Consider the following 72,089-nt stretch of genomic DNA (forward strand, 5'->3'; position numbering starts at 1 on the left):
GTTGCTAGTATACCTGTTGTTCTAGAAGCATAGAACATAGAAAACCTACAGCACAATACAGGCCACTTGGCCCACAGAGCTGTGCCGAACATGTCCCTACCTTAGAACTGCCTAGGCTTACCCATAGCCCTCTATTTTTCTAAGCTCCATAAACCTATCCAGGAGTCTCTTAAAAGACCCTATCGTTTCGGCCTCCACTGCAGCTGGCAGCCCATTCCACGCACTCACCACTCTCCGCATAAAAAACTTACCCTGACATCTCCTCTGTACCTGCTTCCAATCACCTTAAAACTATGCGCTCTGGGAAAAAGCCTTTCACTATCCACATGATCAATGCCTCTCATTACCTTTGACACCCCTATCAGGTCACCTCTCATCATCCGTTGTTCCAAGGAGAAAAGGCCGAGTTCACTCAACCTATTCTCATAAGGCATGCTCCCCAATCCAGGCAACATCCTTGTAAATCTCCTTTACACCCTTTCTATGGTTTCCACGTCCTTCCTGTAGTGAGGCGGCCAGAGCTGAGCATAGTACTCCAAGTGGGGTCTGACCAGGGTCCTATGTAGCTGCAACATTACCTCTTGGCTCTTAATCTCAATCCCACGATTGATGAAGGCCAATGCACCATATGCCTTCTTAACCACAGAGTCAACCTGCGTAGCATTCTCATTGAGGGGAATGACCTGAGGGATACCCTGCAGAATCTATCTTTTCCCTTTCCCTCTCCTGACAGTCACCCAGCTACCTGCCTGCTGCAACTTAGGTGCAACTACTTCCTTGTTGATCTTATCTATCACCTCCTCATTCTCTGGAATGTGTGTGTGAGAACTACATTAAGATGCACCTCAAAATTCAAAGTACATTCATTATCAAAGCACATATATGTCATCATGTACTATCCCAAGATTAATTTTCTTACATGTATTCACACTAGAACAAGTAAATACATTAGAATCAATGAAAAACAACACCCAAAGACTAACAAGCAACAAATGTGCAAAAGAAGACAAACTTTGCAAAAACAACACATACATAAATAACACTCAGAACATGAGTTGTAAGGTCTTTGAAAATCAGTTGAGAGAATAAGTTCAGTGATCAGTTCAGTGTTGGGGTGAATGAGATTATCCACAGTAGTTCAGGAGTCTGATGGCTGAACTGTCGCTGAACATTTCCTGTGATAGACTGGGCTGTATCCATCACTTTTTTGGAAGCTTTTCTGCCGTTGGGTTTTGGTGTTCTCATACCAGGTCATGATGCAAGTCATCAAGATGCTCTCCATTTTGCATTCAAAGAGGTTTGTCAAAATTTTAGATAACATGCTGAATCTGTGGAAACTTCTAAGAAAGTAGAGGCCTTTGAAATTGATGCACTATCAATTACTCCAAAAGACTGGAAGTAAAGTAAATACTGAAAGGCTTTTATTAGCAGTAAAACGTGACCTCCACCATGCTGAGTATCTGCCCTGGACTGAGAGGAGGAGCAATGGCACAATCGCCTTTATTCAGGGGTCTGTGGGAGGAGCCACAGGAGCAGTCAGCAGAGGGACGAGTCCAGACAGGTAACCCAGTTACAACATATATATATGGTTTACCACAGAAATGTCACCTAAGTGCTGGTCCTTGGACAGATCTCCTGAGGTGATATCGCCCGGGAATTTAAAATTACTGTCTCTCTGCACCTTCAATCCCCTAATAAGGTCTGGCTCATGGACCCCTAATTTCTTCCTTCTGTATTCAATAATCAGCACTTTTGTTTTGCTGGTGTTGAATGAGAGGTTGTTGTTGTTGCACCATTTAATCAGATTTTTATTCTTCCTCCTATATGCTGACTTGTTACTGCCTTTGATTCGGCCATGAGCAGTGCTGTCATCAGCAAACTTAAATATGGCACTGGAGTGATAATTGAGGCCTCGGTCTTGGGACTTACCGATTAATTTTGAGGGGATAATAGTATTGAATGTTGAGCTGTAGTCACTGAAGAACATCTTGATATATGCACCTTCACTGTCCAGATGTTACAGAGCCAAAGAAAGTGGTATCTGCTGCTGACCTGTTGTGACAGCAGGCAGATTGGAGTGGATCTAAATCATTCTTCAGGCAGGAGTTGATATCCTTCACAACCACTTCATCACAGTGAATGACAGTCATTGAGGCAGGCTACCAAATTCTTCTTGGGCACCAGTTTGATTGAAACCTGCTTGAAGCCTTGAAGCAGGTGGGTACCTCAGATTGCCAAAGCCGGAGTTTAAAGATGTCAATAAACACTCCAGTCAGTTGATTAGCCCAGGTGTTTAGTACTCAGCCTGGTACGAGTCTGGGCCACATGCTTTCTTTTGGTTCATCTTCCTTAGGATGCTTTCAGGTCGCCCTCAGAGAGTGAAATCACAAGGTCGCCAGAGCTGAAAGGGATTGTGAGTCAAAGAAAGCATAAATAAATGGCATTGAGCTCATCTGGGAGTGAAACTTTGTTCTCATACTGTATGTATATGACCCAGAGTCTCCCGGGGAGCTGCGTGAAATGCATCCAGATGCAGTTTCTTGAAGACCGTGTTAGGGACCTGGAGCAGCAGCTGGATGACCTTTGGCTTGTACGGGAGAGTGAAGAGAATATTGATCAGAGTTAGAGGGAAGCAGTTACCCCGAAGTTGCAGGAGGCGAGTAGCTGGGTGATGTTCGGGAGGAATGGAAATATAAATAGGCAGTTGGAGCAGAGAACACCTGTGGCCATTCCCCTCAAAAATAAGTATATCACTTTGGATACCTTTGTGGGGGTGACCTGCTGGGAGAATGCCACGGCAACTGGGTTACAGGCACTGAGCAGGGGTCTGTGCTGCAGAAGGGAAAAAGAGGGAAGAAGGGAGCGGTAATGATAGGGGACACAATAGTGAGAGGAACAGACAGGAGATTCTGTGGATGTGAATGGGACACCCAGATGGTATGTTGCCTCCCAGGTGTCAGGGTTAGGGACGTCTCAGGTCACGTCCACAATGTTTTGGAGAGACAGGAAGAGCAACCAGATGTCTTGGTACATATTGGTATCAACAACATAGGAAGGAAAAGTGAAGAGGTCCTGAAAAGAGATTTTAGAGAACTAGGTAGAAAGCTGAGAAGCAGGACCTCCGGGCTACTAATTTCTGGATTTCTGCCTATGCCACGCGCCAGTGAGGGTAGAAACAGAATGACTTAGCAGATAAATTTGTGGCTGAAAAGCTGGTGCAGGGGGCAGTGCTTCAGATTCTTGGATCATTAGGAATTCTTCTGAGGGAGGTATGACCTGTTCAAAAGTGACGGGTTGCACCTGAACCCGAGAGGGACCAATATCTTGGGGAAGATTTGTTAGAGCTGTTGGGGAGGGTTTAAACTAATTTGTCAGGAGGGTAGGAACTGGAGTGATGGGACTCAGTATAGGACAGATGGTAAAAAAGTAAGGATAGCAGACAGTCAGACTGTCAGGAAGGGCAGGCAGGTGATGGGACATAGTCGCAGCCAACAGGGTAAGCATCAGTACATTAGGGTTGCAAAATCAAAAAGGGTAGCAAATACAGTACTCAAGGTATTGTATCTCAATGTGTGGAGTATAAGAAATAAGGCGGATGATCTTGTTGCACTGTTACAGATTGCCAGGTATGATGTTGTGGCCATCACTGAAATGTAGCTGAAGAATGGTTGCAGTTGGGAGCTGAATGTCCAAGGTTACACGTTGTATCAGAGGGATAGGAAGGTAGGCAGAGGGGGAGGCATGGCTCTACTGGTAAAGAATGGCATCAAGTCAGTAGAAAGATGTGACATAGGATCGAAAGATGTTGAATCCTTGTGGGTTGAGTTAGGAAACTGCAAAGGTAAAAGGACCCTGTTGGCAGTTATATACAGGCCTCCCAACAGTGGCTGAGAGGTGGACCACAGATTACAACAAGAAATGGAAAAGGCGAGTCAAAAGGGCAATGTTATGATAGTCATTGGAGATGTAAACATGCAGGTCAATTGGGAAAATCAGGTTGATAATGAATCTCAAGAGAGTGAGTTTGTTGAATGCTTAAGAGATGGCTTTTTAGAGCAGTTTGCTTTTGAGACTACTAGGGGATCAGCTATACTGGATTGGGTGTTATGTAATGAACCGGAGATGATTAGGAAGCTTAAGGTAAAGGAACCCCTAAGAACTAACGATCACAATATGATTGTGTTCAACTTGAAATTTGATAGGGAGAAAGTAAAGTCTGATGTAACAGTATTTCAGTGGAGTAAGGGAAATTACAGTTGTATGAGAGGAGTTGGCCAAAGTAAATTAGAAGGAGCTGCTGGCAGGGATGTCAGCAGAACAGCAATGGCTTGTGTTTCTGGGAAAAATGAGGAGGATGCAGGACATGTGTATTCCAAAAATGAAGAAATACTGAAGTGGCAAAATAGTACAACTGTGGCTGACAATGGAAGTCAAAACTAATGTGAAAACAAAAGAAAGGGCAGGCAACAAAGCAAAAATTAGTGGGAAGATAGAGGATTAGGCAGTTTTTAAAAACCTACAGAGAGCAACAAAAAAAAAATCATTAGAAGGAAAAAGATGAAATATGAAAGCATGCTAGCAAATAATATCAAAGTGGATAGTAAAAAATTTTTCAAGTATGTTAAAAATAAAAAAAGAAATGAGGGTGGACATAAGATAGTTAGAAAATGAGGCAGGAGAATTAATAATGGGGGCAAGGGGATGGCAGATGAACTAAATGAGTATTTTGCATCAATCTTCACTGTGGAGGACACTAGCAGTGTGCCCGATGTTGTAGTGTGTGAGGGAAGAGAAGTGTGTGCAGTTACTATTACAAGGGAGAAGATGCTCAAAAAGCTGAAAGACCTAAAAGTACATAAGTCACTCAGACCAGATGAACTGCAGCCTAGGGTTTTGAAAGAGGTAGCGTTAGAGATTGTGGCAACATTAGAAATGATCTTTCAGAAATCATTGGACTCTGGCACGGTGCCAGAGGACTGGAGAATTGCAAATGTCACTCCAGTCTTTAAGAAAGGAGAAAGGCAGCAGAAAGGAAATTGTAGACCAGTTAACCTGACTTCAGTGCTTGGGAAGATGTTCGAGTCAATTGTTAATGATGAGGTGATGGAGTATGTAACTGTCTCAGGGATATTTCATTGAGATGTTTATTTTATATGTTTTTGTCATAAATACATGATTATTTATCGCCTTAAAATATTTTATGTAAGGTTTATTTAATGCAGAGTGTAATGGGTCACATGACCAGAGTTTAATAAGTGCATGACTGTGGCATTATGGGTCAGAACCAACATGGAAGCAGAGAAAGACACATGGCCCTAAAATAACTTCATTCTGCATGTGGTCTAAGAGGCGCACACGGTAATTGTTTTTCTTAATTTGTTTTATATAATGGTGTTGAGGTGTCTTTATATGAACAGTGTGATACATTTTAGTCATTTATTTGATTTCAGCACAGTTCTGATGTGCTAATGTGTTTGGGCCTGTTTATCGGAGGATACTAGCTTGAGAGACTTTAGAAGACTGAGAGATGTATGTTTCAAACTTTATGTCCTTTATTTTCTTGTAGTTTTCACAGTGTCTACTGAAGAAAGAGAGAGCAAGAGAGAGAGAAATAAAAATAAATCATCAAGGACATCTGTATGTTGCGTGGGCATTATTTCATTGGATCAGTGAAGTTACAGAGTACTTGGTGATACAGGACAAGATAGGACAAAGTCAGCATGGTTTCCTTCAGGGAAAATCCTGCCTGAAAAACCTTTTGGAATTCTTTGAGGAGATTGCAAGTAGGATAGATAAAGGGGATGCAGTGGATGTTGTATATTTGGACTTTCAGAAGGCCTCTGACAAGGTGCTACAAAAGAGGCTGCTTATCAAGTTAAGAGCCCATGGTATTACAGGAAAGTTACTAACATGGTTAGAGAATCGGCTGATTGGAAGAAGGCAGTGAGTGGGAATAAAAAGGATCCTTGTCTGGTTGGCTGCCAGTGACTAGTGTTGTTCTGCAGGGGTTCAGTTTTGGGAACACTTCGTTTATGCTGTATATAAATGATTTCAATGATGAAATAGATTGCTTTGGTGCTAAGTTAGCAGATGATATGAATGCAACACCACTAGAAAGGTTTCACTGCTAATGTAATGATTTTTCTGTAGAAGCAGTGTTTGGGTTATACTTCGAGATAACAGGTGCTTTGGAATGTGAGCCGTCCAATGACAGGAGTGTGTTTTTGTGCCATGTGCCTGACACCGGGGTGATCTGGGTCTTTTGGTTCAGGAGGAGATGAAGAGAGGAGATGTTGGAAATGAGAGGTCATAGGACTCAACCCGGAGCAGAGCCATGATCCGACTAAGGCTGGGGAGATTGAAGGAGGATCAGCAAAGGGGAAACTGTGAGCTCCAACTTGTGCACATCAGACTGTTTCATTAAAATGGGCCCCTTATTTGTTTGCTTTTTCTTCACTAACCCTGTAGTCAAATTAAAAATTATAAAGCTAAATCATTTACTTGTATGTGGTGTACCGTCTGTTATTTCATGGTACTGATTTGTAACAGGGTAACAAATCACACAGAATCCACACAAACTGGGGGATTTCAGGGTGGGCTCTCATCTCACTCTCACACATTTGGCAGGGCTAGAGACTGTCTTCCCTAGACTTACACAGAACCAGAGTGTTTCACGAAGATTGGTGGAGGGGCAGGTCGTGTTGAAGAAACAGGTAGGATGCAGGAATTAGACAGGTTAGGAGAATGGGGCAAGAAGGTGGCAAATGAAATATAATGTTGGAAAAGCATGGTCATGCACCTTGGTAGTAGAAATAAATATGTTTGATGGCTCTGGGTCTGTACTTGCTGGAATTCAGAAGGATGAGGGGGGGAATCTCATTGAAACCTTTTGAATGTTGAAAGGCCAAGACAAAATAGATGTGGATAGCATGTTTCACATGGTGGGAGAGTTTAGGACAAGAGGCACAGCCTCAGGATAGAGGGGCATACATTCAAAACAGAGATGCAGAGAAATTTCTTTAGCCAGAGGGTGGTGAATTTGTGGAATTTGTTGCCACGTGCAGTTGTGGAGGCCAGGTCATTGGGTGTATTTAAGGCAGAGATTGATAGGCTTTGATTAGACATGGCCTCAAAGGTTATGGAGAGAAGGCCCATAAATGGGATTGAGGAAAAAAAGGATCAGCCATGATTGAATGGCGGAGCACCTCGATGGGCCAGATGGCCTAAGCCTGCTCCTATATCTTATGGTTTTATGGTCTAATGTTGCTTGGTTTTGCTTTGTAGGAGGTGACAGCATTCAAGCCTTGCCACAACTATTGAGCATCCTTCTGCACTGCTCACAGAAAGTCTCCTAAATGTCCATGTTGCACGAAGAGCACAGCACTGATCTGGGTCTATTCTCACTACCCTAGCCAGGCAATAGTCAACAAAGAAAGAGAATCTTGACAGAAACCTCAGTTTAGCCACCGCCTCTTCTCACCAAAGCCTCTTGAGTCAAATTCTCAATTTGCCACTCTGACTCTGTTCTTCTCCCAAAATGGCCACTCCACTTAAATATCCCTTTATTGGCTGTGTCATGTGCCTAATAATCCAAACAATTTCAACCTCTGCTGAAAGTTCTGACAGGCCCCGCTCACTTTATAAATCTGACACTACTCATCACAAATAACTGCTCAAGCTGTGCAAGCCATCAAATTCTCAAAGCAATCAAGTTAGTGCATCAAGTACTGGCAGATCCCTTTCAGTGAAGTAGTCATGCAATAAACTTCTTCTGCTTCTCAAACTTCTTTCCCAAGTTTATCTTTCCCAAAAATAGTTTTCCTCTTCTGGTTCTATTCCAGCTTTTAGTGGCTCAACTTCTCAGGCTTTGCATTTTATTGGGAGCCAGTACAATGCCAATAACCTCCTTCTCATCCTATTTCGCAACTGAAGACCTGCAATTTCTGAAGCAGGGTCTCATTGAACCTGTGGACAGAACTTACTTGCCAAGTTCATCACACTCAATCAGTAAGAGAGCACGAGACTGACCAGATTTCTGCATGTATAATTCCAATCAAGTTTGAGTAACAATGTCCACTCTATACAACTGTAAGATGTCACTGTGATTGGCAAATTATCTTTCTGAAGATTATAAGCATTGATGCACATCATCTGACTCATAAGGTTTTACATTTGGTTGAGTCAAGTCAAGTCCAGTATGGTGAGATACAGATACAAAATAAACCTTAACACAGAATGTAGAAGGCAGAACATAGAACACTGCAGCACATTGTTTGCATGTAGACAATGCACAGAACATAAATTATGCATAAGTTATACCAGGCAGTGAAGAAAAAATTATTGTACCAAACAAGAAACAAATGCAAAAAATACACATCCTTAGTAGCACAACAGGTGGTCCATATGGTTCCATTGCTGAGGTAGAGTTAGAGCTGTGCAGGCTGGTTCAAGAGTCTGAAGTTTGCAGGGGAAAAAAAGCAGTTCCTAAACCTGGTGGTGTGGGATTTCGGATCTCCTGCTTGATGGTAGCATCAAGAAGAGGGTGTGACCTGGATGCTCAGAGTTGTTGATGGTCACTGCCACCTTCATGAGACCACCTCTCATACAGATGCTTTCAGTGGTAGGGAGGGCTGTGCTTGTGTTGGACAAGGCTGTGTCTACACTCTCTGTGGCCTCTTGTGATTCTGTGCATTGGAGTGGCCATACCAAGGCCAACTACATATCAATTAAATAAAAGCACCCACACATGAGATGGCTTTAACTGGTGTATACACATTGCAGTGAGAGAGAAGAGGAAGAGAGAACAACTTGCGTGCATAGACAACAGCACATGCGCAGACAAGAAATCAATATGTGGTACTGGGGGGGAGGGGGAAGGGTTGTTGTCCTAAAAGAAATGGATCCATACATTACATTCCTCTTTAGTTCTTTGGTTTTGTTGAGACTGAGTATGAGGCTGTAATTGTATCTGGAGGCAAAAGGATGGTCCATGTTTTGGGTCAAGAGTCCTGATGCAAGGTCTCAACCTGAAATGACTATTCCTTTGTTTCCACAGATACTACCATGAACTACTGAGTTCCTCTAGCAATTTGTTTGTTCAGAAATGTGTGGTTAAAAGCCTTATTTTCATAGACCATATAATCAAGCACAGGAAAATAGCACAGATCACCTCAGTTAAGAGAAAGCAGAGATGTGGGATGATGCCATGGTAATCAGATGAAAACCATCAGCAATAGTATGATGGGTATAACCAACCCCTGTGCATTAAATAATAAATATTTTTATAAGTAGCACAGGACAAGTAGTAGCTTCTGGGGTTTTGGATAGCTTGATGAATACGTCCTTTATTCCCAAAAAACCACAACAAATACCCTTCAAATTAAATAATGAAGTTAATGAGACCCATTCAAATTTCAGAGAATGGGAAGTGTTTAAAGAAGTATTTGCTAAAAATGAGAAAATAAGAGGGGGTCATCATCTTCTATACTTCTTCCACTCACCTCTTGATGCGCAATCTTCCCAAAGTGGCCATTGTAATTGTTATTAAAAATGAATCATTTATTGAAGCAGTACACTTGGTATTAGTTATTACCAACTGTTCATGGGAATCATTCACACCAATCATGTTAATAGGATGAGTATAATTTCAAAGTTATAGTTGCACTTCTTTGAGGAAATGAATTAATAGACAAGAATACTGTAAATAAAATAATGATGATTAAGGGTGTTAGAAGATTGGATTTGTTGTACAAAATATTTATTAGCTAGGAAACTTGCTTAAGATTGCTTTGTGACAATCCTATGAAATATGTGAACAGTAATAAGAAATGTAATCAAAATTTCTAAAAATTGCATAAATCTGTATCATTTCCCAAAGAGCAATTTTTTTACGCTTCACTCATCAAACATGAATGTATTATCATTTACTCTGCTGTATCCAGTTATTATGAAGGCATTTTAATAAGTAATCTGCAAGTTCTTTAATTTTCTTTAATCATAAGGGCCTCATAAGTCTATGATAATACAAACTCTTTGTGGTTATGAAATGGCCATGTATTATCTTGCCTTTCTTTTTCTCCTTTGTATAATTATACTACTATATGTAGCTGTTCCTTTAAAGAAATAAATCTATCTGTGCAGTGAAGTACATTGCCTTAATCTGATTCGACCGTGAAGAAAAATATATATAAGATTGTTGTATCAAGCAAGTCAGGCATCAACAGCTGGGTACTTGCCAATAATGAACAAAAAGAAGATTAAACCATCATTAGCAAGGTCTTCTGAGATATGAAGCACTGCTTGCAGTTCATTAAGTAAGGTGATTAATAAAGAGGTACAATACAAATGAAGCAGTACATCAGGTAATTTTTGTGTCATGCGGCACTAAACCACCTGTCGGGATATTGTCCCAGCCATAAACTCAATCTGCCGTAGTTGCTTCTGCTCTCTCAATTCCTAATTAGTTAGCATGTGATTAAAACTGTTTTTCTGAGTCTGAAGTTGTATTTGAAGTTGCAACTCATTAGACATATCATAAAAGCTCTGTGCACGATGCACTTCCACTTAATTTGTGGCAAGTCTTTAAAGATTCTGGCTTTACTATTATGTTTTAATCTGTGAGTTCTCAAAAAATACTTCACTCCATGCTGACTGTTATAGAGCCAGTTCTTTCTGATCAAATAGCTGAAAATGTCCGTTTTTTATCTTCAAACTTACAGAGCAATTCTTATGAATCTACAGTTACTTTCCCCAAGCAGTAAGGCTAATTAACAACTCCATCCAGTAACCGACCCTTCCACCCCAACCCCCACCACTACTGCGCCATTTCCTGTCAGAGTCACCTTATGTACAGACACTCCTGTATCTAGCAACACTTTATAGATGTACAATGATTCTACGTATATAAGTTTATGTTTATATTCATTGTGTTTGTAATAACTGTGTTCTTTATCTATGTTTCCTTTTGTGTTGCATCAGATCCGGAGTAAGTTATTTTATTCTCCTTCAAACTTGTGTACGGGAAATGAAATTAAACAATCTTGAATCTTGAGATAGATCTATAGCTTTAGATAATGTTTGCTAAAGCATACAGTGGAGCACTAACTCAACTTCATGTGAAAAACAGAGACATTGTATTAAATGGACAAACACAGGAAGATAAATAAAATTAGAGAAATAACTGCATTGTTCAATCAGAGAAATAGGTTCTAATTCATGGGGAGCTTTCACCAGTCATGCAACAAGAACGAGCCCTTCTGTTGGAATGGACTTCACCTGAACTGTTCTGAGACCAGTGTCCTAACAAACAGCAACCAGGGTTATAGATACGAGCTTTAAATTGATTAGTATTAGAGTGTGTTCAGGTGATAGGAAGCTTAATAATCATTAATAACAGAGAAAGTCGTGAGACAGTTAGTGAAGGAGTAAGTGAAATCAACGCCACTTCTTCAGTATTAGCAAAAGTAAACAGCATAAACTTAACTCAGATTAAGCCAAAACATGTAAAAATAAATGTCAGGGCCTGTGCTTCTTTTCTGAATGCAGTTAAAATGAATGCAGATGAGATAGCAGCACAAATAGAATTTAAAAAAAACTTTGAGTTAATAACTATTAGAGAGTATGATTGCATGGGAACTAAGACTTGGAATACAATATTCCAGACTCTTCCATTTTCCAAAAGCATAGGTAAAAAAAAGCAGCGTTGCTAATCAAGGAAGGTATCATTTTGCTGGTGTGTCATGACATAGATGAAGTAATGTGGATTCATTTTTGTGGAAGTAAATAAAAACAGAGAAAGAAGGCATGAGGATAAAGTCCCAAAATATTGCTTCACAACAAGAAATAACATAAATAGTAAAATACTAAACGCATGTGCTTTTTACAATTTACATTTAATGTTAATTGTAATTGCAAGCAATAAGTTAAAGTTAGAAGCACACCATTACAAATAAACAATACTGTCTGTAAAGCATAGACTAAGAGATACGATTTGCAAAATGGTGACCATGAGATATTTGCATATGCATCAGCAAAGCATTAAAACAACAGGGTTGTGTTAATTCCTCTGCACCAATCTAATCAAATGTAGATTTATGTAACTTGCACTGTTGTAAACAAGTTCAAAGAACCTGCAGACCAGGATGGTACTGTTGCCTAACTCTATCAATAATTGGATGTATGGCTCTCTGTCATCAGAAGTTTTTAGAGTATCTGTGTTAATGAGTTTTTCCCAGCAAAGACTTTTGAACCTTCAGAGGACTCTTATCCATTAAAATGTGATGCCACTGTAAATGTGAACCTCCAAGGAGCCATTGGTTAACTCAAAATATTGAAATAAAAATATCATTGTAACTATTGAAATGTTATTCAATCACCAGCTTTTGATCTTACAGGTATAAAAATGTGATAAATTTTGGAGTTGTGAGGTTCTACTAAGAATGTCTCCAGGAGAATGTTTGACTGTCATGATAAATAAAGACTTTCATATCTACAACTTCTCTAGTTCTGAGTGACCTAGGCACAGTCACAACATTTTGTGGGCTCATCCGGGATACATTCATGACCCAATGACATAGCCAGCAACTTCAGCAGTCTAAGGAGGGTGAGTACTTCTGACTGAGACACCCTATACTTAGATCTGCTCAGACCAATGACCACGGGATTTCAAAGTATCACATGACATGTTGGAGAGTTAAAGAGGTGGATGTGAAAGTGTAATGACACGTGTGTGTGTGTGTGTGTGTGTGTGTGTTTGTTTTGTGTAGGGCTCCATCTATCAGACATCACTGGGCAGTTTTTTGAGAAAGGACTACCAGTTGCAAAAAGTGGTTACTAACCATTTGACATGCCAAAGGAAAGTGTGTATATTCATTCTCTGGGCTAGGTGCAGTGTCTTTACTGAAAACACTTAGATAGTGAGGAAAATAATACTTGGGACACCAGATAGTGCATGTATGCTCATTTTGAGAATTGTTTGTGTGCGTCTGTGTGTGGGAAAACTTGAGAATTAAAACCTAATATGGGCAATAATGCAAAGATGTTTAACTTTTCACATAAAAGGGATATAGCAACATCAAAATCCACCAGATGCACTCTGAGGACATATATGTATTAGTTAAAGATAAATTCCTGAAAATAAGTGGGACAGTGGGACAGTAGGACACCAGGGGTATGGAATGGAACATAAGACCATAAGACATAGGAGCAGAAGTAGGCCATTCAGTCTGCTCCACCGTCCATCATGGCTGATCCCAGATCCCACTCAAACTCATACACCTGCCTTTCCACCATCTCTTTTAATGCCTTGACTAATCAGGAAACATTTCAACTTCCGCCTTAAATATAGCCATGGACTTGGCCTGCACCGCGGTCTGTGGCAGAGCATTCCACAGATTCACTACTCTCTGGCTAAAAAATTCCTCTATATCCCCATTCTAAAAGGTCACCCCTCAATTTTGAGGCTGTTCCCTCTAGTTCTGGATACTCCCCAACATAGGGAACATCCTCTCCACTTCTGCCCTATCTACTCCTTTTAACATTCGTTAGGTTTAATGAGATCCCTCCACATTCTTCTAAATTCTAGTGCGTACAGTCCCAAAGCTGCCAAACTCTCCTCGTATGTTAACCCCTTCATTCCCAGAATCAACCTCGTGAACCTCCTCTGCACTCTCTCCAATGACAACACATCTATTCTGAGATATGGAGTCCAAAATTATTGTCAATACTCCGAAGTGCAGCCTGACTAGTGTCTTATAAAGCCTAAGCATTATCTCATTCCTTTTATATTCTATTTCCCTTTAAATAAATCCCAACATTGCATTTGCCTTCTTTAGCACAGACTTGACCTGTAAAATAACCTTCTGGAAGTCTTGCATGAGGACTTCCTAGTCCCCCTGTAGCTTTGATGCTTGAACCTTCATCCCATTTAGATAATAGTCCACACTATTGATCCTTTTACCAAAATACATTATCACACATTTTCCAACACTGTAATCCAATTGCCACTTTTCCCCCATTCGTCCAATTTGTCTAAGCCCTGCTGCAAACACATTGCTTCCTCAGCACTACCTACCCCTCCAAGTATCTTCATATCATCTGCAATCTTTGCCACAACCCATCAATTCCATTATCCAAATCATTGACAAACAATGTGAAAGGTATCAGTCCCAATGCTGACCCCTGAGGAACACCACTTGTCACCGGCAGCCAACCAGAAAAGGCTCTTTTTATTCCCACTCACTGCTTCCTGCCTGTCAGCCATTCTTCTATCCATACCAGTATCTTTCCTGTAATGCCATAAGACTTCATCCTGTTATGCAGTCTCATGTGTGGCACCTTATCAAATGCCTTCTGAAAATCCAAGTAAATGACTTCCACTGCCTCCCTTTAGTCTACCCTGCTTGTTACTTCCTCAAAGAACTCTAATAGATTTGTCAGGTAAGATTTTCCTTCAGAGAAACCATGGCGATTTTGACTTTTTTCATCATTAGTCTCCAAGTACCTCAAAACCTCATCCTTAACAATAGACTCCAAAACTTTCACAATCACTGAGGTTAGGCTAACTGGGGAATGATCATGACATTTGATCAGAAGAATGATGAACCTGCCTTTTAACCTTTGGAATGTTTCTATGAGATCACCCCTCATTCTCCTGAACACAGTTCAAGAGCTGCCAGACATTCCTCATATGGTAACCCTTTCATTCTTGAAATCATTCTCATGAATCTTCTCTGAACCCTCTCCAATGTCAGTATACCCTTTCTAAAAAAAAAGGAGCCCAAAACTGCACACACTGCTCCAAGTATGGACTCACGAGTGCCTTAAAGAGCCTCAACATCACATTCCTGCGCTTATATTCTATACCTCTAGAAATGAATGCCAACATTACATTTGCCTTCTTCACTACTGACTCAACCTGGAGGTTAACCTTTAGGGGATCCTGCACAAGAACTCCCAAGTCCCTTTGCATCTCTGCATTTTGAAGTCTCTCCCCATCTAAGTAATAGTCTGCCCGTTTATTTCTTCCACCAAAGTGCATGACCATACACTTTCCAACATTGTATTTCATTTGCCACTTCTTTACCCATTCCCCTAAACTATCTAAGTCTCTCTGCAGGCTCTCTGTTTCATCAACGCTACCCGCTCCTCTACGTATCTTTGTATCATCGGCAAATTAAGCAACAAGTCAATAAATCCCATAGTCCAATTCTTTGACATACATTGTAAAAAGCAATGGTTCCAACACCAACCCCTGTGGAACTCCACTGGTAACCGGCAGCCAGCCAGAATAGGATCCCTTTATTCCTACTCTCTGTTTTCTGCCGACCAGCCAATGTTCCACTTATGCTAGTAACTTTCCTGTAATTCCATGTGCTCTTATCTTACTAAGCAGCCTCATGTGTGGCACTTGTCAAAGGCCTTCTGAAAATCCAAGTACACCATGTCGACATCATCTCCTTTGTCTAATCTGCTTGTAATTTCCTGAAGGAATTGCAGTAGGTTTGTCAGGCAGGGTTTTCCTTTCAGGAAACTATGCTGGCTTTTGCCTATCTTGTCATGTGCCTCCAGGTACTCCGTAATCTCATCCCTTACAATCGATTCCAACCACTTGCCAACCACTGATTTCAGGCTAACAGGTCTATAGTTTCCTTTCTGCTGTCTCCCACCCTTCTTAAATAGTGGAGTAATATTTTCAATTTTCCAGTCATCCGGTACAATGCCAGAATCTATTGATTCCTGAAAGATCATCGTTAATGCCTCCGCAATCTCTCCAGCTACTTCCTTCAGAACCCAAGGGTGCATTCCATCAAGTCCAGGAGATTTATCCACCCTCAGACCATTAAGCTTCCTGAACACCTTCTCAGTCATAATTTTCACTGCACAAACTCCTGTTCCCTGACACTCCTGAATGTCTGGTATATTGCAGACATCTTCCACTGTGAAGACTGATGCAAAATACGTATTCAGTTCCTCTGCCATCTCTGTATCTCTCATTACAAAATCTCCAGGGTCATTTTGTTTTGGTCCCATATCTACCCTCGACTCTCTTTTACCTTTTATGTATTTCAAAAAGCTTTTATTATCTCCTTTGCTATTAGTCGCCAGCTTCCTCTCATAATTCATCTCTTCCTTCCAAATGACATTCTTAGTTTCCTTCTGTAAGTTTTTAAAAACTCCCCAATCCTTTATCTTCCCACTAGCTCTGGCCTCCTTGTATGCCCTCTCTTTTGCTTTTACATCTTGAAAGAAATTAGCATTTTGGGATATTGGTGGTTTGTTTCAACGCAAATTGAGAATTTGAAATTTATGTTTTGGATGGAGAATGGAACAGCTGAGCAGTGCCCTGAAACATTGTTTTTCTTAGCAAGAACGTTAATAAAGTTAAAATATACATATTGGGTATTGTCAATGCACTGACTGAATTTTAGTTCTTTTGGGAAGAAATTTGCAAAGTTGAGACATAGTCTCAGCCTGTGTCTCATAAAATGCAAATGAGCAGCCAAGATTCAGGACACTCCTGTCTCCTAGAATGCAAATGTAGAATACACTTGAAGTCCAGCATGTGTTATGTAAAATGCAAATGTCGGTTCACCATTGCTGATCATAGATAATGAGAGGGAGAAGGCAGTCCATGTGAGTCAGCTCACTAACAAGCTCATTACAGAAATCTTAAATAACAACCATCACCTTTCTGATTGAAGAGGACCTGTGAATGATAAGATATTGAGAAAATAGATGACTGGGATCTGAGTTATGTCAGAGACATCGACCTTGATGAAAGACAGGCAGAAAAAGAGAGAACAAATTGTACACAGCGTCTGTAGGCAGCCAACCCAGCCCGAATGGGTAACCATATAACAATTACAGCATGGAAACAGGCCATCTCGGTCTTTCTAGTCCGTGCTGGACTCTTACTCTCACCTAGTCCCACCGACCTGCACTCAGCCCATAACCCTCCATTCCTTTCCTGTCCAAATATCTATCCAATTTAACTTTAAATGACAACATCGAACCTGCCTCAACCACTTCTGCTGGAAGCTCGTTCCACACAGCTACCACTCTCTGAGTAAAGAAGATCCTTCTCATGTTACCCCTAAACTTTTGCCCTTTAACTCTCAACTCATGTCCTCTTGTTTGAATCTCCCCCACTCTCAATGCAACAAGCCTATCCACGTCAACTCTATCTATCACTCTCATAATTTTAAACACCTCTGTCAAGTCCCCCCTTAACCTTCTATGCTCCAAAGAATAAAGACCTAACTTGTTCAACCTTTCTCTGTAACTTAGGAGATGAAACCCAGGCAACATTTTAGTAAATCTCCTCTGTACTCTCTCAATTTTATTGACATCTTTCCTATAATTCAGTGACTAGAACTGTACACAATACTCCAAGTTTGGCCTCACCAATGCCTTATACAATTTCAACATTACATCCCAACTCCTATACTCAATGCTCTGATTAATAAAGGCCAGCATACCAAAAGCTTTCTTCACCACCCTATCCACATGAGATTCCACCTTCAGGGAACTATGCACCATTATTCCAAGATCCCTCTGTTCTACAGCATTCTTCAATGCCCTACCATTTACCATGTATGTCCTATTTTGATTAGTCCTACCAAAATGTAGCACCTCACATTTTTCACCACTAAACTCCACCAACCATCTTTCAGCGCACTCTTCTAACTGGCCTAAATCTCTCTGCAAGCTTTGAAAACCTACTTCATTATCCACAACTCCACCTATCTTAGTATCATCTGCATACTTACTAATCCAATTTACCATCCCATCATCCAGATCATTAATGTATATGACAAACAACATTGGACCCAGTACAGATCCTTGAGGCATACCACTAGTCACCCGCCTCCAATCTGACAAACAGTTATCCACCACCACTCTCTGGTGACTCCCATCCAGCCACTGCTGAATCCATTTTACTACTTCAATATTAATACCTAACGATTTAACCTTGTTAACCAACCTTCTGTGTGGAACCTTGTCAAAGGCCTTACTGAAGTCCATATAGACAATATCCACCACTTTACCCTCATCAACTTTCCTAGTAACTTCATCAAAAAATTCAATAAGATTTGTCAAACATGACCTTCCACACACAAATCCATGTTGACTGTTCCTAATCAGACCCTGGCAATTCAGATAGTTATATATATATATACCATCTCTAAGAATACTTTCCATCAATTTACCCACCACTGACGTCAAACTCACAGGCTGATAATTGCTAGGTTTACTCTTAGAACCCTTTTTAAACAATGGAACCACATGAGCAATACACCAATCCTCCGGCACCATCCCCATGATGTTTGAAATATTTCTATTAGAGCCCCTGCTATTTCCACACTAACTTCCCTCAAGGTCCTAGGGAATATCTTGTCTGGACCCGGAGACTTATCCACTTTTATATTCCTTAAGAGTGCCAGTACTTCCTCTTCTTCAATTGTCATACTTTCCATAACTACCCTTCTTGTTTCCTTTACCTTGCACAATTCAATATCCTTCTCCTTAGTGAATACCGAAGAAGAGAAATTGTTCAAAATCTCCCCCCATCTCTTTTGACTCCACACATAGCCGTCCACTCTGATTCTCTAAGGGACTAATTTTATCCCTCACTATCCTTCTGCCACTAACATAACTGTAGAAACCCTTTGGATTTATTTTCACCTTACTTGCCAAAGCAGGTATCTTCTTTTAGTGTTTTCTAATTTCTTTCTTAACATTCTTTTTACATTCTTTCTATTCCTCAAGCACCTCATTAACTCCAAGCTGCCTATATTTATTGTAGATCCCTCTCTTTTTCTGAACTAATTTTCCAATATCCCTTGAAAACCATGGATCTCTCAAACTTTTAACCTTCCCTTTCAATGTAACAGGAACATAAAGATCCTGCACCCTCAAAATTTCACCTTTAAATGACCTCCATTTCTCTATTACATCCTTCCTATATCTACCCTCGACTCTCTTTTACCTTTTATATACTTAACAAAGCTTTTAGTATCTTCTTTGATATTAGTCGCCAGCTTCCTCTCATAATTCATCTTTTCCTTCCAAATGACTTTTTTAGTTTCCTTCTGCAAGTTTTTGAAAACTCCCCAATCCTCTATCTTCCCACTAGCTGGTGAGCACAAATAAGCTGGGCCCTTTCAGTGGTTAGGCCAGAGATCAATAGGTTAGCCCTGGAGGGTGTACTACCAGGCTGAGGTCCTTGCAGCTATTCAAATAGAGACCACCCCAAGCTCTCATGCAGATCATTCAAAGATACCGAGACACTTGATATCGGATTACTCTGATTATCTTCTGCCATGACATGGAACGTGAACTGCTGCTTGTGAAGCTGAAAAAAAGTTACCTTAATGGTGCCCTACCCACACAGTAACTACTGACAGCCACGTCTGATAGCTTCTTATCAGAGATTGAAGGGGTGAAGATAAGGATGTGATTAAAGTGCAATAAACCAGCAGGAAAGGAGGCAAGAAATACACAAATGACAAAGCTGCATTTTAAATACTGATAGAAATTGAAAATATAGATGTGTTCAAGAAGAGAATATAATCAAATTTCTGGAACTTTTTATTGCCCTCTCGACTTATGGATGATTGATATGTAGATATAGATACACAGGGACATAATAGGCAATTCATTGGGGAAGGGATCTGAAGTGATGGGTATATTAATGCCCTACTTTAGATCCTCCTTTAAAGTTTACCCTTCTTGGGACAGATTTCTGTTCAGGAGCCAAGAAGAGGGTATATTAGGGAGTGTTCCGGAGTTATGTGAATATAGCAGATATCAATTCAAACATGAACCAATCTTTAGTTATTAATGTAGATTGTAAAATGCAAGCAGTATATTGAAGTTAGAAGCAGACCTTTGAAAATAAACAATTCTGTCTGTAAAGCAGACATATGGTTTGCAAAATTGTGACCATGATATATTTGCATATGCGCCAGCCAAACATTAAGACAATGGAGTTGTGTTAATTGGCCTGCATCAATCCAGTAGGCAACTATGGGTTTATGTAATTTGCACCAATGTAAACAAATTCAAGGATGGTTACAGATCAGGATGATATGATTATTTAACTCTCAATAGCTGGGCATCTGGATCTCTACTGTCAGAAGTTTTTTTAAAATATTTGTGTTAATTAGATTCTCCCAGCAAAGATGTTTGAGCCTTCAGAGGTGTTTAACAATTACATTATGTTTCCACTGTGAATATGTACCTCAAGTGAACCATTTGTCAACCCAAGTGTTGTGTCTGTGCACAACTACATATCAATTAAATAGAAGGACAGATGCATGAAATGGCATTAACTGGTGTATTCACATTGCAGTGCGAGAAAGAGAGAAAACAATGCACATGCATGTACAACAGTGTATGCACATGCAACAGGTCAATTGTCACAATGGGTGGGGCATTGGGAGCAAGGGTGGGCCCAAATGCAAGACGCATCTTGTGAGGTTACTTAGATTTAGTTTATTGTTCGATACCAGGAGAGCAAGGCAGGAGCAGGAAATAGCAAACTGGACAAGGACTCAGGGCTACGACTGGGCTGGGATTAAGTTCTGGGCTTGGACTCAGAATCGGCTCCCAGAACTACAGGAGACATGAAGAGGCTAGGGTATGGACTCCGAGCCTGAGACTGGGCAAGGACCTGGGTCTTGCCTCGGGCTCGGACCCCAGAACCAGGCATGGACATGACATGGGCTAGGGAGAAGAGGAACATGGGAACACAGAGCCTCAGTCTCGGGAGAGCAGGTACATGGAACCATGGACACATACACAGAACACAGAGTCGGGACCCCTCCTTGGGTGCAGGACATAGGGCCGGGACTCATGACTCTCCGCGGGGCAACGGCAAGGCGGCCTGACTTACCCCATGGAGGCGAGGACAAGACAAGACAAACACCAAAGAACAACACAGTTCCTATCTAGCTCCGGTGATGGAACTAGACCGAAGTGCAGGCGGGGGCTACAGACAAGGGCTAGAGGCGAGAGGGGCAGAGAAGGGATTCAGACAAGGGGGTAGGACAGGAATCACAGTCCACCAGGGAAAGGACTTGACTCAGAACTGGGAAGCTGCCAGGGACAGGACTTGACGGTGCTAGAATGCCGCCAGGACTTGACTTGGTGGTAGAACGCCGCCAGGGCCAGGACTTGGCTTGGTGCTAGAATGCCACTGGAGCCAGGACTTGACTTGGAGCCTCCGGGTAGTGGCGAGCTCTCGACTCGGCCCAGGAACAGTAGACAGCTGTTCTTGACTCCCTCCAGTGGATTGACTGATGGACCCACCTTGATGACGAAACTTTGCAGGCTCTCTTCGGCGAAGTAACTGGACTGGGTTGATGCAGTGAGGAGAGGCGAATTACCGACACTCGCTTTGGGCGGAGACAAGGCTTGCGCCAGCCAGATGACATTGACACGCCGTGACTTTGCAGAGGCTCCCGCACCGAACGGCTGAAAGCCGGAGACTATAAACTACCAGTTCAGCCAAGTGTTAATTGCTTCTAATCACCAAAGTCGAGGGACACGGGAAAACAGGGAATCAACGGTCTGGATCATAACATAAACAAGCTAAATTTAAAGGGACCCTGATCCAGACCATGACATCAATATATATGCTGGGGGGGAATCATTGCTCTAAAGGAAATAAATTCATACATTACACAAAGTATTGAAGTAAGCAATGTCATTGTAACTGTTGGATTTTTATTGAATCACCTACTATTACTTTGATTTTACAGGTATCAAAAAATCATGCACTTTTGGGTTTGTGAGGCTGTACAAGCAGTGTCTCCAAGAGAATCTTTGTTTGTTGTGATAAATAAAGACTTTTATATCTACAACTTCTCCAGTCACAATAACATGGTTGGATTAATACGACGCATAATTAAGATTCTTCTTGGGAGTGGAATTACAGATTTCTAGATATATTCAGTGGGTGAATGTCCTAGTATCTTGAACTTAAATGAGAGAATTTTAAAGATATGAAGGAAGAGTTAATGAGAGTGGACTAGGAAAACAGGTTGCAGAGAAGGTCAGTAGATAAGCAGCCATAGGTATTTAAGTAATTAGTTCATACAGCTAAGTAGATATTTATCCTAATCAGAAAGAAATGAAAAAGGTTAATCATTCTTAGTTTACAAAAAAGGTCACAGAGAAAGTTAAATAAATCTTTAGTCAAGGAAGAAACAGCTTGTTATTTAGAGAAGCATAATGCAATCAAATCACGTCAACATGGTTTTACTGAAAAACACATTTGACAAATGTGTAAGAACTCTTTGAGCATCACTGATATAGAGAACCTGTAGATGTAATGTAATGAAGTACTGGAGGAACTCAAGGGTCTGGCAAGCCTCCCAGTTTAGTCCAAGCAAGGATCCAAGTGCTTATAATCTCCAGATTCTAGCATCTGTAGCTTTCTGTGCCTCTGTAGGTATAATGTATTTGAATGTATAGAAGGAATTCTGTCAGGTGCTATTTCATAGATTGGTGCCCAAGTTAAGAACTCAAGGTATTGTGTTAGCATGAGTTTAAGACTGGTTATCAAACAGTAAACAGAGTCAGAATAAATGCATTTGTTTTAGATGGGAAAGACATAATTTGTGGAGTGTGCCAAGAATCAGAACTTGGCTCTGTTATCTAACATCCCCCCTATATTAATGACTTAGATACTTTACACACTGCCCTTTTCTGTTTACTGATAACTCAAAAACGGGTGAGAGGATGTGTTGAAATGTGAGTATTTAGATTCTACAGAAGAGTTGTTGATTGAACAAGTAGGCAAAAACTCAAAAAGTGGAGTTTAATGTAGGAAAGTATGAGTTCACACAGATTGACAGGAGAAGTGTAAATGGACAAAGACAGCAAATAAGTGGTGTACAAAGACATCTTCTTGTGCCATGAAACACCAAAAGTTGGCATGCAAGTACAGCAAGTGATGAAGAAAGCAAATGGCACATTAACTTTTAGTGCAAGAGGTTTGAGGTTGAATCGTAGAGAGGTCTTACCATAATTAGACAAGCTATTGGTGAAGCCACACTTTGTACTGTATACAGGTAAAGAAGGATATATTAGCACTGGATGTGATCCAGATGAGATTTATTATGTTATTTCCTGGGCTGAGGGAGGTGTGCAATAATAAACAGCTAGAAAAATCTGCTTTTTTGCAGTTTGGAAGAATGAATTGTACAAAGTATGAAAAGATAAATGTTTCCTTAAGTGAGGAAATATAGAACAAGGGGACATAGCTGCAAGACAGGGCAGCTGTCTATTAAAATTGAGGAGTGTATGAAGTTCTTCTTGTAAGAGGCATATCTGGAATTCTCTACCCTGGAGGATGGGTATGAATAAGAAGAGGTTGATACATTTTAGAAAGATTGGGAGATTGACACAAGAGGAACTGATGCCTGGGCAGATCGGCCATGATCATTTTGAAAAGGCAGGCAGGCTGGAGGAACAAAGCAGCCTGCTTCTGCTCCTTTGTTCCAGTTCATTACCTTTCTTCTGCACCTATCAGCATTGAAATGATTGTCTGTTTACTTCCCTAAACTTCAGAAAAGCCTTAATTACGTTTGGTAATTTCCTACAGAAACTTGCCTGATCACGGAGTTTTATTACAAGTATACTACTAATACAATAACATTGGTGTTGAATACTAAATTGATGAGTAACTAGATTTTATATTTTAAATAATTATTGTATGAGGTAATATGCAGTCCTTGAAAGAATCATTTAAATTTAAGAATGGCTGCATGCAAGGTCAACCATAGTACAGATACAATAATCATAAACATTAGATGTAGTGTTCAAACTCTTTGATGATTATCAACAAAATCATTATTATCATGGTTATATAAAATGGCATTATCAGAATTATCCAATGTGTTCATGATACTAGCATGTGGACAAGGAGTTAATATTGATTAGTACTGATGAATTGATGGAATATCAAATGTTATTATTCCTTTTAACTTTCTGCTATTTGGAAACAATTTCCCTTAGTAAAACTATAAACTTGAATCTAACAAAATCTCCCTTGCCCTAGTCCATCTCTCCTTGCAGTGTCAGATGAGATTTTCAGCCACAAGAACCCCAAACTTAGCCTTCAGCTGAAGGAAGAGTGGTGGAGAATACCCACATTGCCATTCAAAAGGAGACATCCCATGTCGGTCTTTCAAAGGTCAGGGATCTTAGGGTATATTTCATACCTTGGTACACCCGCTCCATCTGGCCATTAGACTGCAGGTGAAACCCAGAGGAAAGACTTGTTTTTTCCGCACCTAGTTTCCAGGAACATGATGCAAATTGCAGAACACGACCCAACACAATGTCCACTGGAAAACCATGGACCTTGAAGATCTTATGCAGGATAATCTTGGCTATCTCCAATGCAGATGGATGTCTGTCCAAGGCAATTAACTTGCAGGCCTTTGAAAAATGATCCACAATTACCATGATAATAGTCTTTCTCTTGGAAGGAGGAAGACCTGTGACAAAGTCCTTGGAGAAGTGAGCCCATGGTCTTTCCAGAAAAGGCAGAGAGTGAAGGAGCCCTTGAGGTTGGCTGTGGGGCTCCTTGTTCTGGGCGCACACCCCACATACCAGCCCGTATTGCCAGACCTCCGTCATCATTCCAGGCCACCAATATCTTCACTTAAAGAACTCGAGGGTCCTGGCAATCCCTGGGTCAGATGTCAATCTCGAAGCATGTCTCCATTGAAGAATCCGAGACTGGATGGGACTAGGAACGAACAGCCAACCCAGAGGACTGTTCTGGGGAATCTCCCCTTGTGAGTGGGACTTGCAAACAAGTGTGTTCATCCCACAGTGATTGATGCTATCATCTTGGCTTGAGGCAAAATAGTGTTAAGCGGCTTTTCTCATTTGGCTTCATCAAACTGGTGGGACAAGACATCTCGCTTCAGGTTATTAGAACTGGGTTGATAGGTCAGGATGACATTAAAATAGTTAATAAAAAAATAAGAGACCACCTAGCCTGCCCGGAATTCAGTCTCTTGGCCTCCTGAATATGTTAAATTCTTGTGATCCATCCATACGATAAAAGGGTTGTTGGCCCTCTTGAGCCAGTAACACAATTCCTCCAGGGCCAACTTGGCTGTGAGCAGCTCTCTATTCTCAATATCATAATTCCCTTCTGCCGGGGATAGTCACCTGGAAAAGAAGGCACACGGAAACGGGCACAGTTTATTATCCGAAAGTGTCCATTGAAACAACAATGCATCCGAAGTGTCCACTTCCATGATGAAAGGAAAGTCCGGGTTAGGTGTGAACAAAATGGGAGCTGCTGTGAACCATTGCATGAACTCTGTAAAAGCAGCCTCCACCTCAATTCATGACCGTTACGCAATTCAGCCCTCTATTATCAATGCAAAGCCAGAGGGACAGAGGGTGGAAAAGGAGAGAGAGAGAAAGAATGTGTGTATATAAATACATAACGGATGTGGTACGAGGGGGAGATGGGGCATTAGTGGAAGTTAGAGAAGTCAGTGTTCATGCCATCAGGTTGGAGGCTACCCAGACGGAATATAAGGTGTTGTTCCTCCAACCTCCCGCTCCTTTTTCTCCCTCTGTCCCTCTGACTATACCCCGTGCCCATCCTCTGGGTTTTTCCCCCCTCCCCCTTTTCCTTCTCCCTAGGCCTCCTGTCCCATGATCCTCTCATATCCCTTTTGCCAATCACCTGTCCAGCTCTTGGCTCCATCCCTCCCACTCCTGTCTTCTCCTATCATTTTGGATGTCCCCCTCCCCCTCCCACTTTCAAATCTCTTACTAGCTCTTCCTTCAGTTAGTCCTGACGAAAGGTCTCGGCCCGAAACGTCGACTGTACCTCTTCCTAGAGATGCTGCCTGGCCTGCTGCGTTCACCAGCAACTTTGATGTGTGTTATCTGACAAACTTCTGTTTTTGATTATGTGCTTCATGTCCTAGTACAGAAACACCAATGCACATGAGCGCACAAGGCTATAGAATGCAATGGACTCAACTAGGTACAGGTCTCCCCATCACAGAGGACACCATAAAAGGCAATCTCTTAGGAAGTCAACAGCCATCATCTGAGACCTCCACTAGATGGGCCATACCTTCCTCCAGATTCTGTCAGCCAGGCAGGCAATACGGGAGCTTGGGGAAAAAAAAACATACCTCAAGGTTCAACAACTTTCCCCTGCCATCAGGTTCTTGAACCAACCTGATGAAAAAAACATTGACACTACTTTGGACTATTTGGTTTTGGATTTTGGGTTTTTGTTTGTTGCATAAAGGCCTTCTACGGTACTGCCATATTCTTGCAGCAACAAACAGGCAGGAGATAGAGAAACCTGAAGCCCCACGCCACCAGGTTCAAGAGCAGCTACTTCCCTGCAGCTTACTGCTGCTGCAAGTAAGTTTCTCATTGCCCTTGTGCATATGGCAATAAATATGACAACAAACTCGATAGTAGACAATAAGGTAAGCATCAAATCTTATTTTTTAGTCAAACCATCCTGTGCGACCCTTTTGGTGCACTTACTTTTTCTACTCTGATCTAGAGCCTATTCATTGCTAGGGTGATGGAAATAAAAGCAATCAGGTCTTATGAAAGGGAATTGATTCATTAAAGTTGGCATCACACAGTGGCGTAACTAAGCAAGTTGCTGTCTTACAATTCCAGCAACCCAGATTAAATCTTGACTTCTTGTGCTGTCTGTGTGGATATGGTAATTTCTCCTTGAGACTTGCTGTAATGGGCTGGGTTGATCAGACCCAAACAATTTGAGTGTCTAGGAGATGTGGTAATAAACGTACAAGCATAACAAAGCAACTTAAACTAATTTATTATCGTGAAAGCTGTGTACATACATCTATTGATGCTTCTGGACACATCTTCAGTGATGTTCCTGGAATCATCGGGTGTTTCGGGTCTTTCAACATCATACAACCTCCTCCAGGTGACCCAGCTGGGGCTGATCAGACCCCAGCTTGTGTCCAGATGGCTAGCTACTTATGACTCCATGGCTCCCCTCTTTTGAGCCACAGCCATCTTGAGGCCCTCTCTGCCGCATCGGTGGTACTGCCGATGGCTCTCCTCTTCCTCTCTCCCTCGATGCCCAAAATGCTGAAGGCTCTAGCTAAAGAATGGGCTACGAATCCCCTACAACCAGCCTCCACTGGGAGACACTTCGCTCTCCATCCAGCCTGCTGACAGTTGCTGACCAGTCCTGCGTACTTGGAGAGCTTCCTTTCAAAGGCCTCTTCCAAGCTATCTTCCCATGGGACTGTCAGCTCCAGCAGCACCACTTGCTTAGTAGACTCAGACACTAGGACAATGTCTGGTTGCAGGGTGGTGGCTGCGATATGGTTGGGGAACTTCAGCTGCCCTTCGAGGTCCACCAACAGCTGACAGTCCCTTGCAGAGAATGCCTGCAGATGTTCTTTTGGCAGGTAATGGCTGCTCCCCAGCTCTGACAAAGGCAATGATCTGCTTGGAGGGTCGGGACCGCTTCGCCCACTCAACTCCTGCGCTGATGGCTTCAGCGATGGTCTTCAGGACCTGATCATGCCTCCACCTGTACCGTCCTTCACCAAGTGCCCTTGCACAGCCGCTGAGGATGTGCTCCAGGGTTCCTCGCTTGGAGCACAGTGGGCACGCAGATGACTCTGCCTTGCCCCATGTGTGCAGGTTTGATGGGCTTGGAAGCACATCGTACACTGCCTGGATGAGAAATTGGATGCGGTGTGGTTCGGCTTTCCAAAGATCAGCCCAGGTCACTCTCCTCTCAACCGCATTCTCCCATCTTGTCCAAGCTCCCTGTTGCTTCATTCCCACCGCCTTGCAGGCTCTCACCTCCTCCTGAACTAGACAGCGCCTTTCCTTCCCTCTGGTGTCCATTTGGGGAGTTGGAAAGGATCCTAGCCCAGCTCGGCCTTGTGTGACCACCCCTACCAGCCTCCTGTGACGCAGCCTCGCCTCTGCCTCTTGAACAGCTTCCTCTGCCCTCCACTTCCTGCCAGTACTTACTTGGATCCCTGCTCTAGCCAACTTCTGGTCACTTGAGTCCCTATACCGTAGCACTTCTCTGGCTCTTGTTACCTTGAATTCTTCCTCCAAGGATTTGAAGGGCAGTTGCAGTTTGTTGTGGTGTCCATAGAGTGCGATGCTGCTCAGGCTCTTTGGCAGCCCCAGCCATCTCCTGAGGTGGTTGCTAACCCTCCTCTCTAAGGTTTCGACTGTCGAGATCGGAACTGCATAGACGAGGAGGGGCCACAGGATTCTGGGAAGAATGCCATGCTGATACACCCAGGCTTTAAACTTCCCAGGTAGGCCAGACTTGTCCACAGATTTCAGCCAGCCATCCAACTCAGTGCAGGTTGCCTGAATGGATGTTGTGTCCCTTAAAGAGCTGTCAAAAACTTTGCCTAAGCTCTTGACTGGCTTTTCTGTGATGGTTGGGATCGCTGTGCCTGCAGTGCTGAACCAGAACTTGTTCTCCACCTTCCCTTTCCTCAGCACCATCGATCTTGATTTGGCAGGTTTGAAATGCATCCGGGCCCACTCCACCAGCTTTTTGAGCCCTTGCAGAATCCTCCGGCAGCCTGGGACTGATTCTGTGGTGACTGAGAGATCATCCATGAATGCCCTGATAGGTGGTTGTCGTTGAGCGGAATTCATTCTGGGCCCTCTGCACTCCGGTTCAGCAGACTTAGTGAGCATGTTCATGGCTAGGGAGAACAGTGTCACTGAGATAGTGCACCCTGTGATGATGCCAATCTTCACCTTGTGCCAGGTTGATGTAATTGCTCCTGAAGAGACCCTCATCCTGAAGTTGCTGTAATAATCAGCGATTAATAGAAAGCTCAAATAAACCATACAAAATGCTTTATAGTAAGCCTCAAAGATTTCAGGGCTCACAATTCTTAGTCAGCACATGTTTGCTGCTGTTGTTGGGGGAACTCCGAATTCTGACTCACTCATGAAACTACCCCTGGCTCCCAAGCACCGATCGCAATTTCTGGTCCTTGGCTGAAGTCCAATGAATCCAAAAAAGGCATCCCAATAACTACAACTTTCACAAGCGTAGAGAGATGCACAGAAGCAGACAAGCTCTCCGATCTTTTGTTCTCATGCATTTACTCACCCTGGTTTCATTCATTAAAACAACACATATTCACTAACACAGTGCTCAGCATACCTTTATAAATCAATTAGATATCGTAATAATCACTCCTTATCCATTAATCCACCAATATTCTGGACATAACATTCCTTCGACTAACAAAGAAAACTCATATTACATACAGTGCCTATGAAAAGTATTCACCCTCCTCGGAAAACTTCTTGGTTTATTGTTTACCAACTTTGAATCACAGTGGATTTAATTTGGCTTTTTTTGACATTGATCAACAGAAAACAACTCTTTCATGTCAAAGTGAAAACAGATCTCCACAAAGTGATCTAAATTAATTACAAATATAAAACACAAAATGATTAATTCCATAAATATTCACCCACCCCCCCCCCCACCAAGTCAGTAATTAGTAGATGCACCTTTGGCAGCAATTACAACCTTGACTCTGTGTGGATAGGTCTCTATCGGCTTTGCACATTTGGACAATGCAGGTTTTTCCCCATTCTTCTTTACAAAACTGCTCAAGCTCTGTCAGATTGCATGGGGATCGTGAGTGAACATCCTTTTTCAAGTCCAGCCACAAATTCTCAATAGGATTGAGGTCTGGACTCTGACTTGGCCGCTCCAGGACATTAACTTTGTTGTTTTTAAGCCATTCCTGTGTAGCTTTGGCTTGATGCTTGGGGTCAATGTCTTGCTGGAAAAAAAATCTTCTCCCAAGTTGCAGTTCTCTTGCAGACTACATCAGGTTTTCCTCCTTGTGTTTTGCTGCATTCATTTGACCCTCTACCTTCAAAAACCTTCCAGGGCCGGCTGCAGTGATGTATCCCCACAGCATGATGCAGCCACCACCATTCTTCAAGGTAGGGATGGTGTATTTTTAATGATGTGCGGTGTTTGGCTTACGCCAAACATAGCATTCAGTCTGATGACCAAACAAAAAATCAATTTTGGTTTCATCAGACCATAGAATCTTCTTCTAGTTGACTACAGTCTCCCACATGCCTTCTGGCAAATTCCAGCGGAGATTTCATAGAAACATAAAAACATAGAAAATAGGTGCAGGAGTAGGCCATTCGGCCCTTCGAGCCTGCACCGCCATTTATTATGATCATGGCTGATCATCCAACTCAGAACCCCGCCGCAGCCTTCCCTCCATACCCCCTGATCCCCGTAGCCACAAGGGCCATATTTAACTCCCTCTTAAATATAGCCAATGAACTGGCCTCAACTGTTTCCTGTGGCAGAGAATTCCACAGATTCACCACTCTCTGTGTGAAGAAGTTTTTCCTAATCTCGGTCCTAAAAGGCTTCCCCTCTATCCTCAAACTGTGGCCCCTCGTTTTGGACTTCCCCAACATCGGGAACAATCTTCCTGCATCTAGCCTGTCCAATCCCTTTAGGATCTTATACATTTCAATCAGATCCCCCCTCAATCTTCTAAATTCCAACGAGTACAAGCCCAGTTCATCCAGTCTTTCTTCATATGAAAGTCCTGCCATCCCAGGAATCAATCTGGTGAACCTTCTTTGTACTCCCTCTATGGCAAGGATGTCTTTCCTCAGATTAGGGGACCAAAACTGCACACAATACTCCAGGTGTGGTCTCACCAAGGCCTTGTACAACTGCAGTAGTACCTCCCTGCTTCTGTACTCGAGTCCTCTCGCTATAAATGCCAGCATTTCATGTGAGTTTTTTCAACAGTGGCTTTCTCTTTGCCACTCACCCATAAAGCTGCAACTAGTGAAGCACCCGGGCAACAGTTGTTGTATGTGCAGTCTCTCCCATCTCAGCTACTGAAGCTTTAACTCCCTCAGAGCTGTCGTAGGTCTCTTGGTAGCCTCCCTCACTATTCCTCAATATTCCCCACTTGCACGGTTACTCAGTTTTTGAGGATGGCCTGCCTTAGGCTGATTTACAGCTGTGCCATATCCTTTCCAATTCTTGATGGCTGACTTAGCTGTATTCTAAGGGATATTCAGCGACTTGAATTTTTTTTGTATCCATCTCCTGACTTGTGCTTTTCAATAATCTTTTTGCAGAGTTGCTTGGAATGTTGTTCTGTTTTCATTTTGAAGTTTTTGCCAGGATACAGACTAACAAGCGGTTGGATCTTCCACGCATAGGTGTATTTTTACTACCATTCATTGAAACACTTTGACTGTACACTGGATAACTAATTGTGTGACCTCTAAAACCAACTGGCTGCACCAGTGAAGTTTTGGTTTGTTGTATTAACTGGGATGAATACTTATGCAATTATTTTGTGTTTTATATTTGTAATTAATTTAGATCACTTTGTAGAGATCAGTTTTCACTTTGGTGTGAAAGTCTTTTTCTGTTAATCAGTGTCAAAAAAGCCAAATTAAATCCACTAATTCAGTGTTGCAAAACAATTTAACACAAAAACTTCCAAGAGGGGTGAATACTTTTTATAGACACTGTTAATATACAATTTCAATATTTGTTTCCATTTCTCATTTGTTTCCGGTTAAAAGTTGTTAAACAAACTGGAGAGTGTTCTCAACAGAGTTACTTCCAAATTCGTCACCAAACCATCTCTTCAACAAAGTAGCAGGAAGCTTCTTTATATGGGATGCCAATATTACTTTAGATGTAGTAAAAATGCGAAGAAACATTCTATACAACTGTCAAAGTTGGATTGAAGATTATCTTAGAAGTATTTTTTTATCACATTCTACTTAAGTAGATTCTTCTGCAGTACTCAGACAATTCTTCCCAGTGTGGACAGTCCCAGAGTGGAGTTTAATGAGCACAAAGTTCTAATAAATAAGAAACAAGTTTGCAATTTAATCAAAAAAAATCTCTCATTAGTACTCAGTCTTTTTCTGTTGACCAGTGTCAAAAAAAGGCAAATTAAATCCAATGGGATTCAATGTTGTAAAACAACAAAATATGAAAACTTCCAAAGGGGAAAGAATACCTTTTACAGGCACTGTATAAGCAATAACCCCAAAACAAAAGAAAGAATCCATCAAGCTAATTTGACAGACACCAAGATAGAATGTATCAACCTAGCTTTCAAAGTGACCAACCGACAGTCATTAATAGACATCTCACATTAATGGTGCCTAAGACTAAGAAAAAATCCAGCTGCTATCAACAAATACTAGACATTAACAGACCTGCGGTTTTTACCTTGTACAGACATGGTACATGCTGCAAGCTCACAAAGAGTTAAATTGACATTTTGAATTGTTCAGACATTCATCCAATATTTTACAGAATTTAATACGTCGCATTTGCATGGATTACCTCCTGATGCCTTAATTTCCTCCTACATCCTTGAAGACATATGAATTAATAAGTTGGCCTCTGTAAATTATCTCTAGTCTATCAGTAATGGTAGAATCTGGAAGGAGTTAATAGGAAGGTGGGAGCAATAAATTGTGAGTAACTTAGAATAAGAGAAATTGGATTCCGGTGGATCAGCACAGACTCCGTGGTCTGAGGAATCTATTTTCATACTGTATAGTTCTAGTATTAGGAAATATTTTGATTTCCATTTCTCAATTTCAGTATTTTGAAATGATTGATGTACAATCGTACAATTTAAGGTGCCAACAAAGCAATAGCCCTCTCCCTACCCTCTGCTACATCCTGTAGTACATCTGTGGTGGTGGCATCCGTTAGTCTCGCAAGACCATGGATCTGTGCCTGGAAAGTCTTGCTTCAGACTGTGTTAGAGCAGCGTCTGTTGTGGCTGTAGAGTCCCACACGGGAGTGACAGTCTCAGCTGCAGCGACTGCACTTGAAGGCGCTGTCCTTCAGTGTTGTCTTGGTGCTGTTTTTCTGACGAGTCTGCTTTTCTTCAGCAGCAAGCCTCAGCTTCTCTTCTCTTTTTAGACCTCTGCGTAGTTCCAGCCTCCAGTGAGAGCGATCCAATACCTGGTGCATCATTAACTTAGTGTTGTTAGTAAATTTAAATACATGACTAGACTATGCACTCCTTTATCCAAATTATTTATCAGTTCTGAAAGGTTAAGGCAACAGGGAGACAGCACAAGTCATATCCTGCTAACCTAATTATAATCCCAGCACTCCACCCTTAGCTTCCAACCAACTCTCTAATTTTTCCAAAGGTTTTCCTTGGTTTCATTGACCCTTTTTTTATTAATATTTGACTTAGCTTTTATTTGGCACGTGCACATCAGAACATGAAAACAAACAATGGGATGGGTTGTTCCGCAACAACAAACACAGTCTGAGGATTGTACTGGGGGCAGCCTGCAAGTGTTACCAGATGTCTGGTGCCAACATAGCGTGCCCACAACTCACTAACCTGCACTGTACATCATTGGAATGTGAGGAAAACAGGACACCAGGAGGAAACCAGCATGATCCCAGGGAGAATGCACAAACTCTTCACCATTCAGAATGAACCCCAACTGGTGAACACTGGCATTATAAAGTGATTGCGCTAACCACTGCACTACCACATTGACACCCTCTACAGTGATATCTTACTGTATGTTAACTGCTTGCCTCTTATGCAAAACCTTGTTAAGTGCCATTTCAGGTTACAGGATATTAAAACAGCTTTATTTTTGAGTAAAATTTAATGAGAGAAATTAACCTTCTGCCGTTGGTTCTAATTGTGCAATGTAAAGACTGCAGTTCATCTCACACAACAGAGCTTCAGCTGTATAATTTAATCGTAAATGGTTTAAGATTAAAAAGAACAGCTTATAAACATATCTGCAGTATCGTTAGATTCTGGACTAGTTCCTGAGGATTGGAGGGTGGCTAATGTAACCCCACTTTTTAAAAAAGGAGGGAGAGAGAAACCGGGGAATTATAGACCGGTTAGCGTAACGTCGGTGGTGGGGAAACTGCTGGAGTCAGTTATCAAAGATGTGATAACAGCACATTTGGAAAGCGGTGAAATCATCGGACAAAGTCAGCATGGATTTGTGAAAGGAAAATCATGTCTGACGAATCTCATAGAAGTTTTTGAGGATGTAACTAGTAGAGTGGATAGGGGAGAACCTGTGGATGTGGTATATTTGGATTTTCAAAAGGCTTTTGACAAGGTCCCACACAGGAGATTAGTGTGCAAACTTAAAGCACACGGTATTGGGGGTAAGGTATTGATGTGGGTGGAGAATTGATTAGCAGACAGGAAGCAAAGAGTGGGAATAAACGGGACCTTTTCAGAATGGCAGGCGGTGACTAGTGGGGTACCGCAAGGCTCAGTGCTGGGACCCCAGTTGTTTACAATATATATTAATGACTTGGATGAGGGAATTAAATGCAGCATCTCCAAGTTTGCGGATGACACGAAGCTGGGTGGCAGTGTTAGCTGTGAGGAGGATGCTAAGAGGATGCAGAGTGACTTGGATAGGTTGGGTGAGTGGGCAAATTCATGGCAGATGCAATTTAATGTAGATAAGTGTGAAGTTATCCACTTTGGTGGCAAAAATAGGAAAACAGATTATTATCTGAATGGTGGCCGATTAGGAAAAGGGGAGGTGCAACGAGACCTGGGTGTCATTATACACCAGTCATTGAAAGTGGGCATGCAGGTACAGCAGGCGGTGAAAAAGGCGAATGGTATGCTGGCATTTATAGCGAGAGGATTCGAGTACGGGAGCAGGGAGGTACTACTGCAGTTGTACAAGGCCTTGGTGAGACCACATCTGGAGTATTGTGTGCAGTTTTGGTCCCCTAATCTGAGGAAAGACATCCTTGCCATAGAGGGAGTACAAAGAAGGTTCATCAGATTGATTCCTGGGATGGCAGGTCTTTCATATGAAGAAAGACTGGATGAACTGGGCTTGTACTCGTTGGAATTTAGAAGATTGAGGGGGGATCTGATTGAAACGTATAAAATCCTAAAGGGATTGGACAGGCTAGATGCAGGAAGATTGTTCCCGATGTTGGGGAAGTCCAGAACAAGGGGTCACAGTTTGAGGATAAAGGGGAAGCCTTTTAGGACCGAGATTAGGAAAAACTTCTTCACACAGAGAGTGGTGAATCTGTGGAATTCTCTGCCACAGGAAACAGTTGAGGCCAGTTCATTGGCTATATTTAAGAGGGAGTAAGATATGGCCCTTGTGGCTACGGGGATCAGGGGGTATGGAGGGAAGGCTGGGGCGGGGTTGTGAGTTGGATGATCAGCCATGATCATAATAAATGGTGGTGCAGACTCGAAAGGCCGAATGGCCTACTCCTGCACCTATTTTCTATGTTTCTATTTCCAGTTTTCTAAATGACGTGCTTCAACTGGAATAGAAATGTAGCAGGGTAGATTTTGTAGATTTGATAACAACTTTACTTTTTCCCAAAAGGTGTGCAGAGGAACAAGATATTAAATCCCCAACATTCTACCTTGGGAAATTGATGAACAAATATAAATGGATTTTAAAGTTATTTTCCTTTTATGAATTCCACATAAAAATAGGAACAGTATATGTGAAGAAGACAACTGTTATCAGGCAAGGAGCTGCAGTGGAAATAAAACAGCTGGTTCTTTTTCTTGTTAATGAGCAGAAATAGAAGGAGAAAATATCTTTGATTATGGATTTATTTAGACAGATATTGTTTTTAATTATATGCATTTAGCTATAAAATCCACTATTGAAAGATTGATGCATAGTAGTTTTTTAATATAAAAATGTTGTACATGTGGAAATGATTAATCTTCACTATTTTATTGGGTAATTGTTGAAACATATTGTTGTGTTCTTTAAATTTATATGTACTGTGGGTTACTAATAAAGAAACATCATCTGGAAGACATAGAACTTTTATTTATAGCCACAACCAAACCATGTTTTACAGTACCATGTTCTCGGTCATTCTATCATGTTTAGAACTCTCTCCGTCATAGCACAGTGGCTGGGAACAGACCCAAGTGTAAGACACAGGCACTGAAGGACTAGGGACAGAACCAGGAGCAAGGCTGAGGGAAAGGACATGGACACGAAAACCGGGAACCCGGAACAGGACTGGACAAGAGAGCTAGGAGCCTGGGCTTGGACTCCGAGCCAGAGACTGGACAAGGACCTGGGTCATGCCTCTGCCTTGGACCCCAGAACTAGGCAAGGGCGAGGCTTGGCAGGCAGGCAGGACGAGGCTGGAGTCTTCAGGCTTGAGGCTAGAGGTGAGGCTTGGCAGGAGGCTGGAGTCTTCAGGCTTGACGCTAGAGGCAAAGTTTGGCAGGAGGCAGGAGGCTGGAGACTTCAGGCTTGAGGCTAGGCAGGAGGCTGGAGTCTTCAGGCTTGAGGCTAGGCAGGAGGCTGGAGTCTTCAGGCTTGAGGCTAGGCAGGCTCATCCTGGGCAGGGCGCAGTTCACCTGGGCAGGGCGCAGTACTCCTGGGCAGGGCGTGGATCACCACCCAACAGAGGCATGGGACAGGAAGGGACAGAACCAACCGCAGGTAACGGCAAGACGGCCTGGCTTACCTGGGTGGAGGCAAGGGACAGGAAGGGAGCTAGGTACAGGGAGGCTCCAGGACAAGACTGCAGGCGAGACGAGGGGAGAGTCACCAGCAAGACAAGGCAAGGCTTCAGGCAATGAAAGGCGAGACGAGAACTTCAGGCAGGCGAGAGTTACCGGCAAGACAAGGCAGGGCTTCAGGCGAGGAAACAGAAGGCAGAGGAAGGGATACAAGGAGTAAGGACAAGAACAATTCAGCAGCCACGCCCTGGTCTCTGAAGGTATTTATGCAGCCAGCCCCAACGAGCATCAGCTGCCTCAATTAGAGCTCAACAAAAACAGAAACAGGGTAGACAGGAAAACCTGGAGCAAGGGTCGATGGACTAGACCGTGAACTGGAATATGGACTTCACGGACCGGACCAAGACACTCCAATCACATTCTGACATGTCATATCACCACATCTTCCTTTCCCTAAAAAGAAAAACAATTAGCAACATTGACCAAAGCAAATGCATAATTTAGCATGTTTCTATCAGTCTCTCTGGGGGTTTAGAAGCGTGAGTAGACCTTCTGAGTGATTCACACAGTTCTTGTGATTCATTGTTATTTCCATGTTTTATCTGGTCTGAATCAGTTAACTGAAACTCTGAAGCTGGTTTTTCCTTAAGGTCTTTGCACTTTCTTCTTAACACTGTTCCTTCTTCTGTTTGGACCATGTATGATCTGAGTTGTACTCCTTCAAGTACTGTAGCTTTCTGTATCCATGCGTTCATTTTGTCTTGTATCCTTACTTCATCTCCTTGGTGCAGTTCAGGTAATGGATGAGACATCTGTCAAAGTATGTTTTCTGCTTTGCTTTGTGTTCATCTTTCGACCTTTTCACTTGTTCACTTTCCTATGTTCTCAGAAGGTTCTCATCTATTAGCAGATTGGATATCAAACAGCGTCCCATCAAAAGCTGAGCAGGTGAAAATCCACATTCAAGTGGAGTACTCCAAAGGCTAACAAAGCTTTATAAAAATCACCTCCACTATCTTTTGCTTTGTGCATCAGTTTCTTGATAATTCCTATCGACTTCTCAACTAATCCATTAGACTGAGGGAAAAATGGACTAGATGTTGTATGAACAAAGCCCCATTCGTGAGCAAAATGCCTCATGCATTCACTATTGAATTGTGGACCATTGTCAGTGAAAACCTCATCAGGTACACCATGTCTGGAAAAAACTGATTTCATGCATGTAATTACATTCTCTGCAGTTCTGCTTAGACCACACACTTCAAGATAGGATGAATAGTAATCTGTTATAAATAGATAATCTTTCTTGTCAGTTACAAAAAGATCAATTCCTACCTTCTGATAAGGCCTCTGAGGACTAGAATGTGGTGGCATTGGCTCCTTAGGGTTGCTAGGTTGGTATTTAAGGCATATTTGACAAGGAGACACCAATTCTGCAATTTTTTGATTCATCCTGGGACAAAACATTAGTTCCTGTGCCCCTTATATTTCTTAATACCTAGGTAGCCTTCATGAATTTTCCCAAGCATTTCTTTTTGGAGACTTTTAGGAATCACAATTCTGCTACCTTTGTACAATATCCCATCCACAACAGAAAGTTCAGATCTGTGGTTCCAAAATTCTTGTACTTCTGAGGTACAGTCATGCTTATTATCTGGCCATCCATCCATCACCACTTGTATTACCTGACTGAGAATTTTGTCCCTCTCTGTCTCAAGATGCAGCAGTTCCAACTTCTCAGCAGAAACAGGTACAGTCTCTATGATCATATCAACAAATGCCTGAACATCAACGGCAACCCTGTGAATGTCTTTTGTTGTTGGATCCACAGCTCTGGGAAGTGCGTCAGCCGTGTACATGAATTTTCCAGGTGTGTATGACACATTCAATGCACATCTTTGCAATTTGATCATCATTCACTGAATTCCCAAAGGACAGTCACTTAAAGGTTTGCGAAACAATGCAATCGGAGGCTTATGATCAGTTTCAACATTAGTAGATTGCCCTGACACAAACTGATGAAATCTCTCACAAGCAAGCATAATGTTGAGCAATTAATTTTCAATTTGGTCATACTTTGTTTCTGGATCAGATAATGAACGAGATGCATAGGCCACTGGTAGCCATTCCTGATCATGTTTCTGGAGTAATACTGCCCCTAAGCCTGCTTGAGATGCATCACATGACATTTTGATGGATTTCTCAGCATCATAGAATTTCAGCACAGGTTCTTTCGTGAGCACTTTCTTGAGAGTTTACCATGCCTTCTCCTGTTCATGATTCTAGCTCCATTCGTTTCTCTTTTCTGTTAGCTGCCTAAACGGAGCAAACTGTTCCGAATGATTGGGTATGAATTTTCCCATGTAGTTGACTATTCCCATGAACCTTTGAAATCCTTTTTATATTGAGGTATTGGCATGTTCTCAATAGCAGAAACCTTCAATGTATCAGGATGCACACCCTCATTGCTGATGATATCACCCACAAAGCTAAGTCCAGTCACTCCTAGCTGACATTTGTCTTTATTCAACTTCAAGTTTGCCTTACGTGTTGCCTCAAAGACTTGTCTGAGTCTGGCGTCATGCTCTTGTTTAGATGATCCCCAAACAATAATATCATCCATGGAGGTATTCACACCCTCGATGTGCTCGTATAACATGTGAATGGTTTTATGGTACACTGCAGGAGCTGATGCAATTCCAAATGGAAGCCGAAGAAAACAGTATCTGGCAAAGGGAGTGTTTCTTCATGAGTAGGCAATTTGAAATGCTCTCTTTTAATAGCTCGATTCAAGTCTCTTGGATCTAAGCAAATCCCCAGTTTTCCATTTTTCTTATCAACAATGACAAGCGAATTGACCCATTCAGTCGGTTCATCAATTTTTTTATGACTCCTAGCCGTTCCATCCTGTCAAGCTCTGTTTTCAGTTGATGACATTATGCAAAAAGGTACTTTTCTACATGGATGTACTATGGGTTGCACTGTGTTGTCATTTTTAATTGTGTGCTCTCCTGGAAACCAACCAAGCTCTTTGAACAAATCCTCATACTCTTTCATCGAGTCACTGTATTCTGACTCTGTGTCACTGTCCAGGACAACTACTCTTTGCACCAAATTCAGTCTGTCACAGGCAGATAAACCAAGTATTGTCTACATTCTTTGGCACCACCACAAATGAAAGATTGTGCACAATATTTTTGTGTGATACTTTTGCCACACATTCCTTTAACTGAAATGTCTGCACCTGAATACCCAGTCACTTTTATATTTGTCTTATGTAACTTTGGTCTTGGCTTTAATACATTAAACTCAGATTTTGCAAGAACATTTACTTGTGCTCCAGTATCAAGTTTAAACAAAATATTGTTTTGGTTCACTTGCAATGGAATAGTCCAGTCATTTTTACCTTGTTTGTTTTCACAAAGCACATCTGTATAAAACTCCTCAAACCCATTATCAAGCACTGCATTTACTTGTTTTATTTTCTTTCTACGTCTGCAACAGCATGAAAAATGATTACCCTTACTGCAGTCGTTGCACATTTTTCCATGTGCTGGTCACTGTTTTGGCCGATGCTGCAACCCATAGCGATCACATAGCTTTTTTTCTCTCAGATGAGATCTTGCTCTCTGTCAGTTTTGTTGTCATTTTATTATTTTTTTCGAATATGTTCATGTTTTTTTACAGCATCTACATTGTAGTTCTCAATGAAAAGGTCTTTAGCTTGTGACGTCACTTTTTCCGAAGCTTTGCAGACTATCAAATCTTTTTCCAAGCCTAAGTCTCATTCTCTTAACAGTTTTTCTCTCAGACCATTGTCCTGAATGCCACAAACAATTCTGTCTTTAATGAGAGATTCTGTCGGTTCTCCAAACTTGCATCTTTTACTCCAGTGTCTCAACTCAGTAACATATTGATCAATTGTTTCAGCAGTTCTCTGCGCACATGTAAAAAATATGTGCCTTTCGTACGTCACATTACGCTTCGGTATTCAAAATGCTTCAAATTTGTCCATTATCGATTCCAATTTCAAATTATCTCCGTTTTCAAAAATAAGATGATTATATACCTCAACCTATTACGTGGAGTAGAAGCACAGCTTTCATTTTTTCTGGTTTTCTATCCGCTTTGATCGCCAATAAATATAATTCAAAACACTGCTTCAATTTTCTCCAGTTCTCAGCTACGTTCCCAGACAATTGAAGTGTCAGTGGAGGCTGCAAACTTTCCATTTGTAAAACTGTTAGCGAACACCAAAACAGTTCGAAGTCTTTTTTATCTTCAATTGTACCATGTTAGGATACGTATTATTCTTCCAGACCGAACACCATGTTGTGTTCTTTATATTTATACGTACTGTGGGTTACTAATAAAGAAACACCTTCTGGAAGACATAGAACTTTTATTTACAGCTACAACCAAACCACATTTTACAGTACCATATTCAGAACACTCTCCAATCACGTTCTCACACATCATATCACCACACATATGATTATTTTACTTCAGTAATCTTGCTATCTGATGCAGCTTGAAAGACAGAGCCGAAAATTGTGTAGATTAGAACATTTAACAAGTCGACAATTTAGTCTAGAAGGCAAGAGAGTTATGGTGCAGAAATAAAGGAGAACAAGCCAGAATAAGACCAGCAACAGTCTATTCATTGCAAGGGTGTTGGATACCCCCATCTCTAAATCCACCACTCAACTCCCACCCCCAGAACTTCCTGAACTATTAGATGTTGAAAACTGAATGCCCCATGTATCTTCTCAAACCCATGTAACCTACAGAAAATCCTCCTCCGTCTGTTTACCCTCAGACTGTGATGTTGCAAGCTCCAACTTCTATTACCCTTTATTTAACCCAAATTCCTCCTAATTCCATCACTGCCTGCATTGTTCATCATGCCCTGTATTTTGCTCATGAATCACAGTAGTTCTGTCCCTGCAATCCAAGTAACTCTTTTTCAGATTTCACTACACATATGAAAAGGCAGAAAGGTGTGTTTTTATGTATGGCTTTACTGACTTCAGGATGCCAAAAATGAAGTGCATTTGAAGTGTGACCATTGCTGTAATGTCAAGACCAGAACTATGACAGCATCTTCCTGATATTGTCACAACCAGGAGAGTTCCTTTGAATAATTTTCAGACTCAGTTTCAACTAAAGCTGTATGATAATGAGATCACCTACACCTTGTGTTAGTACTTGAGAGGATGAGACTAGCATGTCAACCATTGCATGTTCTAATTTCCCTGGTAACCATTCGTTTGCTTTCCAGACATAAAAATTGAGGGGTTTTAATTAATGAACATATTTAATCACAGGTTTCTCCACCAGGAACATATCTTATTATTATTTGTAATATTTGCACTTCCTTACACACGCTTTCACTTCCTTCAAACTAGCTGTCAAAGATGCGGAACTACAAGAGTCTGTTATAAAGAGCCTTAAAGCTTTTGACCTGTTATAACAGAGCAGGGATTTGATGCTGAGGCTTTATAAGGCACTGGTGAGGCCTCAGCTTGAGTGTTGTGAACAGTTCTGAGCTCCTCATCTAAGAAAACATGGTGCTGGTATTGGAGAAGGTTCAGAGGAGGTTCACAAAGATGATTCCGGGAAGGAACAGGTTATATTACGAGGAAAGTTTGATAGCTCCAGGTCTGTACTTGCTGAAATTTAGAAGGATGAGGGGGGATCAAATTGAAACCTTTCAAATGTTGAAAGACCCTGACAGAGTAGATGTGGAAAGGATGTTTCACAAGGTGGGGGAGTCTAGGACAAGAGGCACAGCCTCAAGTTAGAGGGGCATCCATTTAAACAGAGATGAAAAGGAATTTCTTTAGACAGATGGTGGTGAGTTTATGGAATTTATTACCGTAGGCAGCTGTGGATGCCAAGTTGTTGGAAGTATTTAAGGCAGAGCTTGATAGGTTCTTGATTGGACACAGCAAGGAGAAGTCTGGGGAGTGGGGCTGAGGAGGGGAAAAATGAGAATCAGCCCTGATTGAATGGTGGAGCAGACTCAATGGACCAAATGGCCTAGTTCTGCTTCTATGCCTTATGATCTTATTTTCTTTTGGTCTTCCAGAATGCCCAGCACAAGGCTCAAGAAAATTAAAGGGCAAAACATCATAACAGTTAAATGCATCAAATTCTTTACCTCAGGAATGTCAAGAGAACTTCTCATGCTGTTTCACATTATTTTACTTTCAAGCTATCCCTTTTCCCCAGAATAATGTTTCACAAAACTATTGCTTCTTTCCTGCCAGTCATCTATCCCCTCTGATTGGAAGTACTGACTAGAACTGGAATTGACAAGCAAATTCTTATGGTGTGCCTGATAGGGCAGATGAATGATTGAAACATCCATATAAGGAAAAGGAGTGAAAACATTCTGTATTTCAAAACCCTGGTCAGTATTATCAAGAAATACCAGAAAACCGAAATGAAAAAGCAGTGATTAATCAAGTGAGGATTGTGTCTGAGTGATTCATGTGGTCAAATGGTTTACAACTCATCAACAAACAAATGTTCTTAAAAATAGATACCAGAATATTGCCATGAAAACTTTGGACCAGTACAGGATGCCGGAGAATGTCAGGCCCTGACACACCTGAACATCATTGATTTGTTTTAACTAGAACTTGTTAAATAGTTGGTTTAGTTGTTAAACATAGAAACAGAGAAAACCGATAGCACAATACAGGCCCTTCGGTCCACAAAGCTGTGTCAAACATGTTCTTACCTAAGAACTACCTATGCTTACCCATTGCCCTCTATTTTTCTAAGCTCCATGTATCCATCCAGGAGTCTCTTCAAAGACCCTATAGTTTCCACCTCCACCACCATCATTGGCAGCCCATTCCACGCAATCACCATTCACTGCGTAAAAAACTTGCCCCTGACATTTCCTCTGTACCTACTGCCAAACACCTTAAAACTGTGCCCTCTCATGATAGCCATTTCAGCCCTGGGAAAAAGCCTCTGAATATCTACTCGATCAACGCCTCTCATTACCTTGTACTCCTCCATCAGGTCACCTCTCATCCTCCGTCGCTCCAAAGAGAAAAGGCCGAGTTCACTCAACCTATCCTCGTAAGGCATTCTCCCCAATCCAGGCAACATCCTAGTAAACCTCCTCTGTAACCTTTCTATGGTTTCCATGTCCTTCCTGTCATGAGGCGACCAGAATTGAGCACGGTACTCCTAGTGAGGTCTGAACAGGGTCCTAATAGCTGCAACATTACCTCTCAGCTCTTAAACTCAATCCCATGATTGATGAAGGCCAATGTACCACATGCCTTCTTAACCACAGAGTCAACCTGCGTAGCAGCTTTAGGTGTCTTATGGACGCGGACCCCAAGATCCCTCTGATCCTCCACACTGCCAGGAGTCTTACTATTAATACAATATTCTGCCATCATATTTGACCTACTAAAATGAACCACCTCACACTTATCTGGGTTGAACTCCATCTGCCACTTCTCAGCCCAGTTTTACATCCTATCAATGTCCCGCTGTAACCTCTGACAGCCCTCCACACTATCCACATCACCCCAAACTTTGTGTCATCAGCAAATTTACTAACCCATCCCTCCACTTCCTCATCCAGGTCATTTATAAAAATCACAAAGAGTAGGGATCCCAGAACAGATCTTTGAGGCACACCACTGCTCACCAGCCTCCATGCTGAATATGACCCGTCTACAACCACTCTTTGCCTTCCGTGGGCAAGCCAGTTCTGGATCCACAAAGCAATGTCCGGTTGGATCCCCTGCCTCGTTACCTTCTCAATGAGCCTTGCATGGCTCCCTTATCAAATGCCTTTCTAAAATCCATATACACTATATCTACAGCTCTACATTCATCAATGTGTTTAGTCACATCCTCAAAAAATTCAGTCAGGCTCATAAAGCATGACCTGCCTTTGACAAATCCATGCTGACTATTCCTAATCATATTATGCCTCTCCAAATATTCATAAATTCTGCCTCTCAGGATCTTCTCCATCAACTTACTTTACTTTATTGTCGCCAAACAATTGATACTAGAGCATACAATCTATTCAAAATGGATGGGTTACACCTGATCCCGAAGGGGACAAATATCCTGGCAGGAAGGTTTAATAGAGCTGTTAGGGAGGGTTTAAACTAATTTGGCAGGGGGATGGGAACCGGAATGATAGAACGGAGGAAGGGGAAAACAGAAATAAATCTAAGATAGTGAGCAGTAAAGATGTCAGGAAAGACGGGCAGGTGATGGGGCAAATTTGCAGCCATTGGAATGAGTTGCAGTGCAATAAAGTTACAGTAGCATATGGAATAAGGTGGATGATCTTGTCGTACAGCTACAGATTGGCAAGTATGATATTGTGGCCATCACTGAGACGTGGCTAAAGGATGCATGTCTCTAGGAGCTGAACATCCAAGGATACACGGTGTATTGGAAGGATAGGAAGGTAGGCAGAGGGGGAGGCGTAGCTTTATTGGTAAGAAATGATATCAAATCATTAGAAAGTGGTGACATAGGATTGGAAGGTACAGAAACTTTATGTGTTGAGCTAAGAAATTGCAGGGGTAAAAGGACACTGATGGCAGTTATTTATAGGCCTCCAAACAGCTGCAGCGATGTGGACTACAAATTACAACAGGAAATAGAAAGGCTTGTCAGAAGGGCAGTGTTATGATAATTGTGGGGGATTTTAACATGCAAGTAGATTGGGAAAATCATGTCGGAACTGGATCTGAAGCGAGGGAATTTGTAAAATGTCTGCGAGATGGCTTTTTAGAACAGCTTGTTGTTGAGCCCACTAGGGGATCGGCTGTACTGGATTGGGTATTGTGTAATGAACCGGAGGTGATTGGAAAGATTGAGGTGAAGGAACTCTTAGGAGGCAGTGATCATAACATGATTGAGTTCAATGTGAAATTTGAAAAAGAGAAGTTGAAATCTGATGTGTCAGTATTTCAGTGGAGTAAGGGAAATTACAGTAGGATGAGAGAGGAACTGGCCAAAGTTGACTGGAAAGGGACACTAGTGGGAAGGACACCAGAGCAGCAGTGGCTGGAGCTTATGCGAGAAGTGAGGAAGGTGCAAGAAAGATATATTCCAAAAATGAAGAAATTTTTGAATGGAAAAAGGATGCAACCATGGCTGACAAGAGAAGTCAAAGCCAAAGTTAAAGCAAAGGAGAGGGCATACAAGGAAGCACAGAGGGAAGCATAGTGGGAAGACAGAGGACTGGGATGTTTTTAAAAGCTTACAAAAGGAAACTAAGAAGGTCATTAAGAGGGAAAAGATGAACTATGAAAGGAATCGAGCAAATAATATCAAAGAGGATACTAAAAGCTTTTTCAAGTATATAAAGAGTAAAAGACAGGTGAGAGTAGATATAGGACCGATAGAAAATGATGCTGGGGAATTTGTAATGGGAGATAAGGAGATGGCGGAGGAACTGAACGAGTATTTTGCATCAGTCTTTACTGAGGAAGACATCAGCAGTATACCGGACACTCAAGGGTGTCAGGGAAGAGAAGTGTGCGCAGTCACAATTACGACAGAGAAAGTACTCAGGAAGCTGAATGTTCTAAGGGTAGATAAATCTCCCCGACCAGATGGAATGCACCCTCGTGTTCTGAAGGAAGTAGCTGTGGAGATTGCGAAGGCATTAGCAATGATCTTTCAAAAGTCAATAGATTCTGACATGGTTCCAGAGGACTGGAAGATTGCAAATGTCACTCTGCTATTTAAGAAGGGGGCAGGGATACAAAAAGGAAATTGAAGACCTGTTAGCTTGACATCGGTGGTTGGAAGGTTGTTGGAGTCGATTGCCAAGGATGAGGTTACCAAGTATCTGGAGGCATATGACAAGATAGGCAGAACTCAGCATGGTTTCCTTAAAGGAAAATCCTGCTTGACAAACCTATTACAATTTTTTGAGGAAATTACAAGTAGGCTAGACAAGGGAGATGCAGTGGATGTTGTATATTTGGATTTTCAGAAGGTCTTTGACAAAGTGCCACACATGAGGCTTCTTAACAAGATAAGAGCCCATGGAATTATGGGAAAGTTACATACGTAGATAGGGCACTGGCTGATTGACAGGAAACAGAGAGTGGGAATAAAGGGATCCCATTCTGGTTGGCTGCCGGTTACCAGTGGTGTTCCACAGGGGTCCATGTTGGGGCCGCTTCTTTTTACGTTGTACATCAACGATTTGGATTATGGAATAGATGACTTTGTGGCTAAGTTTGCTGATGATACAAAGATAGGTGGAGGGGCCAGTAGTGCTGAGGAAACAGGGAGTCTGCAGAGAGACATGGATAGATTGGGAGAATGGGCTAAGGACTGGCAAATGAAATACAATGTTGGAAAGTGTATGGTTACTCACTTTGGCAGAAGAAATAAACGGGCAGACTATTATTTAAATGGGGAAAGAATTCAAAGTTCTGAGATTCAACGGGACTTGGGAGTCCTCATGCAGGATGCCCTTAAGGTTAACCTCCAGGTTGAGTGGCTGGTGAAGAAGGCGAATGCAATGTTGGCATTCATTTCTAGAGGAATAGAGTATAGGAGCAGGGATGTGATGTTGAGGCTCTATAAGGTGCTAGTAAGACCTCACTTTTAGTACTGTGGGCAGTTTTGGGCTCCTTATTTAAGAAAGGATGTGCTGATGTTGGAGAGGGTACAGAGAAGATTGACTAGAATAATTGGGGGAATGAGAGGGTTAACATATGAGGAACATTTCTCCGCTCTTGGACTGTATTCCTTGGAGTTGAGAAGAATGAGGGGGAACCTCTTAGAAACGTTTCGAATGTTGAAAGGCATGGACAGAGTGGATGTGACAAAGTTGTTCCCATGATGGGGGTGTCCAGTACGAGAGGACATGACTTAAGTATTGAAGGGCGTCCATTCAGAACAGATATGCGAAGAAATTTTTTTAGCCAGAAGGTGGTGAATCTATGGAATTTGTTGCCACGGGCAGCAGTGGAGGCCAAGTCATTGGGTGATTGATAGGTATCTGCATAGCCAGGACATCAAAGTTTATGGTGAGAAGGCAGGGGAGTGGGACTAATTGGGAGAATGGATCAGCTCATGATAAAATGGAGGAGCAGATTCGATGGGCTGAATGGCTGACTTCTGCTCCTTTATCTTATGGTCTTATAGTCTTATGGTCAATCATCACAGCAATATTTGATTCTGCGCTTCATGCTCCCTGGAGTACAAATTGATAGTAAATATTAAAAATGTAAATTATAAATCATAAATAGAAAATAGAAAAGGAAAGTAAGTTACTGTCATCCCTCTGGTTAGCCTGGGCTTCCAACTTGGCTTGATATTGCCTCTTGGCGCCCTTAATGGCTTTCCAGAGTTCACGCCTGGATTCTGCGTATCGACTGGTATACCCGGACCTAAAAGCCGCAGCTCTAGCCTTTAAAAGGGACTTGACCTCATAATTCATCCAAGGTTTCCGGTTAGGGAATAGCCAGACTATCTGTCTCACAAGACGATCCGGGTATTCCCTAACTGGAAACTTTAATGATACGTAGAATGCTTTCTACGGTGCATCTATAAAAATTAGTGAGGGTTTTACGGGACAGGCCAAATTTCTTTAGCTTTCTCAGAAAGTAAAGGCACTGGTGGGCCTTCTTGGCAGTGGACTGTGCTTGGTTGGACCAAGTCAGGTTATTTGTGATATTGACCCAGAGGAACTTAAAGCTTTTGACCTGTTCCATCTGCGCACCACTGATGTAAATGGGGTTGTGCGGTCCGCTACTCCTTCTGAAGTCAGCAACCAATTCCTTCGTCTTGCTGACGTTGAGGGATAGGTTATTGTCTTCGCACCATGCCACCAGCTTCTTAATTTCCTCTCTGTACTCAAACTCATCATTACCCGAGATACGGCCTGCAATTGTGGTGTCATCAGCAAACTTATGTATTGAGTTTGATGGAAACTTGGCTACACAATCATGGGTGTACAGTGAGTACAGCAGGGGGCTGAGTACACCCCCTTGTGGGGCACCGGTGCTCAGAGTGATTGTAGAGGAGAGCTTGTCCCGTATTTTTACAGGTTGGGTCCTGTCTGTGAGGAAGTTGAAGATCCAGCTGCAGATCTGAGTGCTAAGGTTCCAGGTTCCAGAGCTTAGGAATCAGTTTATTTGGAATGATGGTATTAAAGGCAGAGCTGTAGTCAATGAAAAGGTGCCTTACGTATGCGTCTTTATTCTCCAGGTGTTCTAAGGAGGAATGTAGGGCCAGAGAGCTGGCATCTGCCATTGACCTGTTGCTCCGGTAGGCGAATTGCAAAGCATCAAGGTTGACTGATAGGCTGTCGTTAATGTGTGCCATAACCAATCTATCGAAGCACTTCATAGCAATTGATGTCAGAGCCACAGGTCAATAGTCATTCAGGCGTGCCACCTTGCTCTTCTTCGGCACTGGGATTATTGTTGCCTTCTTAAAACAGGTGCGATGAGTCTCGATGCCACCAGGTCCGGTTCATCTGGAAGGAGCGGGACGCTCCTCTTCTGTTCGAATATGTTAAGTTCATCAGGAAGAGAAGCACCACAGTTATTGATATTACCAACCACTGAAGTAAGATTCACTGGTCTATAATTTCCTGGGCCCTTTCTTGAATAAGGGAAGAATATCTACAACCCTCCAATCCTCCAGAATATCTCCCGTCCTCATTGATGATGCAAAGATCATTGCCAGAGACTCAGCAATCTTCTCCCTCACTTCCCACAGTAGCCTGGGGTACATCCCATCCGGTCCCAGTAACTTATCCGACTTGATGCTTTCCAAAAGCTCCAGCACACCCTCTTCCTTAATATCTACATGCTCAAGCTTTTCAGTCTGCTGTCATGCCTACAATCGCCTAAATCCTTTTCCGTAGTGAATACTGAAGCAAGGTATTCATTAAGTACCTCCGTTATCTCCTCCGGTTCCATACACACTTTTCCACTGTCACACTTGATTGGTCCTATTCTCTCATGTGTTATCCTCTTGCTCTTCACATACTTGTAGAATTCCTTGGGGTTTTCCTTAATCCTGTCTGCCAAGGCCTTCTTATGGTCCCTTCTGGCTCTCCTAATTTCATTCTTAAGCTCCTTCCTGCTAGCCTTATTATCTTCTAGATCTCTATCATTACCTAGTTTTTTGAACCTTTCGTAAGCTCTTCTTTTCTTCTTGACTAGATTTACAACAGCCTTTGTTCACCACAGTTCCTGTACCCTACCATCCTTTCCCTGTCTTATTGGAATGTATCTACGCAGAACCCCATGCAAATGTCCCCTGATCATTTGCCACATTTCGTCCGTACGTTTCCCTGAGAACGTCTGTTTCCAATTTATGCCTGATAGCCTCATATTTTCCCTTACTCCATTTAAACGTTTCCCTAACTTGTCTATTCTTATCCCACTCCAATGCTATAGTAAAGGAGATAGAATCGTGATGACTATCTCCAAAATGCTCTCCCACTGAGAGACCTGTCACCTGATCAGGTTCATTTCCCAATACCAGATCAAGTACAGCCTCTCCTCTTGTAGGCTTATCTACATATTGTGTCAAGAAACCTTCATGAACACACCTAACAAACTCCACCCCATCTAAACCCTTCACTCTCGGGAGTTGCCAGTCAAAATTTGGGAAATTAAAATTCCCCACCACAACAACCTTGTTATTATTACTCCTTTCCAGAATCTGTCTCCCTGTCTGCTCCTTGATGTCCCTGTTACTACTGGATGGTCTATAAAAAACACTCAGTAGAGTTATTGGTCCCTTCCTATTCCTAACTTCCACCCACAGAGACTCCGTAGACAACCCCTCCATGACTTCCCCCTTTTCTGCAGCTGTGACACTATCTCTGATCAATAGTGCCACACCTCCACCTCTTTTGCCTCCCTCCATGTCCTTTCTGAAATATCTAAAGCCTGGCACTTGACCTGCCCCTGCACCATTTAAGTCTCTGTAACGGCCACAACATCATAGCTCCAAGTGCTGATCCACGCTCTAAGATCATCCGCTTTATTCATAATACTCCTGGCATTAAAATAGACACATCTCAAACCATCAGTCCGAGTGTGTCGCTTCTCTATCACCTGCCTATCCTCCATTTTGCACTATCTCCAAGCTTTCTCTATTCAGTTCTCCTTGTGTTTTTTGTGCCACTTGTTCTTTAAATATGGGTTCCTCATGCACTCTGTTTTAGTTTATTGAGTTTTGATTTTAATGTGCATGGAGTTCCTGTGCTTTATACATTATTTAAGTTTGTCACCACTACTATTCGTTATAGAAACATAGAAACATAGAAAATAGGTGCAAGAGTAGGCTATTCGGCCCTTCAAGCATGCATCGCCATTCAGTGGAGATCATCCAACTCAGAACCCTGTACCTGCTTTCTCTCCATACCCCCTGATCCCTTTAGCCACAAGGGCCATATCTTACTCCCTCTTAAATATAACCAATGAACTGGCCTCAGCTGTTTCCTGTGGCAGAGAATTCCACAGATTCACCACACTCTGTGTGAAGAAGTTTTTCCTCACCTCGGTCCTAAAAGGCTTCCCCTTTATCCTTAAACTGTGACTCCTCGTTCTGGACTTCCCCAACATCGGGAACAATCTTCCTGCATCTAGCCTGTCCAATCCCTTTAGAATTTTATACGTTTCAATAAGATCCCCCTTCAATCTTCTAAATTCTAGTGAGTATAAGCCTAGTCCATCCAGTCTTTCTTCATATGAAAGTCGGGCCATCCCAGGAATCAATCTGGTAAATCTTCTTTGTACTCCCTCTATGGCAAGAATGTCTTTCCTCAGATTAGGGGACAAAAACTGCACATGACACTCCAGGTGTGGTCTCACCAAGGCCTTGTACAACTGCAGTAGAACCTCCCTGCTCCTGTACTCAAATCCTCTCGCTATGAATGCCAACATACCATTCGCCTTTTTCACTGACTGCTGTACCTGCATGCCCACTTTCAATGACTGGTGTATAATGACACCCAGGTCTCATTGCACCTCCACTTTTCATAATTGGCCACGATTCAGATAATAATGTTTTCCTGTTCTTGCCACCGAAGTGGGTAACCTCACATTTATCCACATTAAATTGCATCTGCCATGAATTTGCCCACTCATCTAACATATCCAAGTCACCCTGCATCCTCTTCGCATCCTCCTCACAGCTAACACTACCGCCCAGCTTCTTGTCATCCACAAACTTGGAGATGCTGCATTTAATTCCCTCGTCTAAGTCATTAATATATATTGTAAACAACTGGGGTCCCAAAACTGAGCCTTGCAGTACCCCACTAGTCACTGCCTGCCATTCTGAAGAGGTCCCATTTATTCCCACTCTTTGCTTCCTGTCTGCCAAACAATTCTCTATCCACATCAATACCTTACCCCCAATACCGTGTGCTTTAAGTTTGCACTAATCATCGAGTCCTGAATTTGGGTTTTGAGTGAATGAATGTTCTGTGCACTCTAGTCCTCACGAGTAAGTACACTCTGAGTCATTTGTTGTTCCTCTGCTATGTTCTTCAAATAAATCTTCATAGTTAATTTTTACCTTCCGACCTCTAGTTTAGTCCACATCCGGGTTTATTCGCCTGAAGATCTCCTTATAACAGGACTCAGCCACCATGGATCCATTGGACTACCAAAGACTCCAGGAGGTACCAGCATCATTGCAGAAAGGCTCTGAAACTGGTAGGCAAGCTTTACATTCTTCAGGGATGGACTCTGTCTCTGGGCATTTGCCTGTGTGTCTTGCTCGTTTGCCCAGAACTCCCGTGAGGAGTTAATTAACCTGTTGGCCCCAAAGTGGTGCAATGGAGACCCCGTGTCTTTCTGCAGTTTATTAACTGAATGTTCCCTACCATTCTAGTTACAACCCACTACAGCCATCCCACCTCTCCCGGAAGTTCCGGGAGTCTTCCGCACATCGATAGTGGCTCCCTGACGCCTGGAAACTATATACAATATCCTGGAAATAGATTTTTTTTGAGAGGGAGAGGGAGAGGGAGAGCGAGCATTCTGATTGGTCTCTCTTCATGCTAAAAGTGGTCCCCAAGCACCGGGTCACGAGGAAACGATATGATTTGGCGATATGAAACGATATGAGTCAGCTGCACCTTTCCTTATTCCCTGTCACGCACTGTTGAATTTTAACGCATGCAAGGTAACCCCTGTTTCCATCCAGGGGGTCAGTGTGGTCTCCACAGGAGATTGTCTTGACTCCCTTTCTCTTCACCATTTACACCTCGGACTTCAGCTACTGCACAGAGTCTTGTCATCTTCAGAAGTTTTTGGATGACTCTGCCATAGTTGGATGCATCCGCAAGGGAGATGAGGCTGAGTACAGGGCTACGGTAGGAAACTTTGTCACATGGTGTGAGCAGAATTATCTGTAGCTTAATGTGAAAAAGACTAAGGAGCTGGTGGTAGACCTGAGGAGAGCTAAGGTACCGGTGACCCCTGTTTCCATCCAGGGGGTCAGTGTGGACATGGTGGAGGACTACAACTACCTGGGGATACGAATTGACAATAAACTGGACTAGTCAAAGAACACTGAGGCTGTCTACAAGAAGGGTCAGAGCCATCTCTATTTCCTGAGGAGAGTGAGGTCCTTTAACATCTGCCAGACGATGCTGAGGATGTTCTACGGGTCTGTGGTGGCCAGTGCTATCATGTTTGCTGTTGTGTGCTGGGGCAGCAGGCTGAGGGTGGCAGACACCAACAGAATCAACAAAATCATTCGTAAGGCCAGTGATGTTGTGGGGATGGAACTGGACTCTCTCACGGTGGTGTCTGAAAAGAGGATGCTGTCTAAGTTGCATGCCATCTTGGTCAATGTCTCCCATCCACTACATAATGTACTGGGTGGGCACAGGAGTACATTCAGCCAGATACTCATTCCACCGAGATGCAGCACAGAGCATCATAGGAAGCCATTCCTGCCTGTGGCCATCAAACTTTACAACTCCTCCCTTGGAGGGTCAGATACCCTGAGCCAATAGGCTGGTCCTGGACTTATTTCATAATTTTCTGGCATAATTTACATATTACTATTTAATTATTTATGGTTCTATTACTATTTATTATTTATGGTCAACTGTAACGAAAACCAATTTCCCCCGAGATCAATAAAGTATGACTATACTATGACCAAGTCATCAGTGACCCAAGATGTGCAAAGGAATGGGTCCGTCACCCAATTGTGAATATCCCTGGTGAATCATCCATGTCAGTGCGGGAAAAAGATCAACTCCTCGAGCTCGCAAGTGACGGTGGGCTGAAAAGTATGTTTGACATGACACCTCTGCCGGCATTCTGGATCAAAGTCAAGGCTGAATATCGAGATAGCCACGAAAACACTGAAAACGTTGCTTCCATTTCCAACATACTTCTGCGAAGCAGAGGTTTCTGCAATGAATGCAATGAAAACTAAATTGCAGAATAGACTGGACATAAGGAACCCCTTCGAGTACCGCTGTCTCCCATCACCCCTCAATAGGACTGTCTTGTTGCAGGAAAACAAGCCCAGGTCTCCCACTGATTCAGTGATGTTGGTGTGTTGCAATGATTTTATATGTTCATACAAGGAAAATATGTGCTGTGTGTTTAATATCCTAACGTTACTTAAAATGTTATGATGCCATTGACTTATAAGTGACTTATAATTCAGTGGTCCCCACCCTCCAGGTCGCGAAGAGTACAGTGGTGGCCGGAACGCACCTAGAACATCTTTAAGAAAAAAGCTGAAATAAACAAGTTAATTAATTAGGTGCCGCCCAGCATGTAAATGTCGGCCCAGATCAGAGGCGATTGCCGATAGCGTCGCCTCTGATCTGGGCCAACATTTATGTGCCAGGCGGCACCTAATCAATTAGCTTGTTTATTTCAGCTTTTATCTTAAAGATGTGCTGGGTGCGTTCCAGCCACCGCTGTACCGCTGCATTCTTCACGGCCCGGAGGTTTGGGACCACTGTTAAAATTGACTTATCACTACATTCATGCGGGTAAAATATGCGCTGTGTGTTTAATATTAAAGTCGTTAGATAAACCCCTTTAGAAACGAAATTGATTGTATTAGCCACTTACAAGTGACTTATAGTTGACTTATCACCAATATTCCGGTCACGTTTAACACCACACCACCACCACCCCCCACCCCCCACTCCGGGTCGGCCAGTCCGCAAGAATATTATCAATGTTAAACTGGTCCGCAGTGCAAAAGAGGTTGAGGACCCCTGATTTAAACTAGCTGGCTAGCTGCCAAGGAGCTACGCTATTGACGTCCTACGTGATGAGGCCAAACTCCCTGTAGACTTGCTTAAAGTTGTAATAGAATAAACATGATAATATAATATTAGTACATATTTTAATGTTACATTTGCTGCATATACCCAACTTGGTTTACAGATTGGACAAAATCACGAAACAAAGTATTACATACACCCTTGGAGGTCGACAGGGGGAGGGGAGGATATGGGGCTGCGGGGGTTGGGGGTGCTACCTCTCTGAAATGACATTTTGTAGGGTGGGATGTCTGCCACTAAGTTCTCTCGGACAGGTAAAGGTGGTTTATATAACTTCCCTCAATTCAGTCAGGGCCCTTTCATGGGCTATGGCCTTATGGAGGAAGGACTCTCCCATGTGTTTTGATATCAATTGATTTTTAGGAACTGTGAGGGGGGTATTCTTCCACTCTGCCCAGGGTCCAGAGACAGCCAGCAGACTCCTCCATTTGCATCGGGGGCTCGATCCATTGCCAACTATTCAGTTGAATTCTGGACCTTGGTGGCAAAGGGCAGGTCGAGCATGAAGGCTTTGGCTCTGCTGTTAAATGACCAAGCCAAGTATGTTCTAGCGACCAGGGACCTGGAATTTCCAAGATGTATGAACTTGCTTCCAAGATGCCAGCCCAAGTTTCTGTGAGTGTGCCGAATTGTTGTTTGAAATTCCAAGTTACCTTCTACTCCTCAGAACTGGAAACTGAGTTGTTTAGAGTGCCTCCAGTATATTCGGACTTACCGGAAGTAATTAACAAAAAGACAGCCACAAAGCTTCTTTTACACAGAGACTTTGATTGCATTATTGACTTGCTACCAGGTACTTGTTCTCCCCTGGGAAGTCTCCATGTCTTGTTCACTCCCGAGAGACAAACCATGGAGGATATATTAAAGAGACTTGGGCATCTGGATTTATTTGTGCATCTACTTTGCCTGCTGGGGCAGGATTTTTTTTCGTACCCAAGAAGGGTGACAGATTGAGACCATGTATTGATTACAGGATTCTGAATATGTTTACTATTAAGAATCAGTACCCATTCCTTTCTATGAATACAGATTTCGAACTATTACAGGGAGCAACAATCTTCACAAAACTTGATTTCTGAAATGCCTACATCCTTACCCAGGTTCGAGAGGGAGATGAATGGAAAATGGCTGTAGTGATATCACCTGTCACGTGTAAGAACGTGATTGGACAGAGTTCAGAGCATGCGCAAAAATGACAGAATTATCTAGAAACTGTATGTTAAAAACGTGCTTGCTGTTGCTGTTGTAAATAAACTTTCTAGTTTTAATTCTTCCAGAATATGTTTTTCTCTTAATAACCCACGGTACGTGTAAAGAAAACAATATGGTGTCAGAAGTCGGTCTGGAAGAATAATTCATTTCACTGACACGGGAGAAACGAAGATAATCAAAAAAAAAGCACCAACTTTTTCGTTGTTTGCTAACAGCTTTAAAAATGGAAGTTTTGCAACCCCTATCAATGCTTCAGCTGACTGGAAACGTAGCTGAAAACCGGAGAAGATTTAAACAGCGTTTTGAAATTTACTGATTGGAGCAGAAAATAAAACAGAAAAAACAAAAGCAGCGATCCTATTCCATGTAATAGAGGATGATGCAATTGAGATATATAACCATTTAACTTTTGAAAATGGAGATAATTTGAATCTAAGAGCGATAATCGACAAATTTGAAGCATTTTGCATACTGAAGTGCAATGTGACGTATGAGCGCTACAATTTTTTCAAATGTCAGCAGAGACCTGGTCAAACGATTGATCAATTTGTTACGGAGTTGAGAAACCACAGTAAAAGATGCGAGTTTGCTGAGCTTACAGACTCTCTCAATAAAGACAGAATTGTTTGTGGCATTCTGGATAATGGTCTCAGAGAAAGACTGTTAGAACAAAATTTGAACTTGGAAAAAGCTGCGGCACTCTGCAAAGCCTCTGACACCGTGATGCCACAGGCTAAAGAGCTTTTTATTGAGAACTGCAACGTACATGCCGTGCAGGAACATATGAAAAAAATCATAAAATGGCAACGGAACCGATAGAGAACAAGACGTCATCTGAAAGAAAAAAACTTTTTCTGCGGTAAGAGTAATCATTTTTCATGCTGTTGCAGAAGTAAAAAGGAAATTAAACACGTAAATGCAGTGCTTGAAAATGAATGTGAGCAGTTTTATATAGATGTGCTTTGAAAACGAAATAAGATTGACTGGACTATGCCATTGCAAGTGAACCAAAACACTATTCTGTTTAAATTGGATACTGGAGCACAAGTAAACGTTCTTGCAGAATCTGAGTTTAATGCATTAAAGCCAAGACCAAAGTTACATCAGACAAATATAAAAGTGACTGGGTATTCAGGTGCAGACATTCCAGTTAAAGGAACATGTGTGGCAAAAGTATCACACAAAAATATGAAGCACATGCTTTCATTTGTGGTGATGCCAAGAATGTACAGTCAACACTGGGTTTATCTGCCTGTGAGAGACTGTATTTAGTGAAAAGTGTCTTAGTCCTGGATAATGACACAGAGTCAGAATACAGTGAGTTGATGAAAGAGCAAGAAAAAACAGAATTTGATTCCAATGCAGCAAAAGTAAAAGAAGTCATAAAGAAAGCTCCTAGACCCATCCCTTTGTTACCAGCATCTGACAAAGCATTACCACCAAAACCAGGAGTTACAATTTTGCCCTCTGGGATTAACATACATGCATCAATGGGCCATGCATTCCATCACAATCTCACCTCTGCAGGAGGACAGAGGCCAAGCTTGCCGGTACAGTACAATACTGATCTGAAGCTGAAGAGTGACAAGAATCAGGATCCAATTGAAGAAGTGAAAGCACAAGTGAAGGAATTGAGAAGCTTTATTGAAATGATGAAGTCTCAGCATAAAAAAGAGTTTACACAGTTAATGAATGAATTAGCTGAAGAAAAGAAGATTCATATTTCATTACAAATGGAAGTGGAGGGAATTAAGAAAACTACAGTACTTGAAGTACATCCCAGATCATACATGGTCCAAACAGAAGAAGGAGCAGTGTTGAGAAGAAATCGCAAAGACCTCAAGAAAGAGCCAACTTCAGAGTTTCAGTTAACTGATGCAGACCAGATGAAACATGGAAATAACAACGAAACACAGGAACTGTGTGAACCACTTAGAAGGTCTACTCGTTTTTGTAAACCTCCAGAGAGACTGATAGAGACATGGTAAATTATGCATTTGTTTTGATTAATGTTGCTAATTGTTTTTCTTTTTAAGGAAATGAAGATGTGGTGATATCACATGTCACGTGTAAGAACGTGATTGGACAGAGTTCGCAGCATACGCAGAAATGACAGCATGATCCAGAAACTGTATGTTAAAGACGTGCATGCTGTTTGCTGTTGTAAATAAACGTTCTAGTTTTAATTCTTCCAGAATATGGTTTGTTCTTAGTAACCTACAGTATGTGTAAAGAACACAACAATGGCCTTCAACACTCCCACTGGACATTATGAGTATGTCCAGTAGGTGACACTATTCAGCTTAGTGAACGCTCCACTGGTCTTTCAAAATTTTGTCAACGACCTACTCTAAGATATGTCCAACGGCTTTGTGTTTGTTTATTTGGATGATTTTTTTTTTCAATTGCTTCAAGAACGTGTCCAACATGTAAGGAGTGTTCTTCAACATCTACTGGAGAATTAACCTTTTGTAAAACTTGAGAAAGGCAAATTTCTCTTTCCCAAAGTTTCTTTCCTTGGATTTGTCATTTCCAATGGGGATTTCCAGATGGACCCTGAAAAGACCCAAGCAGTACAGAATTGGCCACAACTTCTGCTGGTTAAATAGTTCCAACACTTTTTTTGGGTTTGCCAATTTCCATCATTGTTTCTATTGCAGATCTACTTAGCAACTGCACTAAGTGGTCTGCAAGGCCCTTCTATTGGACTCCAGAAGCAGAAGCCACCTCTTTCTGTAACCTTAAAAACATATTTACCACAGCACCTGTACATGTTCTCCCTGATCCAGACCTACCTTTGTAATGAAATTTGATGCCTTAGTTAGTGAGGTAGGAGTCATGCTCTCTCAATTAACTATCTCTGACAAGAAGTTACACCCATGTGGTTTCTTTTCCAGAGAGGAACGAGATGAACTACAACATTGGCAACAGGGAGTTGCTTGCTGTCAAGATGGTGCTTGAAGAATGGAGACGTGGTTTGGAGGAGGCAAAACATACCTTTGTGATTTGGACTGATCATAAAAACTTAGCTTATATCCAAGATGCAAAGAGGCTGAACTCCTGTATGCACATTGGTCATTGTTTTTCAATAGGTTTAATTTTATTATAACTAAGGACCTGGTTTCAAGAATCAGAAACTGGACACTCTAGGTAGCTTGATACACCCAACAAGGAAAAAATATCAGTGACCAATCTTCCCAGTTCAAGGCTGGTGGCTCCCATTAAATCCATTACGTGAAAGGCACAGGAACAATATGAGGCTGATCCTCATATATGACTTCTATGTCATATCTTTCTCTCCATGTTGGTTCACTCCAAGATATTGAATTTGGGGCATGCCTCTAACATGGTTGGGCACCCAGAAATTTTGTGTACATTAGAGCTTATTAAGAGCCAAATCTGATGCCCAGTCATAACAAAGTATATCAAGGTCTATGTTTTGGCATACGATGTGTGCCTGAAATAAGGAACCTAGACACTGTCTCAAGGTCTCTTACAACCTTTTCCTATTCCCACTCATCCTTGATCTCATATTTCAATGGACTTTATCACTAGCCTCCCTCCACCTGGGGGAATAACGTTATTATGGTTGTGGCTGACCAATTCTCAAGGGCTTTGTCCCTTCCCAAACTTCCCATGGCTTTGGAAATGACCGATCTTAAGTTACAAAATATCTCCCAGAGACACAGCTTTCCCTGGGATATCTCCTCGGACTTTGGCACACAATCCACTCTAAATCTGGAAGGCCTTTTGTCATCTCAGTGGGGCTACTGTAATCTTGTCCTCTGTGTTCAATCTGCAACTAATGGACAGACAAAGAGAGTGACCAGGATTTGGAAAGATCCCAAAAGTGTTTGGTTTTAGGAAACCTGACTAAATGGAATGGCCATCATATTTAGGCAGAATTTGCACAGAATAATCTTTTATACTCCTCCATTGGGATGTGACCCTTTGAGTGTTCATTCCACTACAGTCTTCTATACCCAGAGCAAGAGTCCAGGATGACTTTCCAACAGCCGATACATTGGTTAAGAGGTGCAGGCAGAGATGGTCAAAGGCCAGATCAATGTTAATGGCCAACTCCCAACAGCAACAGCACCAGGTTAATCGCTGAAGGCAACCAGATCCTTCATTCTGTCTGGGCCAGTGGGTTTGGCTTCCCACCTTCCTATGCTGGTGGGATCTCAAAAATTGGCTCCTAAATACGCTGGTCCTTTTAAAGTTCTATGGAGAATCCATCCAGTGTCATGCAGTTACCACAAACTCTGCATATTCAGATCCCTTTCATGTTTCCTATCTTAAACCCATACTTTCTCCTCCCTTGGCTCCTGTTTCCAAGTCTCCTCCATCTCTTTGTCTTATTCATGGTCAGCAAGTGTACACAGTTCAGTGACTGCTGGTCTCCCATTTGGTTCACGGTTCAGTACCTCGTGTATTGGGAGGGTTATGCTCCAGAGGACAGATGCTGGGTTCCCTCCCATAATATTTTCGATCTTCAATTAATTACAAACTGTCATGGTAGAAATCCACATTACCCTGGGCTGTCAGGTGCCGACTATAGGAGGGAGGGTCCAGTCATGATCTCTTTGGACCAGAGAGGCGCTCTGGAGAACTTTAAGCCAAAGCGCTCCGATGCACCTGAATGTCATCAATTTGTTTTAACTAGATCTTGTTAAGTGACTGGTTTAGTTGTTAAGTTTTCCCTGTAATTTTTTTTGTACCACTTGTTTTTTGACTACATGCTCCTCATGCATTCTGTTATTAGTTTACTAGAGTTTTGATTTTGATATGCAGGGGGTTTCTGTGTTATATACATTATTTGGGTTCATTACAACCAGCATTCAACATAGAGACCTGAATCTGGGCTCCGAGTGAATGAAAATTCAGTGTACTTTAACCCTCTTGAGTTAGTACACTCTGAGTCATTTGTTATTCCTCTATTATGTTCTTTGTGTAACGGCCTTTGCCCCAACTGACTCCCATTGCCTAGGGTGAATAGCCATCATTCCCGCCAATCAGTGCAAATGCTTTGGTGCGCATACGGTGTGAGGCACCCAATGATCAGCCATGACACAAATAACAAACAATATACCAAGTGTGAATAAAGAATTATACTTTATAGCAAGTTTTGGTGATGGGTTAGTAGCAAAAACTAAAAGACAAGGTGCCACGTAAGTAACTTATCAGTCTTGTGCACATAATATTTTAATACATTGGAGCTCACACCTCCGATTCCATCCACAACGCCCTTCCGAGACTCCGGCCACCATCCGATCCCCCGAGGTCTGGTACCTGCCGCCCTGGAACCACTGTCCGTTCTCCGCACGTCCATCCACTCTGCTCGCCTCCCAAAAAAAACCCGCGTTCCTCAACTCAGCACACATATACATAACATGACTTCCACTGGCTAGCAAATAAATACAATTTCCATTATCACTGAGTATAACCCAAACACGCTGTTACAGAGAACCCCTTGCTCAGCAGTTAACAGTACAACAGACCTGAGAACAGAGTGCCTCTTCCAGGGTTCTGGTGTCGGGTGTGTAAATGTCAGAGCCTGCCTGATCCAGCACAGGCCTCAGAGTGCTGGGAATGTTGACCTAGGAGAGTTTACTGACACTGGTTGGCTTATCTCTCTAACTTCCTGTAACCACTCCTCTGTCCCCCTTTTGTTTCCTTACCTCACTGGCCCCATCATCCCTTCTCTTCCCCTCCCCCACTCTCTCAGTCTGCCCATTACCCTCCCTCTGGTTCCCCTTCTCACTTTCTTCCTTTTAATCCATGGACCACTGTCCTCTCCTATCAGACACCATCTTTTCCAGCCCTTTGTTACTTCCATCCATTACCTCCCAGCTTCGTAGTTCTTTCCTGTTCTCTGCCCTCCCACACTTGCCTATCACTCACCTTTACCTGGATGCACCTATCACCTGCCACCTCTTGCCCCACCCTTTCCCTTCACTTTTTTTATACTGCCTGTCTCTTCTTTTTCTTTTCAGTGCTGATGAAGGGTCTTGTCTCAAAACATTGACTGTCCATTTCCCTCCACAGATGCTGTCTGACCTATTGAGTTCCTCCATCATTTTTTGTGTTGCTCTGGATATCTGCAGTCTCTCTTGGGTCTTCTGCAGCGGATATTGCTGCTCCCTACAGGTTCTCTGGCATAAATTGATATTAGGTCAATGGCATCTCTTGAAAGACAAATCATAAACTGTGATTCAGTTAGTTGGTTAGGCAAGGAAGGTAGCTGGTGGGAAAATCACTGACTCCAATCCAATTAACGTTTGGTTCTTACGTGATCCTCCCTCAGGAGTTACTATGCAGTTTCAGCTCAAAGTTCATCTGCCGTAGACTTCATCTATAATCACTTCTGAGAGTTATTTCCATTGTTCTCATGTGATGTGCTGAATCTTGGCACAAGCTGACATTGACAGTTGGCCAGCCTCTACTGCACGATGAAACATTCCCTAAGAACCTGTCCAGCAGAAGTGTAGCTACAGGGGAAGAACCACCTTCTTACCTGGAAAAAAAGATTTGCAGACAGAGCAGCCAATTAGGCCTGATGGCTCGGATGATCAACACAGGGATACCTTTACAGCAGCAGCTGTACACTTGAGCATGTCTGAAGAGTGCCAGGAGGAATCACTCAGTTCAAGCAAGTGCTTTAATTAAGGATCATTACAGAGGACTGCTGTGATTACATTTTCTACACCTGAAGCACATTTACCATCCTCCTCGTTGCCATTCTCAGCACTGTTCAAGCCTGTGAGACTGAAATTTCTGCAACTCTCCCGGTTAGGTTAAAGCAGGTTTAGCAGCTCCCTGTTGCAAAGTGGGGAGCTAAATGGAGCAAAGGAATTCAATTCCCTTTCATGGGCATCGTGGACAGAGCTTAAGATATTCAAAAAGAACAGGGATACAAAGCTCAAGTATGAGTTTTAAATAAAGAGCTAAATTATGAATATTGATCTGGGAATGTAAAAGAGTAAGCAATTTATATGATCGTAATTTTAGGTCATTTGATTATCGCTTTCGTGTGGTACATCAATAAGTAGAGATGGCAGAGCACCTCAGATCATGGAATACACATTGTGGGAATTCCAGGAAGCTTCCCATGGCTGGGCATCCAAAGGTGCAGGAAGTGCCATCAGCTGGAAGAGCTCAGGCTTTGGGTTTTGGAGCCTGAGCAAGAGTTGACACTCTGTAGTCCAGCTGCCAGGTTGCCTGTTTGTGGAAAGCAGACTGCAGGATCTGGTCACCCAGCGTTCAACAGAATGACTGTTGCGTGAGCAAGTAGGTGGTTTAGGAAAACCCCAAGGCACTGTGCTCTTTAACACAGTATTTCTGAATACTAACTCCAGAAAGAGTTCCCCTGACATGTGCAACCAGAAAGAAGACATACAATCCAGGTGGCTCTGGATTACAAGGAGAAAGATAATTAAAAAAGACAAAATCAGTCCGAGATTCTATGACTGAGGAGCAGGCATGTATTTCAGTGGTCAAACATATACTGTATATTCCGGAGTATAAGCCGACCCAGAGTATAAGCCAACCACCACCACCCCCCCCCCCATTTTCAAGGTTAAAAAAGTGACTTTTTCATGTTACCTTTGTATAAGCCAACCCCTTTTGTAGAGGTTTTTGATTTAACCAGAAAAGATCGCAAGGTCTCACATGTCGGTACTCAGCTTTGCCGGATCCGGAAGCTGGAAATTTTGTGAACCACTACCTGCTAAGAAAACAGGCCTACACATTGTAGAATGTTATAAGCGAATTCTTAATAAATAAATCAGGGAGGGAAATTTTGGATTAGGTCTCCAATGGTAAAGAATCCTCTGAAATGTAACCCCGTGAAACCATTTAACGCCCATCATAATCTCGTTAAAACATAACACAGAGTGGCGGGATCAGTACGCGTACTCAGTATTGAGTTTGCGACCACCATGTACAAAAGATTAAAATGAATGTGATATGATGCTGGCTTCAAGCTGAAGGTTGTTGATTTTGCTGAAGGAATGAATAACTCTGCAGCTGCTAAGAAGTTTAGTGTAAACGAGAAACAAGTGAGAGAGTGGATAAAGGCAGAGGACACGCCGAGGGAAATGCCAAAAACGAAATGTGCAAACTGCAGGAAAACATGCCAGTGGCCAGAACTGGAAGAAAATGTTTTAGAGTAGGTGAATCACCAGCAATCGTCAGGATACATTGTTACCAGAGAAAGGGTTCGAGTTCAAGCATTGAAATGAGATGAAAAACGCGGTGAGGTCAGCGAAAATTTCAAAGCTACGTAAAGTTGATGCACCCGATTTATGAATAGACGTGATCTTGTGTTGAGACAAAAAACAGATTGCTCAGTAAATTCCCATGGGGTGTTGTTTACATTCAAGAACGCGGCTGGATGGATGAAGCATGTTGCCTGAAGTTGGTTAGAGAGGTGTAGTGTCGACCTCCCGAAGGTTTCGGGAAGGAAAACTCATTACTTGTCTGGGATATGTTCAAAGCACACTTGTCAGGTGAGACAAAAGCAGTATTGAAAGCTGAAAATACAGATATTGCAGTCATTCCCGGTGGTTTGATGTCTGTGCTCCAATCACTAGATGTGAGGTTAAACAAACCATTCAAAGAATTCATGCGTCGACAGTGCATTGAATTTGACTCAAAAACAGCCAATAAGTATGACCTGTCTTCCGTGTATTCACTTTTCCAAACTTGGCACCCTCTGTATAAGCCGACCCCCTAATTTTTGGACCAAAATTTAGGGCCAAATTCTCGGCTTATACACCGGAATTTATGGTACTTCCAGATTGGTATACTACTTCCAGGTTAAGAGACACAAGGGGATGTGGTTCTGTTGATTGATATGAAAGCCACTAAGATTCAGGTTCTCTGGCCAGTGTCATTGAGCACTGGAAGAGGAAAGCAAGTAAGCGAACAATGCTGGAGAGATGGTGAGGAGGGAAGACTTTCAATTCTTAGCCCACTTGGACAGGGTCAAGGGAACATAGGACCTGAAGAGACCAGACAAGTGTTATTTCAACAAGACTGGGACAAACATTTCATCAGGTGGGTTTGTTGAATACAAAAATGGAAGGTTTAATGAGTCTTGGTTGGGGAGTGGGAAGCTGAGTAAAGGTTCAGCAAGGAGAAATGCTTAGCTAGAAATTGAAATAGGAACATTAGTGAGATAGATTGGAGCCAGGCCAAACAAAAAGGAAATAGACAAGACTGTTGAAGTAATATATTTAGGTCATCCAAAAGTATCATCAAAATATTTGAATTGAGCTTGTCTCCTTTCTTGAAGCTGATCATAATTGTAATCACTAATGTCCAGTGAAATATTCTATTCCTAGATGTAGACACTGAGGCTGTGGATTTGTGATTAGAAAAAACTTCACTGAGGCTTAAGATTTCATCAAGGACACTTAGGATTTAGCCATTTTACCTTCTTGTTGGTCAGAGAGAATGGCAGACTGGCCTAAACAGGGTACAGTGAGATGGAGTCAAGTACACTAACATCAAGGAAAGATTTGCAGTTGAAAACTCCTCAGGGTGTTCCCTTTAGCAGTTATTGACTTGACTCTCCTTTCCCAATCGGTTCAACCTATTTGTTTTCCACAACAGATTTATTCTTAGCTCTGGCTTTGAAGGAAATTGCCAAGTAATTAGAGGATATGCTCAAAACCTGTTTGAAGTAATGCAATATCCACATTGTCTCCTCAGAATCTCTGGCCCATGATCACTGATGGCGAATATACTCAGCTATTTTTACAGCCTGCTTTCCAAATGAAGAGCATAGTAATGCCAAATGTGGAAGTTGACAATGTCAGCTTTAGTACAGGACAGTCAGACATCTGTGACTAGTGGTGTAATACAGGGGTTAGTGTGGGATCTTTGCTGCTTTTGTGTTGTATGACTGTTAAAAGCCTAAAAGTGAAACCTATAAAGAAGGCTGTCCATTCCATTGAAATATTTTGACTCAGAAAATTCTACTGTGAAGCTAAAAATTAATTTAACATTGCCAACATTGTACCCATTTCATGCCTTAATACTGGAGTAAGTTTGTCTCCTGACATTTTGCCAGGATGTTAAATTATCTCACTACTTTTTTTTTAATGTTAAACTTTGTCAAATGTTATCAACAGACTGCAACAGCCAAAGTTCATCTTTCACTTCAGTGGATTTATAGGCTGCTACAACAAGATGTCTGCTTGAACTTTGAAGCAGCACGTTGTTAGGCAAGAGCAGGCTACTGGCACATGAAACAGGTTGATATTGCTGCCACGTGGAAGACAAGTATTGTTCTAAAGATGAAGGAGGTGACAACTGAGAGCACTTCACTGACATCAGGGATTTGACAGGTCAGGTGGTCCCCAGCAACATTGCCATAGTCCCAGCAATTGAAGAGCAAATGGCCAGGTTAAGGGCATGACCATGTCAGCTGAAATTAACTGCTGGGGGTTGCTGCAGTTATAGAGGGGAATGAGTAATTAAGAAGGGAAAGGAAGAGCACAAGGCAAGGGAAATAAGATTTAATCGAGTATCATGTAGAAGAGCCCAAACTGACTCAAGGTCATCTTGTTGCACGATTACTGCAACATAGCAATTCCTGAAGTTCTGCCAAGAGTGATTCATTCTATTCCTCACGCCTTGCCTCCATTTCCAGATATATCTGGACTACAATTGTCCTACAATCTTACCTAAATTAGCCATTAGTGATCATCACATCTCATTAAAATCAATGGGTAGTCTAAGATTGTTGTATTTCAGCCAGCATTCGTGACAAAGTGAATCCAGGCTGAAAAATAAAACCTTGAAGCAAAAACAGGCCATTTTGGCCCATCAAATCTGCTTTGCCATTCAATCATGGCTGATTTATTTTCGCTCTCAAACCCATTCTCCTGCCTTCTCCTCATAACCTTTGACACCTTTACTAATCGTGAAACTATTAACTCTGCCTTTACGTACACCCAAATGACTTGACCTCTACAGACATTTGTAACAATGAATTCCAAAGATTCATCATCCTCTGGTTAAAGAAATTCTGCCTCATTTCTGTTCAAAACTGATACCTTTCTATTCTGAGGCTGTGCCCTCTGGTCCTATGCTCTCCCACTATAAGAAACATCCTCTCCATATCCACTCTATCTAGGCCTTTCAATATTTGGTAGCTTGTAATGAGATTCCTCTTACTCTCCTAAACCCCAGCAAGTACAGGCCCCCACTCCTCATACGTTAGCCTTTTCATTCCCAGGATCATTCTCGTAAACCTTCTCTGGACCCTTTTCAATGCCAGCACATCTTTTCTTAGATATGGAGCTCAAAACTGCCTACAATACTCTAATGCCTTTAAATCCCAGGCAGTATATCCTTGCTTTTATATTCTATTCCTCTTAGAGTGAATGCTAGCATTGCATTTGCCTTCCCTACTGCTGACTCAGCCTGCAGGTTAACCTTTAGGGAATCTGCACTGGGTCTCCCAAGTCCCGTTGCACCGCTGATTTCTGAATTTGCAGTTATGAAAACAGACATAAAATACTTAGTTCATCTACTATTTCTTTGTTCCACTTTACTACCTCTTGAGTGTTATTTTCCAGCAATTTTCTCTTGCCTTTATTTTTCTCTTAAAATAACACTTGGTATCCTCTTTAATATTATTGGCTAGCTTACCTTCACATTACATCTTTTCTCTCCGTATTGCTTTTTCTTACATGCCTTTTGTTGGTTTTTAAAAGCTTCCCAATCCTCCAGCTTCCCACAATTTTTTGTTTTATTGTATGCCCTCTCTTTTGCTTTTATGCTTTCTTTGATTTTCCTTGTCAGCCACAATCACCTCGTTTTCCCTTTAGAATGCTTCTTCTTCTTAGGATGAACTGATCGTGCGGCTTCCGAATTACTCCCTGAAACTGTAGCCATTGCACAAATAGCAGCAGCAAATATACTGTATGTTTCTTCAAGTTAGTTGCCGATGTCTCATTATGCAGACTTGATGAATGCAAGCACAATCGGAAGAGAATTCTCAGATTCCATTTCATAAATCAGCTTCAAAGTGTTTCTGAGAGTCTCTATAAAGAATAAGTATGTAAAGTCATTCATAATTATAAATGTCATAATCAGCAACTGTGCCCACATTTATAATCAAAAAGTCAAAAAATAGACAGATAGCACAATTTAACTGAGAACACGAAGAAAACATGTCCTCAATAAGTTAACACATCAGGTGCGGTAAGGAACTGTAATTAGCTTTATTTATTTCTTGGAGTTACTGAGTTTGAACAGATTTTTGCACTTCAACATTGTGGTTAAAGAACAATTTCATTTATACCATGCTTTTAATGTAACAGTGTATGTAGCTGTTATTGTTAAGACTCCATAATGACAGTTATTATTAAATAAATTTGTTGATCATCAGCCACAGATGGGGATATCTAATTAAATTCTGGTAAAAGATAAAGAATTGAAATGAACTTTTATTTCTAATTGAAATGCCACAAATATCTGGTGACATTTCATGTGGAACATTTTCAATAAACTTAGTACTTTGCAGTTAAATCTTTATCTTTTTTAAAAAAAAGATTGATTATGTAGCATTAGACCACCATGCTCTTTCAACAAAAAGGTTTCTAATGGACATTACCTTAAAAACTTTCAAGTAAAATTCCTGCATTTGTACTACTTTTTCCAAAAATGGCTATTCTGAAATTGAAAATTGAAAATAAAATAGATAGCAGGACAGACAGCATCCATGGAAAGAGAAACAAACTTAATATTTCAGTTTCAAGATCATTCATCAAAATGAGGAAGGATTTCTAAAGCATTAATTGAATTTTCTTTCCACAGAAATTGTTGAACCTACTGAATATTTCAAGCATCGGCTATTTTTTCTTTTATGATTTTCAATTTATTTTCTAAAGTGTACCACAGATTTTTATTGGATATTGCGCAGTTCACATTTGCCTGACGTTTGGAACATAGCAAACAGTAAAGTAAATACACAATATGACTGGAAAACAGATCATTCTAACTTGGGCTTCTAATTACCAGCTTCATGTTCAAAGCCAAATCTGAGTCAATGCATGCAATTACATCAGCATTCTGATTTGGGCATATACACTCAGTCGCCATTTTATCAGGTTATCAGGTACAGAAGTGGAACCTGGTGTAGTCTTCTACTGCTGTAGCCCATCAGCTCCAAGATTTGATGTGTTGTACATTCAGGGAGGCTCTTCTGCATACCATTGCTGTAACAGGTGATTCTTTGACTTTCTGTCACCTTTCTGTCAACCAATCTGGCCATCCTCTTCTGACCTCTCTCATTAACAAGCCATCATTAACAGAACTGTTAACTGCATGTCTTTTTTTTTGTTTTTCACACCATTTTCTGTAAGCTCTAGAGACAGTTGTGTGTGAAAATCGCAGGAGATCAGCAGTTTCTGAGGAACTCAAACCATCAGTCTGATGCCAACAGTAGTCAAAGTCACTTAGATCATATTTCTTCTCTACTCCGACGTTTGGTCTGAACAATAACTGATCAAATTTGCATTTTTTATGCATTGAGTTGCTGCCACTAACAAGTTGAGGTAGAGGTGTACCTGACAAAGTGGCCAAAGAGTGTACTGTAAGCTGAATAACGACAGCATTAGAACTAACGTTGCAAGTAGCCATGCGAGTCCTGGAGCCTGCTACATCATTAGATAAAATCATGGCTAAGCCACAACACCAACTCCACTTCTCTGTCCTGTATATATGCCCCTATATATATCCTTTATTATCAATCCATCTATCTATGTACCTATTATTTTACTCATTGATTAAATGAACTCCTGATTAAGCAATATTTTCCTTATTACAATTATCAGCAGATGAACTGGATTTCTGGAAATATGATCCCTAGCTATTCACCTTTAGTTCGTCAAATTAGATTCTAAAGGTGTAAATTGGCTTCAAATAGTCCAATTTAATCCTTCCTTTGTTGGCAATTCTGCTGTACCTACTTGGCAGCATGATATTATGCTATTTGTATAATTTGTGCCTTTTGTGATCACTCTGTTGAGGGAATTTGCTGCTCTGCTCACATTAATAGTCTCTGGGAATCAGGAGTACAATTGCACTTGTGGTTAAAGAAGAATATTGCACCACAATGGAACTGCAGCAGAACAAAATGGATGCTTAGAGAACCATAGTAACTTACACCTCTGAGATCACCATTGAAGTTGACAATTTTGTAAAATAAGTATTGAAATTCCCTGAAGAGAAAAGGGAAATTTTCAGTTTGGCTCATCAGGTCTAATTGAACTAAGTCTTTGCAATGCAATTAAAAACTAATTATGATTCAGAGCTGTCACTGGAGATCAGAATTCACTCCAAATAATCCTGCAGACCAATGGAGGATTCTACTTATGCTGATGAACATTGAAGTTTTAGCTATTCATGTCCCAGCAGTATCCAGTACAAAACACAATACCTTTAGACATCCTTTAGCTTAAACACACTGGATTTATTTAAGGAGATGTACTGTTGTGAGGCAAGATCATGCATCTAAAAGTGGAATGGCTCATTGTTAGCTGACTAACAAAGAAGCTTGAAAATGGACAAATGTACAAGAGCCCTTAAAATACATTCTGTTCGAGCGTTTTAATGGTTGGATCACAGATCACCATCTGTGCAGATTTCTCAGTAACTCATTTGGTTACTGCATTAAAAAAAAGTAATTTCACAGGGAAAAATTATCTTTAAAATGAAGTGAAGTGTTGAATGCTCTAAACTGTATTTAACAGTAGATGGTAGCTGCTTGACATTCAGCATTATATTGCTCACTTGTCCCACATATCTCCATGATGCAAAATATTAACATCTCTAGTGGTACAAAGTGTTGCTGGCTATTTGTCTTATTAAACCAATAAATCTCTGTTATAATAAAGGTCAATAAAACATTCACAGTGATCTAACAGTTGCTTCACATTTCCTTAAGGCTTTTTCTGTTCAATATTGGCAGGATTAAGAGGTTTGAAGATAAGTGTAGGACAAATACTGCAAAGATCATTTTTCAGAAATGGGTGCATTGCAGCCAAACTAATGTTTAAAAAAACTAACAGAAGAGGGAAAGCTTTCAGAGGTGAAGGCCTCTGTAATTAACCATTTCAAAATAATAAAGGACACAAAATTTGAAATGATAATTGAATAGATTTAAATTTAATAGTGATGTTTACTTGTGTTTTCTCTGATGCAATTAATGTTTTGAGTCATTGCATGAATTTGTGTGTTTTTGTTAGTTTGTAGTAAAATGTAAGTTGTTGCATTAATCCAGGAAGGATAAGAACATCTAAAGCCATGAATGCTGATCCATGTCAAGTATTAGTGTTGTTAGAAACTAAAATAACCAGCAGTCTAAACCATGCAAAACACAAGTAACTGGTTCAAAGTTCAAAGTAAATTTGCTTTGAAGGATTTGGGGGTTGATGTGCCTGTTCTGTTATTATTCATTCTTTTGTGCAGAGAGGGGTGATTTCAGGGTTAATGTTCATGCTGCCTTTCTTTTCTTGGTTTCATGGCTACCTGGAGAAGAAGAATTTCAGAGTTGTATACTTTGATAATAAATGAACCTTTGAACATTTATGTGTCACCATATTCATAAAAGATTTTGCAGATGCTAGAAATCCAGAGCAAAACAGTTCCTCCGGCATTTTGTGTGCAGCACTCTGTTATGTGTTACCATATATAACCCTGGGATTCATTTTCTTGTAGGCATTCACAGTGAAAAACTGCGCACAGCAAAGATGGACAAGCATCCAATGTGCACGGAACAACAAACTGTGCAAAACAAGAAAGGAAAGAAAACAATATTCAATAAATCAGTGATTAATATTGAGAACATGATTGTAGAGTCCTTGAAAGTGAGTCCATAGGTTGAGGAATCAGTTCAGTGTTGGGATGAATGAAGTTATCCACTCAGGTTCAAGAGCCTGATGGTTGAGATGTAGTAAATGTTGCTG

The 72,089-nt window shown here is 41.7% G+C and overlaps 1 long non-coding RNA gene across 1 annotated transcript; it reads left to right on the top strand.

The window, feature by feature from the left end:
* Positions 1 to 5,297: 5,297 nt before the first annotated feature.
* Positions 5,298 to 59,084, top strand: LOC134344795 (uncharacterized). Its single transcript, XR_010017526.1, has 4 exons — positions 5,298 to 5,358; positions 52,154 to 52,279; positions 58,140 to 58,234; positions 59,001 to 59,084. It is a non-coding gene; the product is annotated as an uncharacterized LOC134344795 (long non-coding RNA).
* The last annotated feature ends 13,005 nt before the right edge of the window (positions 59,085 to 72,089 follow it).

The sequence above is a fragment of the Mobula hypostoma genome, chromosome 4 (assembly GCF_963921235.1).
Source record: "Mobula hypostoma chromosome 4, sMobHyp1.1, whole genome shotgun sequence".
NCBI lineage: Eukaryota > Metazoa > Chordata > Chondrichthyes > Myliobatiformes > Myliobatidae > Mobula > Mobula hypostoma.